This window comes from Eretmochelys imbricata, chromosome 1 (genome assembly GCF_965152235.1).
Source record: "Eretmochelys imbricata isolate rEreImb1 chromosome 1, rEreImb1.hap1, whole genome shotgun sequence".
Classification (NCBI taxonomy): Eukaryota; Metazoa; Chordata; order Testudines; family Cheloniidae; genus Eretmochelys; species Eretmochelys imbricata.
Genome location: NC_135572.1, coordinates 27,988,848 through 28,060,936, shown reverse-complemented (window position 1 = coordinate 28,060,936; position 72,089 = coordinate 27,988,848). Strand labels below are relative to the sequence as shown.

General features: G+C 42.7%; 1 protein-coding gene across 1 annotated transcript; it reads right to left on the bottom strand.

The window, feature by feature from the left end:
• Positions 1-13,824: 13,824 nt before the first annotated feature.
• On the bottom strand, positions 13,825-64,978 carry MTNR1B (melatonin receptor 1B). The gene is made up of 2 exons (XM_077805408.1): positions 64,765-64,978; positions 13,825-14,693 (listed from the first exon to the last, which is right to left on the bottom strand). Exons 1-2 carry the CDS (start codon positions 64,976-64,978, stop codon positions 13,825-13,827), a joined length of 1,083 nt encoding a protein of 360 aa, XP_077661534.1.
• Between the last annotated feature and the right edge of the window lie 7,111 nt (positions 64,979-72,089).

Below are 72,089 nucleotides of genomic sequence, written 5' to 3'. Positions count from 1 at the left end.
GATCTTGAAAGGTGTGTTGTGGGGGCATTGATCATTGTAGCTGTAAATATATGTTTGCAGGTTTTGCCTTACTTGTTCTGGAGATTGAAGAGCCCATTATCAAATTTTTGTTCCCCATGTAGGTACTTATACACTGTGATCATCGTCCTCTTATCATCTCTTAGTTATATAGAATGAGCTCCTTGAGTCTCTCATTATAATGCATGTTTTCCGTCCTTTAATCATTCTCATAGCTGTTTTCTGAACCCTTTCCAATTCACCAACATGCTTCCTCAACTGTGGACACCAGAACTGGACACAGTATTCCAGTAGCAGGCACACCAGTGCCAAATATAGAGGTAATATAACCTCTTTACTCCTACTCGAGATGCAGCCAGGGATCACATTAGCTTTTTTGGCCACAGCGTCACATTGAGAGCTTATGTTCAACTGATTATTGATCATAACCCCCAAGTCATGGGGGAAAGTGTGAGACTCTTACTGAACGGGAGAGGCAACATAGTGACAGATGATGTGGTGTGGAAAACCTGAAGTACTCAATGTTTTTTTTTTGCCTCGGTCTTCACAGACAAGGTCAGCTCCCAGATTGCTGCACTGGGCAACACAGTATGGGGAGGAGGTGAGCAGCCCTCAGTGGTGAAAGAACAGTTTAAGGACTATTTAGAAAAGCTGGACATGCACAAGTCCATGGGTCCAGATCTAATGCATCCAAGGGTGCTGAGGGAGTTGACTGATATGATTGCAGAGCCATTGGCCATTATCTTTGAAAATTCGTGGCGATTGGGGGAGGTCCCAGATGATTGGAAAAAGGCAAATATAGTGCCCATATTTTAAAAAGGGAAGAAAGAGAACCCAGGGAACTACAGACTGGTCAGCCTCCCTTCAGTCCCCAGCAAAATCATGGAGCAGGTCCTCAAGGAATCCATTTCGAAGCACTTGGAGGAGAGGAAGGTGATCAGGAACAGTCTACATGGATTCACCAAGGGCAAGTCAGGCCTGGCCAACCTGATTGCCTTCTACCATGAGATAATTGGCTCTGTGGATATGGGGAAAGTGGTGGATGTGATATATCTTGACTTTACCAAAGCTTTTGATATGATCTCCCACAGTATTCTTGCCAGCAAGTCAAAGAAGCATGGACTGGATGAGTGGACTATAAGGTGGATAGAAAGCTGCCTAGATTGTCAGGCTCAATGGGTAATGATCAACGGCTCAATGTCTAGTTGGCAGCCGGTATTAAGTGGAGTGCCCTGGGATCAGTCCTGGGGTCAGTTTTGTTCAAAATCTTTATTAATGATCTGGATGATGGGATGAATTGCACCCTCAGCAAGCTCGTAGATGACACTAAGCTGAGGGGAGAGGTAGATATGCTAGAGAGGAGGGATAGGGTCCAGAGTGACCTAGACAAATTGGACGATTGGGCCAAAACAAAACTGGTTAGGTTCAACAAGGACAAGAGCAGAGTCCTGCACTTAGGAGGAAGAATCCCATGCACCGCTACAGGCTGGGGACCCACTGGCTAAGCAGGAGTTCTGCAGAAAAGGACCTAGGGGTTACAGAGGCCCTGGGGTTTTTTCGCCTTCCTCTGTAGCGTGGGGCACAGGTCACTTGCTGGAGGATTCTCTGCACCTTGAAGTCTTTAAGCCATGATTTGAGAACTTCAATAGCTCAGACATAGGTCAGGGGTTTGTTACAGGAGAGGATGGGTGAGATTCTGTGGCTTGCGTGGTGCAGGAGGTCAGACTAGACGATCTTAAGGTCCCTTCTGACCTTAAAATCTATGATTCTATGAGAAGCTGGATATGAGTCAGCAGTGTGCGCTCGTTGCCAAGAAGGCCAACAGCATATTGGGCTGCATTAATAGGAGCATTGCCAGTAGATCGAGGGAAGTGATTATTCACCTCTGTTTGGCACTGTTGAGGCCACACCTGGAGTACAATGTCCAGTTTTGGTCCCCCACTACAGAAGGGAGGTGGACAAATTGGAGAGAGTCTACCGGAGGGCAACGAAAATGATTAGGGGACTGGGGCACCTGACTTACAAGGAGAGGCTGAGGGAAGTGGGGTTATTGAGTCTGGAGAACAGTGAGGGGGGATTTGATAGCAGCCTTCAACTATCTGAAGGGAGGTTCCAAAGAGGATGGAGCTAGGCTGTTCTCAGTGGTGGCAGATGACAGAACAAGAAGCAATGGTCTCAAGTTGCAGTGGGGGAGGTCTAGGTTGGATATTAGGAAACACGATTTCACTAGGAGGGTGGTGAAGCAATGGAATGGGTTACCTATGGGGAAATGGTGGAATCTCCAACCTTACAGGTTTTTAAGGCCCGGCTTGACAAAGCCCTGGCTGAGATGATTTAGTTGGTGTTGGTCCTAAAATCTCTTCCAACCCTAATATTCTCTGATTCTAAGTCTCTTTCAAAGTTACTGTTCTTCCTTGTGCATCATTACGGGAGTTGCAAGAAGTTACAGCTCTCCCATCCCATTTAAGGCAAAGGTGGTTGCAAAGCAGTCACTAAGTAGTGATACTAAGGCCTTGTTAACCCTAGATTTTGAACCACTGCATTTCCACCTCCAGTAGCAATGGCAAGATCAATAGTGGGCCAAGGCCCTGATGGTCATTGGTGATTTAACCACCATATTTTCTAGACCTGCTCTGAGCATTTTTAGGAGACATAGTAGTTAAGATGCTGGCACTTTGTCTACACTACAGCTTTCACTGTTGTTTCTGCACCAATGATAGGAACAGTGGGAAAGTTCAGGGGGAAAAAGTCCAGGGTGGACACAGCTTGAGTGCATAATTTGTCCTTTGAAAACCTTTAATATCAGTGATGGTGCACAAGAAGGAAAGAACCCAGCCTGATTCTCAGATTCTAGGTTGAGTTTACAGGGCTGGCAGTTGGGGGCGGGGGAGACATCCTTTTACTTGAAAACTGATTACACTTGATATGGAAATTACTGAGCCAATAAATACAAGTCACAAGGATTCACTTTTACACAGCAAATTGTCAGAGCCGAACTGCACTTTCACTTGGAGTGTTCAAACTTTTGTGGATTTAAATCAGGATCAAGATCTTAAATTCAAGATCATTTCAATCTTGGACCTTTTGTGTTCAGTATAACTCAGCCTACGGCATCATGTGCCATGTATGTTTCATCCAGTGTATTAAACCTCTATTTGTCTACTCACCCTTTTTTTTTCTTTTTTTTGGGGGGGGGCAGAGAGGTCTGGGTTTTTTTGTTCAATTTCTCTCGTAATCTTGAAACTTAAAATCACTTCAATTAAGAAGAATATGAAGGACTCATCAATCCACGTTTATGATGCAGTTTTTAATTGTATTTAATAAGGAGAACAATGCTAAAGTTTAAAGTAAAATTGTTTCCTTGGACAAAGAGAATAAGCACACAAGGATAGAAACTGGCCAACATTACAGAAACAATTGACAGATTTAACAAAACATTGAATGAAAGCAACATTGTAATAAAGTCTTGGTTTCTTTTTTTTTTTTTAAATGAAATGAGTGCACTGAACTCTTACAAATAACACCATTGATAGGCTTCAGTTAAACTGAGGACACTTTAGTTGTGCAGGATTAATACATTGGATAGAACAAGTCATTCAACAAGTAAAAGTACTTTTTGAAAAATAGTTGGGGAAGGAGGTGCAGCATTTAATGAACTAACTCACTGAGCAAACTCCAGGATTGCTATATTCCCCTCCCCATAAGTAATATGGCACTTTTGGCAGTGTGATTGGTTATACATAATGTGTTTGAATGATGTCTTTACACATGCAAGATTGTCGTGCTGTTTTAAAAAAAAAATCTGTACCCAAATAAATCTCAAAAATGTAGGCACGATGTGTTTTAATGCTGATGGCTTCAATGCCACATCAGTTTATGATATACAGCAGAGAGGGCTACTAACATGGTTTTTATATCTCAAACTAAACACTGCTGGCTGCAACCAGTGGCACTAGAGTATCCAGCTCACTAGTCTCAGTAGCTTTTCAATGGTTCATAGCTGCTAATTGTGCAAAATATTCTAAAGCAATAAAAGTCTACTTGAAATTCTGCAACATAACTGGCTTTCACTGTACTGCAAGTGTGACACATTATTTTAGATTAGTTCCACTTCAGATTAAGGGAGGGGGAAGAATTTGATGCTCTGTTTATTTTTAATGACATTCATAGATTCATAGATACTAAGGTCAGAAGAGACCATCATGATCATCTAGTCCGACCTCTTGCACAACGCAGGCCACAGAATCTCACCCACCCACGCCTGCAAAAAACCTCTCACCTAAGTCTTTCATGGTGTGCTGTTGTGTAAAGCATTGAGGAAACCTTAAGTATAACTAACCTTTCTTGTGGCAGACTCCTGCCTTGGGGCCTGATCCTAACTTTATTCAGACAAAATACAGATGCCACAGTGATAAAGCCTGGATAGAGAAGAGAGGTTAGATAGATAGGATCATGGCTCCGATTTTAAAAAGCATCTGGATTATTGCACTAGATCCCATATAATCATACGTTATCAGCTAGGGCATGTAAGACTGGTGAACACACTGCATTTTGGGAAACCTAATGTTATATCTAATATAATTAATAGAATATCTGATTCATTACATTTTAATCAAGGGAAAAAGCAGAAACAGTTAGAAAATAGATTTGCAACAAAGGCTTTAAGGGAAACTTTTAGCAGTGAGGCTTTGAGCTAAACAGGACACAAGATCCCCTGCTTGCACCAGAGTAGATGAAAGGGAAATTCTACCTGGCCCTTTTTCATGGGGACCGTTTGGAGCTGGATATAAAAAGCCTGGCTGAGAGAAGGGGGCCAGGAACAATTCCAGTCCCTAGACTCAGGAGTATAGGGACTGCTTCCTTCCTGCTCCTCCAGTGTGCATGATACCCTGAAGTGGGCAGATAATGAGGCTGGGCTATGGTTCCTCCCCACCATTGTACAACAGCCAGTTGGGGGAGGGGAGTGAGTTGTGCCCCTCAGAGGTGCATAGTAGTACATATGCAGTCTCTGCCTACCTGAGAGCTCTGGGAATGCTCACCCTGTGGTGGGCAGCTGCATAACAAACTTTTCTATGGATTGTGATTAAATGACATAATATAGCCCAATGTGATTTGTGAAGTGGAGCCAAGTTTGCAAACTCATACCACCACCCTGACATCAGTGGGAGTACTTGCTACTCCCACGAGTGAGTGAGTTCAGGATCAAATTCTTGATTAGTTTACTACCCAAACCTAGTCACACATGGGGAAACATTTTAAAGTGCCTAAGTGACTTAGGAGTCTGTCCTGTTTTCAAAAGTGCTTTAGACACTTAGGAGCCTAAGTCTCATTGAAAGCGGATGAGACTTAGGCTCCTCAGTGATTTGGGAGCTTATGGAAATTGTACCCTTGTCTTTGGGAGTTTTTTATTTGCCATTTCAAAAATAGGTGACTAAGGTTATGTTCCCAAACAAATGGTCTGATTTTCAAAATTGAAGAGTAGCCAGCAGTTCCCTTTAAAGTCAATGGGAGCTGCTGGGTACTGAGCACTTGAAATTTTTCACTTTTTGGGAGCCTAAATGTGGATACAGGAGTGTCAGTTTAGGCACCTATTTTTGAAAATTAGAATTTGTATTGCAGCACCTGGGATCCCTAGTCATGGACCAGGAACCCGTTGTGCTAGGTGCTGTTCAAACACAGTGAAAAGATGGTCCCTGTAAGAAAAAGATGGTCTAAGTAATCTTAGTTTAGGTAATCCTTATGGAGAACACATAATAATCCATTTTCATTTGGTAGTGATGGCCATTAAGTTTTTTGAAGGCAATCAGAATATCTGAATCGGGTGTCATCCTAATTAACATTTTAAAAATGTCAGGAAAGGCTTTTTTTAGGGGAGATCTGTAAATTGTGCAAGTGGCATTTAGTACAAGAAGAAAACTGAGCACTTTCCTTGATTGCATCACTCATTGAGGGTTGTTAAATACAGAACCAATTCTGAAAAAGAATGATCATAGCAAAATTTCTGTCTAATTTTGATTGTTAGGGGCTAGTTTATGACATTTAGGCACAGCTCAAGTAAAACATGGTGCGAAGTACCACTGCTCTAGTGGGGGCACCAAGAGCCATTCTGTTCTGCACCACCCTGTCCCAGGTACAATGATGGGGTGTGGCTTACTACCCTCCACCCCTTCTTGGGGCATCATGTGTCCATATAGCATAGACAGGTAGCAGTCCCTGTGTTCTCAGACTGGAATTCAACCTGGCTCTTATGTGGGCAATCCTGATGATCCCTCACCCACACTGTGCTTGCACTAAAGTCCAGGCATAATCTGTCTCTTTAACAGAAAATGGGGGGATTTTTTTCATGTTGAGCAGTAGTGCAAGTAGGGTGACCAGACAGCAAATGTGAAAAATCGGGACAGGGTGGGGAGGTAATTGGCGCCTATACAAGACAAAACTCCAAATATCAGGACTGTCCCTATAAAATCGGGACATCTGGTCACCCTAAGTGCAAGACACCTACTGGGTGATGCTACACAAATAAGCAGTTGGAAAGCCTGTCTCCTGGCGCTTTGGGTAGATATTATTTCTTCCTTAGGCTGACTTAAATTTTCATCCTTGTTTCTAATCATCCAGTTTCACATTGTTCAAACCATGTTTTCTACCTCTTCTGGACCCTTTTTAGCCTCCATTTTGAGTATTAATACGGTTAAATTAAAGATATCTCAGAACGTGGGAGAAGCACAAGGCTATTAAAAAGTGATTGTTACTGTATAGAGCTGCTTTTGTCAATGGGCCTGATTCTGCACTCCTTTTGTGTTCAGAGCTCCCACTGCAGTCAAGGGGTGTTTATGTTGTGGAAGAAGTAAAGGGTACAAAGGAGTGATTCCTCATGTCTGGAACTGATTGTAAGTCCACAAGTATTCTTCCATATTCTACCCTCATGTTATCTGTGTGAGTCTTCAGCGACAAGTTGAGTCTTTTGAACACACATCTTACATACAGATGTGCTCAGGAGTCAAGTGGGGCGTAGACCTGGTGCTGGCCACTGCATAGCAGATTTTCCCCTCACCAACCCCACAGAGTGGACAGTGGCAGTGGCGAGGGGAGGGAATGGATGTGTAAGAGAATTTTGCTAATTATTTTGTGCCATTTTGCAAGGCCTTTCATGCTTTTTCTTTTTTGTGATATACCAATGAAATGACAACATGGAACACATGCAAGGAGGTGAATTGTCATGTGTTTTCATTGTGAAGCCATTTTGGCTCAAAAGCAAGGCATTTTTATTGAACATATGAAAAAACAACAGCAAACAGAGCAAATATAGGCCATTCCTGATTTTGTACCTAAAAAGCACAGGCCAGCTGGTATAAATTGGCATAGCTCATCATTCCTGCAGTTTTAGTACTTGTGATTATGTCACATGTCTGTAACCAGAAGGCCAGCTCACCTGGACTACAGAAGAGTTCATGGGTTCTTTGATATCCATTTTAGATACAGTGAATAATCCTAAAACTGCATTACCATAGTCAACTCTTCATTGCACTGCTGAAGAATGATTTCCTATATTATCATAGATTTAAGATAAATAAATATGTAAAAATTAAAGGCAGCAACTTCAAGACTTCATCCTGCAATCCTTAGATTGAGTGGGCATTTTGCTTTCACAAGAACTTCAGATCAGATCTTTATTTTGGGCCTGATGGAAGTCAATAGGAGTTCTTTGTGTGGTAGCCAGCATTTTAGCTATCACCAGGTATTGGACTGGGGACTTCTAGGACTGAACACATGAGACTCTGCAGAATAAGATAAAGAACAAGGGTCTCTGGCTAGGCACGGTGATACTCTTCCTCTGTGGATCCAGCCAGTGGGTTACAGTGGGTGGTCTTGCGGGATCAAGTTCTTTGTTACTGCAACTGTATCAACATGAAACATTCTTAATATTACATTCATATTATTAATTTTTACAATGCAATTAAAATAGCTCTTGCCCTAGAGGTTACATGAAGGGAATTATTGCAAAATATTTACAAAAAGATCTTTTAAAAAAATTATAACACCAATGTTTAGTGGTGTTTTCTGGATGTTGCTGAAGGAGCAATTAACAAAGGATGAACCAGAATCAATAATGCTTTCTACAGTTTGACATTATTAACCGCATCCATATATGCTTGATAGAGATTGAGGCAGTCTATGGATTTATTATTTAGTCTTAGGGTGTAGAATCCAGCCTGTGAAAATGGCCATTTATTCCAATGGATTAGTGAACAGGAATGCTGGGAGGGTGGGGGTGGGTTGTTTTTAAAATTTGTGGTAGAAGCTTAACTCAAGAAATGGTTACAAGGAAAAATATATACAAGATCCACAAATACTTACAATATATACAGATAGAGATTTATTTATTTAACTGTAAAATCTCCAGCCTCATACACTTCTTTTAAAATTAGAATTGGGGCAAAAACTAATCATTCTAAATCCAAATGTGCCATTAAAAGAAGGAAGAGAGAGATGTGCTTCTGACCCTGAGACTGGGGTACTCAGAATCCATCAGCTGAATCAGCACTTTTAGTGTGAAATCCTTGCCTCATTGAAGTCAATAGCTCCAGAATTCCATCCTTAATATTTTATGAAAATGCTCTTTGAGGGTGAAAGTCATCCCTGTCGTCATGCCTGTGCAGAGGGTTAGCATATGGCCAATGCACCGCATAAATCTCACTTAAGCTCATTGGAAAAAGTAAAAGATCCATCCCTCTGTACTAAAGTGGGACTTACTGGGTAGAACCTCTGCAATAGACCCTCTGCAAAAGGTTGAATTTCACCTCTAAAGAAGAGTTTTGCTATAAGGAACATTCTGGAATAGAATCATTTTATTATAATTCCAAAACACTAATAACATTTAAAATCAAATCAAGAAGAAACTAAATAGATGAAAAGATCCCAAATAGTCTTCCAAAAGCAGAATAATCACTAGCAGCCTTCTGTCCCTGAAGCATCATTCTCATTCTGCTAGTGACCCATGTAGAAGACAGGATCTCCCTTTGCTTTTTTCCGACATTTTCTTAAAGTGTCAACATTTGATATGCTGGTATTGTAAATATTTTACAGTCTTCACAACTGAGATACTCTTTTCCTCAAAGATGCATAAATCTGTATGCAGCTTATTACATTCATCCTGACTATGTTTCAAATCATGCTATAAACATATGACCTGTATTGTAGACTAATAAAAGAGTTTCTTTTTTTCCCATATGAGGAATAATTGCATCTTACATTTACAGGGTTTTTTTTCAAAATGTACAGTTGGAGGAAGGGATTTTCTAACTGTAACAAAGTAACGGATACAATTAATTTAAGACTTTTTACATTGGTACGTGGGTGTATTATTACATGGAAAAATAAACTATTGCTAAATGAAGAGAGAATTTACTATGGAAGAACTGTGTTAGTCATCTAGTTTAACTGGATTTATATAATTGATTTCAGGTTTAAATTAAAATTAACAGTTGTGCAGTAATATACTATATAAAAACTTGTTCTTTGTTTACCAAACGCCTCCCACTGTCATTGCAAAAGTACTCAAGATGGAGAGTACCTTGTGCTGCAAATACCCCCACTGATTTCATGTAGATACCACAAGGAGCAAGATAACAAGGTACTAAGTGAGAGTAAGGATGGCAGAATCTGTCTCTTAGGATAAAGCATCTCTTCCGACATCTTTTAGCCAGTTGCAATGAAGGGCCAGATTTTGGAACCCTTATATATCTTAGTAAGCAGTTACTCACATGAGTAGTCTCATTAGCTTCATTTCAGATTACTGATGTACGTGCTCACCAATGTGAATAACAATTCCAAAATTTGACTCCTAATTTTTAAAGCACAAATGTAATTAGAAAAATGACTTTGTAAAAATGTCAATGTCCATGTCACATCTGCTTCCTATAAACATATAGAATATCTGCTTACTTATATGAGAAAAGTTATTACTACTTTTCATTTAGCTCTGCAGCATTAACACAGCAATAGGACTGTGAGCTGGATGCTATTCTGGCTCATGCATGATCGAATGATAAACTGAGATCCGTCTGAGTTATATTTAACACTCGTATTCATATACAAGTTAGAAAGGATAGCTTGACTTTCAAGTCCCAAGCTGAGTTTTCAGAGCTAGAAGTCTGAATAAACAATGTTGTGAAGTGAGCAAATTTGGTGCCACCTCTTGCGTTCCCTGAGCACTCAAAATTCCGATTGACTTTGATGGGCATTTCTCACACACACAGACACACACACAGCAAGTCCATATTCAGGACCTTGGACAAAATGGAGGGTGGAAGTTTTATAGAGTCACTTTCAAAGTAGAACTATGTTTTAAGGATGGTTGCTTATATTTAAATTAATTTTATAGACACCATTGGGACAAATTTGTGCTGTTTAAATCCATGGAGTAATAAAAGGAATTAATTTGGCCCTGATTCTTTAGCTATTTCTCTTGGGTCATCATTAAGTGTTCCTCTCTTTCACCATCCTATAGAAAATGGTTATATCTCGCCAAGATCTTTGTCCACTTAGTTTTCATCAAAGCAGTACTATATGCCAGTTAGGCTCCTGTGCTTCAGAGCACATTAGAAATACCAGGAAAATATGGAAGAAGCTTGGAAAATCATCAGATTTGTCACTTTGCCATATAGTTTTGACTTTAGATGGTTTTCATTGCCTGCCATAAAATCTATTAAAGTGAGTTCATTCTTTGAAATTTGTCTCTAAAAATAGGGTCCTATGTTTAATGTGTTTTAGTGACTCCATATGCAATTTGCTTAGTGCACAAGTTTTAAAATATTTTTCCTAAAGGTCAGCACAGTAAATCCAATTTGGAGTGTGAAAATCAAGTTGAGTTCCTTCCTTCTTACTCAGCATCACCAATGACTGAAAGATAGCTAATGCAACGCCAATATTTAAAAAGGGCTCTAGAGGTGATCCTGGCAATTACAGACCAGTAAGTCTAACGTCAGTACCGGGCAAATAAGTTGAAACAATAGTAAAGAATAAAATTGTCAGACACATAGAAGAACATAAATTGTTGGGCAAAAGTCAACATGGTTTCTGTAAAAGGAAATCATGTCTTACTAATCTATTAGAGTTCTTTGAAGGGGTCAACAAACATGTGGACAAGGGGGATCCAGTGGACATAATGTACTTAGATTTCCAGAAAGCCTCGCCAAAGGCTCTTACGTAAATTAAGTTGTCATGGGATAAGAGGGAAGATCCTTTCATGGATTGAGAACTGGTTAAAAGACAGGGAACAAAGCAATAAATGGTAAATTTTCAGAATCGAGAGGGATAACTAGTGGTGTTCCCCAAGGGTCAGTCCTAGGACCAATTCTATTCAACTTATTCATAAATGATCTGGAGAAAGGGGTAAACAGTGAGGTGGCAAAGTTTGCAGATGATACTAAACTGCTCAAGATAGTTAAGACCAAAGCAGACTGTGAAGAACTTCAAAAAGATCTCACAAAACTAAGTGATTGGTCAACAAAATGGCAAACGAAACGTAATGTGGATAAATGTAAAGTAATGCACATTGCAAAAATAACCCCAACTATACATACAATATGATGGGGACTAATTTAGCTACAACTAATCAGGAAAAAGATCTTGGAGTCATCGTGGATAGTTCTCTGAAGACATCCATGCAGTGTGCAGCGGCGGTCAAAAAAGCAAACAGGATGTTAGGAATCATTTAAAAAGGGATAGAGAATAAGATGGAGAATATCTTATTTCCCTTATACAAATCCATGGTACACCCACACCTTGAATACTGCGCATAGATGTGGTCCCCTCATCTCAAAAAATATATACTGGCATTAGAAAAGGTTCAGAAAAAGGCAACTAAAATGATTAGGGGTTTGGAACAAGTCCCATATGAGGAGAGATTAAAGAGACTAGGACTTTTCAGCTTGGAAAAGAGGAGACTAAGGGGGGGGATATGATAGAGGTCTATAAAATCATGAGTGGTGTAGAGAAAGTGAATAAGGAAAAGTTATTTACTTGTTCCCATAATATAAGAACTAGGGGCCACCAAATGAAATTAATGGGTAGCAGGTTTAAAACAAATAAAAGGAAGTTCTTCTTCACAAAGCACACAGTCAACCTGTGGAACTCCTTGCCTGAGGAGGTTGTGAAGGCTAGGACTATAACAGGGTTTAAAAGAGAACTGGATAAATTCATGGAGGCTAAATCCATTAATGGCTATTAGCCAGGATAGGTAAGGAATGGTGTCCCTCGCCTCTGTTTGTCAGAGGGTGGAGATGGATGGCAGGAGAGAGATCACTTGATCATTACCTGTTAGGTTCACTCCCTCTGGGGCACCTGGCAGTGGCCACTGTCAGTAGACAGGATCCTGGGCTGGATGGACCTTTGGTCTAACTCAGTATGGCCGTTCTTAAGTTCTTATGTACTGTAGTAATAAAGATGATGCGAGCTAAATTATACAGGCCATAGTGGGGTGTGCAGGTGTAACCCATGTTGTAATTTGGCCTGCATGATAGCTGTTAGTGGAGAAGGAAAGAGAAGGCTGAGTTTGCAGAGCTGACCAAAAAAACCCCTCCCTTTTATCCTGTAAACTGTGCAGAGTTGAGCTGGAGTCACACTAAGAGACCACAAACATGGAACCTCATCCTGATATTTTTAGAGCAGAACCCCACTTGAAGCAGGCAACCCCACCTGCCCCATGTACAAAAAACCTTTAAATATCTCAGGGGAGATTTTCTCAAAAGTGTTCAGTAGTGGCCAAATGCTGCCTGCACTGAAGTCAGTGAGAGTCAATGAAGTAAATGAGCGTTTCACCACTGACTCCAATGGGAGCAGAGCTAGGTCAATGCTGAGTACTTTTGAAAAGTGACACCGTTAGTGACTCCGCTTCATTTTACATGATTCTGTTTGGAATTCATTGTTCCATATAGTTTTTGGAGCCTACAACTTCCAAATGAACTATATATACTATATATAAAATTAAGAAGGCAATATTTATACTATACATTTTATATCTGTTATTTCTAAACAGTTATTATGTGTCTATTGCCCTTCAGTATACACCCCACTCCACCAAGTACTAATGGGAATTCTGAGCACATATTAGAAGAAGAATCCTCAAAGTAATATAAATGTGTAAACAACTGACCAGTTACATTGTATCATCTGAAGGAAAAAAGAAAAAGAAAGAATATATACAGAAGACAAATAGAATAAATAAACTGAGATGGATATATATGAAAATCCCTGCCAGGAAAGGCATTAGTGATAAAATATTCTTGTAGGACAAAATTCTCCTCTTCAGTACACAAGGAAAACTTGTTCCCCTACCAGTACATACACAGAAATGCCAAGTTTGACACATAGAGGGAAAGCACAGTATCTACGTCAATTTCCATGTGCAAATATGACAGGAAAAATTTGCCCTCAGCCTTGACTACTATACCTCTAAGCAAATGCATTCATTATATTTTCTAAGAGCCAAATTCTGACCTTGGATAAATGCATGACCCCCACTGAAGTCAATGACTGCCTCATCCACATTTTGAGAACAGGATTAGTCTCTCAGAAATAAAGCAGCTGGCATTCATGTTCTACTTTAATTCTGAAGCTGATTTCAAATTGGTATCTTGTATAAAATATGAATTTAGAAGAGCAGTGTGTTTTATCAAGACAACAGTATTCCAGTCACTATATGACATTAAAATTGAAAGAACAGAAAAGTAAGCAAGAATGAGTGTAATCTTACAATTACATCACTGGAGTTCTCAATGACACTTCTTTGCATTCACCATAACACATTTACAAGGTATCAGTTTTGATTTGGTCATTGTTGTTTAAAGCAGGAGAAGGCTTGGTCTTTGGACCTTCAGTCCCCCCTTTGGATGTGTCCTGAAAGAAAAGCCTTGGCATCCACAGTGACATTAGGATTTGTTTATATTCTTTCCGAAAATTCTGGTTAAGAAGTCCGTATATTATTGCATTAAGGCAACTGTTGAAGTAGGCCATGAAATAGCTTACGACGAACAACCACTCAGGAATTTTTGGTGCCATTTCCAAAGGATTGATAGCTACAGCTAGTCCAATGAAGTTCAGTGGTGCCCAACAAAAGGCAAAGATCACGAAAACGACGAACATGGTGAGAAAGTTTCTGAAGTCACTTGGCTTCAGTCTTGGTTTTATTTCTGATTTGACTCTTCTTCTTACTTGAATCACTAAGATCCAAATCCGAAAGTAGCAGAAGCTCACAATAGTGATAGGTACTATGAAATGAATTATGACAACAGCAATGGTGTAATAGGAGCTAGCAGTCTGAACAAATGTGCATGAATAGATGCGCGGATCATACTCTAAAGAGCCAACGAAAAAATTTGGCACAGTTGCAACAACTGTTAACACCCAAATTAGGCAGACGTATAACATTGTGTTCCACCAGGTATAGACTTTGTCATAAGCAAAGCTATGGCATATATAGCAGTATCTGTTTATTGCAATTGCAGCAATGTTGAAGATGGAGCCTATTACGCTTAGTCCCATCACAAAGCCACTCAGTTTACAGTGCATTTCACCCAAGGACCATCCATTGTGGAAAATGGCTAAGAGCACCAGTGGATATGGATACAAGGCCACCACCAGGTCTGCCAAAGCCAGGCTAACCACAAATGCATTACCTACGGAAGAAGAAAAGAGAGGCAAATAAATATACTCATATTTATGAAACAGAAGAAAATAGTTTCAAACATTTGTAACACGAACGTGTTCAAGGTACCAGCAAGAAGCAGCTATTTCAATAGCAACCTGTCTGTACATGAGATCTAGCTCTGTCATACAGAACAAGCTATCACATAAATGTTAGCTGCTGCTGAGCAGCTGCTGAGTGGCTTATAGCTATTAGTGACTACACTTAGGCCAGAGGATCTTCCCACAGTAAATACCCTACTGCCAGGATCACTTTACTATTCTACCACTGTTTATAAACTTAAATATCAATAATCCATTATATATAAACTAAGTCACTTTAGTGTAACCAACTCCAGCAGCCTTGTGCAAAAATGTGATTGAAAAGGCAGCTTGGGTAGGCAGATACTTGTGTAGAGGATCGTTATAGGCTGCCTCTGTAATACACCTTGGGATTCAACAAACTGCAAAGGGAAAAATGACACGAAGAGCAGGGATGATGGTACCAGGATGATGCATTATATGTTTATTTCAAATAGCTACACAATAAGCTGAACTACAGATATTTTCTTTGGCATGTTGCCTACCCTTCTGCAACTAGTTTGCAATTGAATCAATTTAGGAGGAAGAGTGAAACACTTCCACCATCTTCTATACAAAAGCACACCAAACTATGTAAAAATCAAAAATACAGGAATGCAATGGAAAGAAAAAGTATTTAAATACACAGAAGTCTAGATTCTTTTCTATTTTTGATGTTAAAAGAAACTTCAACAATAAAAGTGAGACTTATTGTCTCTCTCTAAATAATACCCTTTTCATCTATTTGAAGTTTCTGAACTGTATCTATAAAATCCTTCTTGTATAAAACGGTAAGGCATCAAGATTTATATTTGAAATGTGAAATACGTTACACTAAATAGTGGTTCCATTGATTTTGTGGGAAGAATACCAAACACCTTCCTAGCAACTTCCCAAAGTAATATAATAGGAGAGTTACTAATATTAGGTTTCTGACATTCAGGAAACATAAAAGATGTTCTTAGCTTGGCTGTTTGTTTGCTTGTTTTTATTGAAATCCATATAGTACTAGTAAAAAAAAAATCCTTTAAACTGTGAATGTAATTGTGAAAAAGACCAGTGTATTTTAAAATTATGTGTGGGCATAAATCTGGTGTTCATTTACAGTGAACAATTAAGGGCTCAATCCTGGAAGATGCTGAGCATTTTGTTCCTGATCCAGTGACACACCTATGCACATGCTTAATTTTAGGCATATAAATAAACCATATGCTTAAGTACATTGCTGAGTCTGGTCCATAGTGCTTAGTCCTCTGCAGGATTCAACACTCAGAAAAAATGGCAAGACCAGTACCCATACAAATTTCTCCACACACTTTAGCAAATATACCTTAACCATACGGAAGGAATATGGAGCTCTGCTACTCCCCACTACTCAAAGGGAGATCTTCTTCCATCAACCCCTTCACATGGGGGAAGGGAGACTTATGATACTACCAAGAAGGACCTTGAACAGATCACTGCAGTCTACGTGGATCTGGGAAGAAGGATAAAAGAGTTTGGTGTTCTCGTCCAACACAAGTGGTATTCTCGTTCATCCTCTCTGTTGAAGGAAAAGGCCTGGGCAGAAACCATCAAATAGAGGAAGTAAATGTGTGGTTACACCGGTGGTGTCGGCAAATGGGCTTTGGCTTCTTCAACAACAAGCTGATGTTCCAGAAAAGAGGATTACTGTGCTGGGATGGGCTCTATCTATCTAATACTAGGAAGAGCATCCTGGGACATTGTCTGGCTAACCTGATGAGAGTTTTAAACTAGGTCCAATGGTGGATGGTGACAAAAATACAGCCAATGTGTATCTATGGTCAAGTAACAAAGACAAGGGAAAGGGGCTAATTGCTGAAGAAGGGTCTAGAAATAACAACTACATTCAAAAGGCAAAAAGAAAAGCAACAGGGTAATCTGCAAAGTATCTTCAATGCCTGTATGCGATTGCAAGGAGTATGGGGAAGAAGCAAGATGAACTGAAAGTCATAGTATATGAAGAAAATTGTAGTAAGATGAGATCCTGAAACATAAACCTTTATATCAGAGGCCCGGTATGAAGCCTAAGGCCTGAACTAAAGTAATGGTCAAGACTTTGCTAACATAAAGCAAAGTTAAGCTGTGAGCCAGAGGCAGGCCCTGCTCACAGAAGCTGGCAAGGAAAGGGCTGATGTTGCAAAAATATACGTACCTAAAAGGTACTGGACACTCGATACCAGAACACTCCAATACTTGCACATTCCACACACATAACAAGGAACAGGCTGACCCATCCTAAAGACAGGGGCAAAAGGGTAATATGATGGATAGAGATGTTTTGTTCGAACCAACATGTATAAGGTGAGAGGCGGAACCTTGCTACGTAGAGGGGTTGCACCGCAATATTTCCAGAATGATGCGTAACTTGTTTGTACCTGTATATAAGAATGCATCCCTGAGTGGATGTCTTTGTCCGGCCTAGGGGGCAGTGGAGTGTCCCACCACTGACTGAGCTGTGTCCATTGTCAGGGGGCACATATTCGTAGTATGTCCTCTAGAGTCTGCTGGAAGCTATTACTGTGCTTCGTTTGACAATAAACCTGGCCAGGTGCCTTTGTATCTTATCGGAGTCTGTGGACATGGGGGTTCTCTCAGGGTCTGCTGTGCCAGCGATCTGCAGAGCCGGGGCAGCACACAGAGGGAACACATGCACACGGACAACAGTTATCAACATTGAACAGAGCAGAGCACCACACTGGTGGCGTCTGACAACAAAAATTATGACTTAATTGGCATGACAGAGACTTGGTAGAACAACTCCCATGATTGGAGTACCTGCATTGTGTAATATAGCTTGTTCCAAAAGGATACGTATAAGAAAAAAGGAGGAGATGTTGTGCTGTATGTCAAGAATGAATACACTTATTCTGAGGTCCAAGGGCAAGTGAGTCACAGACCTACTAAGTCTCTGGGTGAGGATAACAAGGGAAAAGAACAGTAGTGATGTTATGGTGGGAGTCTATTATAGACCACCAAATCAGAAAGAGAAAGTGGATGAGTAATTCTATAAACAGTTAATAAGATTAGCTAACACATAAGCTAGTATTAATGGGGGATATTAAATTCAATGATATATATTGGAAGACTATTGCAGCAAAATATAATATATCCTGCAAATTCTTAGCATGTATAGGGGAAAGCTTTCTGATTCAGAAAGTTGAGGAAACAACTAGGGGGTCATCCATTTTGGATCTGGTTTTGACCAACAGGGATGAATTAGCTACAAACATGAAAGTGATCATGATCTGATAGAATTCAAGATTCTATGGAAAGAAGGACATGAGAACAGCAAAACATGGACACAGGATTTCAGAAAGGTGGATTTCAACCAACTCAGAGAAATAGTAGGCAAGGTCCCAGGGGAAGACCAATTAAGAAGAAAAGGCGTCAAAGGGAGCTGTCAGTTCTTAAAATACGTAATACTAGAGGTTCAACATCAAGTTATTCCAATGCAGGGGAAAGATAAAAAGAGCCACAGGAGGCTAATGTGGCTGCTCAAGGAGCTTTTTAGCTATCCAAAACCAAAAGGGATACATACAGGAAATGGAAGGAGGGGCATGTGACCAAGGAGGTATACATGGGAATAGTGCAAGCACATAGGGACAAAATCAGGAAAGCTAAGGCAAAGAATGAGTTACAGCTGGCAAGAAATGTTAGAAACAACAGGAAGGGGGTTCTTCAAATATGTCAGACAAAAAGCAAGATCTAGGATGGTATGGGTCCACTGCTCAATGGAGAAGGTGAGCTGGTAATGGAAGATGATAGAAAGGCAGAGACGCTCAATGCCTACTTTGCTTCAGTCTTCTCACAAAAAATAATGTGACCAGATGACTAGTGAAGTTACCATAGACAATAAAGGGGAAGGGATACAGATCAGAATAAGTTAAGAATATGTCAGAGATCTTCTGACCCATTTGAATAAATTCAAATCAGCAGGGCCAGATGCTATTCACCCAATGGTACTGAAGGAATTAGCTGAAGAAATCTCGGAATCTCGGCAATAATACTTACAAACTCATGGATGACAGGCGAGGTCCCATAAGACCAGAGAAGGGCTACTAATATAGTGCCCAGCTTTAAAAAGTGGGGAAAGGAGGAACTGGGGAACTATAGACCAGTCAGCCTGACTTTGATACCTGGGAAGCTACTCAAGCAATGTATAAAATATTCAATTTGCGAATAGCTGGAAAGTGGAGGGGTAATCAGTAGCAGCCAGCATGGAATTACCAAGAACAAATCATGCCAGACTAGCTTGATTTCCTTCATTGACAGGCTAACTGATTTGGTGGATAGGGCGAATGTAGTGGATATAATATACTTAGACTTCATCAGTGGTTTTGACACAGTCCCACATGACATTCAGGTAAGTACGCTGGAGAAATGCGGGCTTGACAGAACTGCCAGTAAGTGGCTACATATTTGGTTAAACAACTGCAAAGAGTAACTATTAATGGAATGATGTCGGATTGGAGGGAGGTCTCAAATAGGGTTCAACAGGGATCTGTTCTGGGTCCGGTCTTGTTTAAATCTTTATTAATGACCTAATGTAGGTATAGAGAGCATACTGTTTAAATTGGCAGATGACACAAAGCTAGGACAGGCTGCAAACACTTTGGAGGATAGAGCTAAAATTCAGAGGGATCTCTAGAAATTGGAGACCTGGGCTATAGACAATGAAACAAAATTCAACAAAGACAAATGTAAGGTGCTACATTTGGGGAAGAAAAACCAAATGCACTAATACAGAATGGGGGATAACTGACTTGACAGCAGCACTGCTGAGAAGGATCTGGGAGTTGTAGCGGAACACAATCTCAACATGAGTTAGCAATGTGAAACTGTTGCAAGAAAATGCAATTTTAGGTTGCATTAACAGAGGCATAGCATACAAGTCATGGGAAGTGATAGTACTGCTCTACTCGGTACTACTTAGGCCTCTGCTGGAATAGTATATCCAATTTTGGTCACCAGTGTATAGAAAGGATATAGAGAAACTGGAATAGATCCAGAGGTGAGCGACACAGATGATCAAAGGGATGGAATGCAAGCCATCTGAGCAAAGGCTGAAGGAACTCGGCTTGTTTAGTTTGGAAAAGAGGAGATTAATGGGGGATATGACAGCAGTCTTCAGATACTGAAAGGCTGCCATAAAGAAGATGGAGAAACGTTGTTCTCTTTTTACCACAGAGGACAGGAAAAGAGGCAATGGGTTCAAACTGCAGCATAGCAGATTTATATTAAATCTCAAGGATAACTTCTTAACTGTAAGAACAGTAGGACAATGGAACAGACTGCCTAAGGAGGTTGTGGAAGCTTCTTTTCTGGAGATTTTCAAAAGGAGGCAGGATAGCCATCTGTCATGGATGGTTTAGACAAAATAAATCCTGCATTTTGGCAGGTGGTTAGACTAGATGAGCCTTGCAGTCCCCTCTAACCCTATGATTCTACCTTCCCACCACAGCCAGCACAGGTGGTCTGCAATGAGAGGAGACCAGCTTACCTCAAGACTAATGCAGAGGGAGCTCCTTGCTATAAATTTGGCAGCATTTTGCAGGGCCAGGTCCTGCCTGCTTTATGATTCCCAGGATGCACAAACACCTTGATGTCCATTGTTCATTCCAAAACTCAGTAGAGTGTTGGAATAATTTTCTTTGAGACTGTTGGATCCCTTTTTCTGTACTGTATCTTTAAGAGGTAGAGTCCAGAACTCAAAATGAGGATGGGGAGGGGGCAGGGGTTAAAATGACTTTAAGATAGCTTCCTGCCCTCCCAATCCTGAGTTGCTCTCATGGCTGGAGAGCCCCTGGCATCATTTAGATAGCCCTAGGAGTCAAATCTATGGCAGCTTCCCAGAATCTCCTCAGACCCACCCCAAAACTCTCTTCCTGCCCCCAGCTCCATTCCTGGTATGCACCTTATATCGAGATTGTGAAGAGGTCCTCAAAAGGCAGCCTTATGGTTGTCTTCTGCAGTGCCTGGGCTGGGGGAATCCTCCATAAGTCAGATGTAGGGGGTTTATGGCCCTTTTACTCAGGGCTGATTACCCAATAGGGAGACTAAGCACATGCTTAGGGCACCAGCAAAGCAGGGGACACCAAAAAAATGAGAGATTTTTTTAAATTTGATATTTCAAAAAAAGCATCCAAGTAGTCATCATGGGAAAAATCAGAACGTTGTTAGACTTCCTTACACTCCACTACACACTCTTCCCCCATTTTTCTGTTCTCTTTGTATTACTTATCCCCACCTAAACCAGGGGGGTGTCCTAATAACGTAGATCAAAATAATGTGAGGAAATCAGATCCTGTTATGTATTTGCAATACATTTATGTTTTATTATTGATAAATTCTTCTGAGTTATATGTACTTGATTTGTTTTTTCTTATATATATATATATATATATATATATATATATATATAAATAGTGTACATTGTGTAATTTTTTTTTTAAGTTCAGATAACTGAGATAAGGGGCAGGATGAAACGTAAGCAACTGAGTGGAGCACAGAAACATAAACTGGCAGAAGAAAAGAAACAAAAAACTAGTGAAATTTTCCAAAATCTTCCAAAGCTGACATCATTTTTCAAAGCGAATCCATCAGAAACAACATCTTCTCTCAGTAGCACAGACAGCATTCCAAAATCTGTAGGTGTTTCAGAGACTGACCCTTCTTCTATTGGTGAAACAAACACCATTCCAGAATATGTGGATGTGTCAGAGACTGTAACTGATCATCCTACTGCTGGTGGTAAAACAGACATTGTTCTAGAAGGTGTGGATGTGTCAGAGACTGAACCTGCTCATGCTGTAAATAATAGGAGAAAAGATCCTGGTATGTGGGTTGATTTCAGTACCGATGATGTAGCTTACTGGATAGAATCATAGAATACCAGAGTTGGAAGGAACCTAAGGAGATCATCTAGTCCAACCTCCTGCTCAAAGCAGGACCAATCCCCAATTTTTTCCCCGATCCCTAAACAGCCCCCTCAAGGATTGAACTCACAACCCTGGCTTTAGCAGGCCAGTGCTCAAACCACTGAGCTATCATGGACCAAAGGACTATCAATACCACACTGGGCCATATGAGAAATCACGTTGGACTTTTACCAATGGCAAACAAATACGATATTGTCCACAAAAAGAAGCTTTTAGAATAGAACAAATATGCCATATTCATAGCATGTGCTGCACACTCTCTCAATCTTGTTGGCCGCAGTGCTGTTGATTGTTGTCCAGTGGCAGTACAATTTTTCTCAACAGTCCAGTTACTTTATACATTTTTCTCTGCCTTAACACACCGATGGGAAGTTCTTAAAACATATTTGGGCAATGATTGGTGTTGAAATCTCTTTGTAATACTTGCTGGGAGGCACATGCAGTGGCAACAAGTGCAATTCTGGAGTCCTACTCAAAGATTGTGGATGCATTAGAAAGTATAGCTGAACACCAATCACAAAAGGGAGAAACTATACGAGAGGCAGAAAACATTGCAAACAAGATGCAAGAACTAGAGTTTGTATTCATGTTGACCATATGGAATGAAATTTTACAACACTTTTACCACACAAAACAAGCTCTCTAAGAAAAAGAATTGGATTTGAAAACATGTGCAGACCTCTGTCAATCATTAGCAGACCACTTACACACTTTGAGGAATGATTTCAAAAGGTCTGAAGACATATCAAAAGATATCTTGCCTGATACTAACTACAAAGAAGCCCAGTCCTGCAAGCGAATCAGGAAACAACAAGCAAATGATAGCAGTGCAACAGAAACAGGATCAGCATTGAATCCTAGAGATAAATTTTGCATATCTACTTACTATGCTATAATTGATACACTTGAAGCTCGTATGAAGAGGAGAAGTGAAGTGTACAAAGAAGCATCAAGTAGATTTTCTTTTCTAAAGAATATGGATTTATCTTACGAACAATATTCACAAGGTTCCCAAAAGCTAGTTGACTCATACCCTGTTGACTTGAACATGAATTTCTGTGAAGAAGTATGGCACTTCCACTGTTATATGCGCGCAAAGTTTAATGAAACAGGAAAAATGAAATTCAGTCACATTGATCTTCATGACACAATATTGAAAGAGGGAATACAATGTGTATTTCCAAATGTAGAGATCGCACTGTGTATTTTTCTAACACTGATGATTACTAACTGCTCCGCAGAACACTCTTTTCCTTAGCTGAAAAGAATAAAAAACCCTCAGAGAACAACGTGTCAGAACAGACTTGATTCACTTTCCCTATTGTGTATGGAAGCAGACATGCTTCGTTAAGTCAGCTTTGATGAACTCATCCAGAATTTTGCAATCAGAAAGAAGCTAGAAAGAAGCTATTTTAATTTCAGCATACATGTAAGTTTTATGTCATTTCAAAAAATAAAATTTTATTTTACGTTATAGTATTGTTTTTATTTCGAATTACATATGGGGGGGCACCATAATCTTTTCAGTGCTTAGGGCCTCGAAAGGTCTTAATCCGGCCCTGCCTTTACTCCACTCCACCCTTTTTACTTGGCATAGAGGGGACAGAGCGGGGTAGGGAGGATTTCACCATGGTGTATGTGCTTCATGGTAGTAAGCAGCTTCACCACATTTTCCCTACATTGTGATATCTTTTGGGGAGAGAAAATTTAATCCATGACAACACAGATTAAATGTCCATAAATCCCCTTAAACATCAACCAGGCACATATCTCAATTCAGCTAAAGGAATCACCTATTACTTTCAGAAAATTCTACCTGGCTTCTAGCCATCAGGAGATCTTCCCCATATAATTAAATCATTTACCTTTCACACACAATTACAGGTGCAACTTTTTATTAAATGCTGTTTAAAGGTAATCCAGAAAAGCAGGTGGTGGTCCTGCTGCAGCAGTGGCATCAAGCCTTCTCTCCTTGTGAGAACATCTGTGAGATCCATGAACATACTCAGTATTTGTCTTACTGACGTCTTTCAAGGGATCAATCTGTCTCTAGTCCTGGAGGGGGCACGGATGGAGAAACCTTGGTAATAGCTAATTAAATGCAAGTCTGATTTCAGAGTTATCAGCTAAAGCTGCACTGTGGAGAAGCTTAGGCTAGGTTGAGATGTCTGGGAAATGATTTATCCCTATGAAACATTGTGATTAAAACAATTTTATTTTTAATTTTCAACAAAATTTTTCTTCAAATATTTTCAGGTTTTTGTCAAAAAAATGAAAATGGTTCAGTTTAAAAGAAAAATTTCACCTTTCAGTGGCTGAAAAGTGAAGTTTTTATTCAAAAAAAGAAAACCTTTCAGGAAAGTGGAAAATATTTGGTAAATATTTCTGTTTAGTCAAGAAGCTATTTTCTGCTGAGGAAATATTTAGGTGGGAAATTTTCGACAAGCTCTAATACTGCATAAGCAGCATCCAAGAAAAACTAGTTTTTAGTCATAGCAACGTGCACAGTGCTTACATGTAGGAATAGAAATCAGACACAAAAAGCTCCCTGAAAAGATGCAGAAAGTCAATGGGATTTGTGCTCCTAAATGCATGTGGAGCTTTTGAAAATGCCACCTAGGATGAATCAGGCCATTCCAAACTGATCAAGAAAATAATGTGGCATTAGTGCATAATGTGTACTGCATTTTAGGAGAGACAAAGTGTAAAAGCCTGACAGAATGCTTTCTGTGCTTTGTCAGACTACTCATTGCAATATAAGGGCCAGAGTCTTGTCTCTTGTGGAGGTGAGTGCAGAATATGGTCCTAAATTGTTACATTATTGCAACGAGTAGTTTGAAAAAGCAAAGAAAACCTTTTCTAATGTATAAATAATCTAAACCAGGGGTCGGCAACCTTTCAGAAGTGGTGTGCCGAGTTTTCATTTATTCACTTTAATTTAAGGTTTCACGTGCCAGTAATACATTTTAACATTTTTAGAAGGTCTCTCTGTATAAGTCTATATATTATATAACTAAACTATTGTCGTATGTAAAGTAAACAAGGTTTTCAAAATGTTTAAGAAGCTTCATTTAAAATTAAATTAAAATGCTGATTTTATACTGCCGACCCGCTCAGCCCGCTGCCAGCCTGGGGTTCCGTTCACCTAAGCCGGCAGCAGGGTGAGCGGGGCCTGCAGCCGGGATCCCGGCTGGCAAGGGGCCAGCAGTCAGAACCCCAGACCAGCAGCAGGCTGAGCGGGTTGGCGGCCAGGACCCCAGACCGGCAGTGGGCTGAGCGGTTCAGCCCACTGCCACTCAGCCCGCTGACGGTCTGGGTTCCATCCACCGGCTCCTGCCAGCCAGGGTCCCAGCTGCCGGCCCCGCTCAGCCCACTGCCGGACTGGGATCCCGGCCCTGACCACATAGAGTGGGTACCTACCTTCTCCCTGGTTCTAGCTCATTCTCTTCATCTCTCTCTCTCTCTCTCTGCACTGAGCTGAGGGTGGGAGTGCACTGACACAGGGTTGGGGGTGAAGGAGCAGGCTGGGGGTTGGGGTGTAGGATCTGGCCAGGACCTTGAATGAGGGAGGGGGCTCAGGGTAGGGGCAGGAGGTTTGGGTGTGGAGTTCTTACCTGGGCAGCTCCGATTTGGTGCAAGGGGTGCAGGTGGGAATGTGGAGGAGGGGGGTGCAGGAGCTTCCATTTGGTGCTCAGGGTGGGGGTGGGAATGTGGGGGGTGCAGGAGTCAGGGCAGGGGGCATGTGAGGGAGTGCAGGAGTCAGGGCATAGGGTGGGGGGGGGCTAGGTATGTGTGTGGGGTGCTGGAGTCAGGGCTGGGGTCGTGGGAGGGTGCAGGGGTCAGGGCAGGAGGTTGGGGTGTGGGGGGGTGCAGGGATCAGGGCAGAGGGCTGTGAGTGTGTGGGGGGGCCATCAGCTAGGCCATCAGCTGATTGGCAGCAGGGAGGGAGAGGAGGAGGCGGGGCAGGAACCCAGCGCACTGGGGGAAGAGGCTGGGGAGGGGGGAGCTTGCCTGCCCTGCAGCAGCAGCCAGCAGGACCAAGCTTCTTCACCCTGCCCCCTCAGGGGGGGAGCAGGCTGAGGTGGGAAGGATTTTTAATGGCACGCTGCTGCTTGCCAGGGTTCCGGCCGCCGGTCCCGCTCAGCCTGCCTCCAGCCTAGGTTCGGCAGCAGGCTGAGCAGGGCCAGCAGCTGAGACCCAGCAGGCAGCAGCATGCCATTAAAAATCAGCTCGTGCGCCGTCTTTGGCACGTGTGCCATAGGTTGCCAACCCCTGATCTAAACTTTTGGAAATCAAAGGACTGTGATGTCTTTGAAGTTCTCTAAGCAAGCAAATGTTCCTTAATATGCCTTTGATGCAGCCTCTAGCATGGGTCTTATCTATAAGAAAATTACCAATTTAGTGCAGGAACCACACTTTGCTCTCTCCAGCAAGTCTGAAGCCACACTATGCTCATGTAGTTGGGATGATTATTTCATCCTTACAATGTACCCATGGTAATGGGTTCCTAGATTTCAGTTCCATCAGCTACATTTGCTAAAAGATAGTGCTTACTGATCAGAAACACAGCTGCCTCGTTGAAAGCTACATGATAAAATGACTTCATACTGAATAAAGCACATATGCACCAATCAGTGGTGAGTTACGGCTATTGAGAGCCAAATGATCAGCCCTGGGTACAGCAATGTACATGCACCTATTGTGCATTAAAATCTAACATTTGTGTGTACAGAGAGGCAAATGAACATTTATTTACCAATCCGTGTGCACAATCATCCAGTTTGTACCCCAGATTTGATAGCATGACAGGAATGTATATGTTTTTTGGTATGAATGTCTGTGCATACTGTTTTTAATCCAACTTCATAATCACAGTAAATGGGATATCATTTAGGGTTTGTCTACAGTTGGACATACAGGAAAGTTTATCCAAAGTAACTAAAGGTGTGAATTTGAAGTGGATTAGTTAAACCACATTAAATCCCTGTGTGAATGCTGTTATTCAGAATTAAAGTGGCCTTAATGTAGTATAGTTTAATTCACTTTGGAAGTGAATTAAGGCCACTTTGCTTCTTAATGAGAGGGTTCACACAGGGTTTTAATGTGATTTAACCAATACACTTCAAATTCACCCCTTTAGTTAATTCAGATTAATTTTCCTGGATGTTCCCACATAGACAAGTCTTTAATCTCTGACAGCATTTAAATGACTATGCTGAGAAATTAAAGAACAAACTTTTTATTAAAGCCAGGATTTTTAAATGCTAAGCACCCTCTGTGGGGAAAAGTAGGTCCCATGAAGGTGTTTAAAGTTGGGCACCCTACAATGGGAGTACTTAAAATCATTTGGTTTTTTTTTAAATCTTTTTCTATTTCTTTAGTTTCAAATTGACATTATTTTATTGTTTTATATATTTTTATTATAGACTCATAGACTTTAAGGTCAGAAGGGACCAGCGTGATCATCTAGTCTGACCTCCTGCACATTGCAGGCCACAGAACCTCACCCACCTTTTCCTGAAATAGACCCCTAACCTCTGGCTGAATTACTGAAGTCCTGAAATCATGGTTTAAAGACTTCAAGTTACAGAGAATTCACCATTCACCATTTAAACCACTAGTTTAAACCTGCAAGTGACCCATGCCACATGCTGCAGAGGAAGGCAAAAAAAATCCCTCAGGGTCTCAGCCAATCTGACCGGGAGAAAATTCCTTCCTGACCCCAACTATGGCGATCAGTTAGACCCTGAGTATGTGGGCAAGACCCACCAGGCAGATACCTGGGAAAGAATTCTCTGTAGTAACTCAGAGCCCTCCCCATCAAGTGTCCTGTCTCCAGCTATTGGGGATTTTTGCTACTGGCAGTTGCCAATGGGCCACATGCCATCGCAAGCAGTCCCATCATACCATCCCCTCCATAAACTCATCAAGCTTAGTCTTGAAGCCAGTTAGATTTTCTGCCCCCACTGCTCCCCTTGGAAAGCTGTTCTAAAACTTCAGTCCTCTGATAGTTAGAAACCCCTTCACCTAATTTCAAGCCTAAACTTGTTGATGGCCAGTTTATATCCATTTGTTCTTGTGTCCACATTGGTGCTTAACTTAAATAACTCATCTTCCTCCCTGGTATTTATCCCTCTGATGTATTTAGAGAGAGCAATCATATCTCCCCTCAGTCTTCTTTGGTTAGGCTAAACAAGCCATGCTCTTTGAGTGTCCTTTCATAAGGTAGTTTTCTATTTCTTGGATCATCCTAGTAGCCCTTCTCTGCACCTGTTCAAGTTTGAATTAGGACTGTCCAGTGATTAAAAAAATTAATTGCAATTAAGAAAACTAATCGCCATTAATTGTGCAATTAATCCCACTGTTAAACAATAATAGAATGCCATTTAAATATTTTTGGATGTTTTCTACATTTTCAAATATATTGGTTTCAATTACAACACAGGATACAAAGTGTACAGTGCTCACTTTATATTTATTTTTGATTACAAGTATTTGCACTGTAAAAAATCAAAAGATATATTATTTTTCAATTCACTTAATACAAGTACTGTAGTGCAATCTCTTTATCATGAAAGTTGAACTTACAAATGTAGAATTATGTACAGAAAAACCTGCATTCAAAAATAAAATAATGTAAAATTTTAGAGTTTGCAAGTCCGCTCAGTCCTACTTCTTGTTCAGCCAATCACTCAGACAAACAAGTTTGTTTACATTTGCAAAAGATAATTCTGCCCGCTTTTTGCTTACAATGTCACCTGAAAGTGAGAACAGGCATTCGCATGGCACTGTTGTAGCTGGCATTGCAAGATATTTATGTGCCAGATGCGCTAAAGGTTCATGTGTCCCTTCATGCTTCCACCACTATTCCAGAGGACATGCGTCCATGCTGATGATGGGTTCTACTCAATAACCCAAAGGAGTGCAGACCAATGCATGCTCATTTTCATTAACTGAGTCAGATGCCACCAGCACAAGGTTGATTTTTTTTTTTGGTGGTTCAGGTTCTGTAGTTTCCACATTGGATTGTTATTCTTTTAAGACTTCTGAAAGCATGCTCCACACCTCATCCCTCTCAGATTTTGGAAGGCACTTCAGATTCCTAAACCTTGGGTCAAGTGCTGTAGCTATCTTTAGAAATCTCACATTGGTACTTTCTTTGCGTTTTGTGAAATCTGCAGTGAAAGTGTTCTTAAAATGAAACAACATGTGCTGGGTCATCATCTGAGACTGCTATAACATGAAATACATGGCAGAATGCGGGTAAAAAAGAACAGGGGACATACAGTTCTCACCCAAAGAGTTCAGTCACAAATTGAATTAACACATTATTTTTTTAATGAGCATCATCAGCATGGAAGCATGTCCTCTGGAATAGTGGCCGAAGCATGAAGGGGCATATGAATGTTTAGCATATCTGGCACATAAATATTTTGCAATGCCAGCTACAAAAGGGCCAGGAAAATACCTATTCTCACTTTCTGGTGACATTGTAAATAAGAAGAGGACAGCATTATCTCCTGTAAATGTAAACAAACTTGTTTGTCTTAGCAATTGGCTGAACAAGAAGTAGGACTGAGTGGACTTGTAGGCTCTGAAGTTTTACATTGTTTTGTAACAACACAATAAGCTACAATGAATGGCAACTACACAAAAATGAGGAGGTCAGTTAAACAGAAATTAAAGGGTACAATGCCAAAAGTGAAATCTCTGCAAGCTGTGTGGAAACTTTTTAAAGACACCATAATAGAGGCTCAACTTAAATGTATATCCCAAATTAAAAAACATAGTAAGAGAACCAAAAAAGAGCCACCGTGGCTAAAAAACAAAGTAAAAGAAGCAATGAGAGGCAAAAAGGCATCCTTTAAAAAGTGGAAGTTAAATCCTAGTGAGGAAAATAGAAAGGAGCATAAACACTGGCAGATGAAGTTTAAAAATACAATTAGGAAGACCAAAAAAGAATTTGATGAACAGTCAGCCAAAAACTCAAAAAGTAATAGCAATTTTTTTTTAAATTACATCAGAAGCAGGGAGCCTGCTAAACAACCAGTGGGGCCACTGGACATTCGAGGTGCTAAAGGAGCACTCAAGGATGATAAGGCCATTGCGGAGAAATTAAATGAATTCTTTGCATCAGTCTTCATGGCTGAGGATGTGAAGAAGATTCCCAACCCTGAGCCATTCTTTTTAGGTGACAGATCTGAGGAACTGTCCCAGAATGAGGTATCATTAGAGGAGGTTTTGGAACAAATTGATAAATTAAACAGCAATAAGTCACCAGGATCAGATGGTATTCACCCAAGAGTTCTGAAGGAACTCAAATGTGAAATTGCAGAACTACTAACTGTAATTTGTAGTCTATCATTTAAATCAGCTTTTGTATCAGATGACTGAGGCTAGCTAATGTGATGCCAATTTTTAAAAAGAGCTCCAGAGGTAATCCCGGCAATTACAGGCCTGTAAGCCTGACTTCAGTATCGGGCAAACAGGTTGAAATACAGAACAATATTGTCAGACATACAGATGAACATAATTTGTTGAGGAAGAGTCAACATGATTTTAGAAAAGGGAAATCTACTAGAATTCTTTGAGGGGGTCAACAAGCATGTGAACCAAGGGGATCCAGTGGATATAGTGTACTTAGATTTTCAGAAAGCCTTTGAAAAGGTCCCTTTCCAAAGGCTCTTATGCAAAGTAAGCTGCCACGGGATAAGAGGGAAGGTGCTCTCATGGATTGGTAACTGGTTAAAAGATAGGAAACAATGGGTAGGTATAAATGGTCAGTTTTCAGAATTGAGAGAGGTAAATAGTGGTGTCCCCCAGGGGTCTGTTCTGGGACCAGTCCTATTCAACATATTCATAAATGATCTGGAAAAAGGGGTAAACAGTGAGGTGGCAAATTTGCAGATGATACAAAATTACTAAAGATAGTTAAGACCCAGGCAGACTGTGAAGAGCTACAAAAGGATCTCTCAAAACTGTGTGACTGGGCAACAAAATGTCAGATGACATTTAATGTTGCTAAATGCAAAGTAATGCATATTGGAAAGCATAATCACAACTATACATATAAAATGATGGGGTCTAAGTTAGTTGTTGCCAGTCAAGAAAGAGATATTGGAGTCATTGTGGATAGTTCTCTGAAAACATCCACTCAATGTGCAGCAGCAATCAGAAAAGTGAACAGAACTATTAGGAAACAGATAAATAATAAGACAGTAAATATCATAATGCCAATATATAAATCCCTGTTATCCCAGGTTATGGGCTTGAGTGACAGGGAGATAGTATTGTCCTCCGTGACAGAGAAAGGGGGGAGAGGAATGATAAAGGGTGAAATTCTGACCCTAATAAAGTAATTGAAGTTTTGACATTGTCTTCAGTAGAACCAGGAATTTACTGAAGGTGTTAAATTGATAGGAAAACATCTTAGAAAATATGTCAAAATGGCAGACTGAGAGTGCCAGAGATGCTTACAATATGTTCACAGTTTGGTGTATCTAAGATACACTTAAACAAGGATTAGATATTATGGATGAAGGGTTTTCACCTGTTGTGAATGCTTTGTTTATTCTTCTACAAGATTGGTTTAAATCCTTTCACCCCCAGTGTATAACAAGAGAGAATTTTGGAAGGATCCTACCAGGATTCTAGCTTTGGTTGATGTATCAAAACATATTCTGAGTTGATTTTCCAGCTAGCTAGACAAATGAGGGATGTATTTTGTTGGGGATGTAAAGTTTTATAGCTCCCATAAATTACCTGTGCAGCCACTAAGCATAGGAAATGATTTCTTGTTCTTCAACAAGTGGTAAATATATAACACACATACAACATGAATTTAAACTTTTATAGCCTTCCTGTATCCCAATAAAACAGGGAAAATAAAACATATGTTTTATGGTCCCAATCATCCTGCAGGCTTCCTATGAGGTAAGCTGGTAAATCTGCACAAAACTCTTCTTTTGCTGAGACATCTTCCATCTTGAACAAAGATCAACAAGATATGGGCTTTGGACTTAATGTGGAAGACCCTCTTGACAGTATTTGTTTCTGACTATTAAAATTGTGAGTGAGGAAAAATTATTTCCTTTTATCAACTTAGTTGCATTTAGCTGTTTATATCAATCTAAATTTGGCCTAGTCCAACGTCTTTGAAAGTCAGTGGAAGAATTCCCATTGACTTCAATGGGCATTGGATCAGGCCATTAAATAATAGAAGTATAAGGAAATAAAAGCCACTTATCCTAAAGTGGAAATCCTGTGAGAAACTATTCTCACAGTACTTCCAACCTGACCTAAACCAGGTCTTACAGGAAATCTTACTAGCAAAATCTGGCAAGTTTTTCACCCAGATTTCTCAACTAATGAGGTCCAGAAAAGCATCTGAACTCCAGACCAGTGGAAAATTGAGAAATACTAATTTAAGGGAACAAGATCTTCACCAATAAAAGATACAGTAATAAATGGAGGTATAGAGTTTTGACAGGTTCTTACTTCAGTAAAGACGGTTATATGTTTGTTTAACAAGAATGTGAAACACTGAAAACATATGGTATAGCTAACATGCACTAAATTGTGAAAGTTCAAGGCATGTGCATAAAATTTGGAAACAAAGAAAAACCCCCAACCCATAGTTTCTATCCAACCAACAGTTTCTACAACTTTTAAAAGAACAGACCTCTTCTCAAAATAGAGCTAAGAAGTAACCAACTAGCAACCTCAGGTAGGAAAAAGCCTGAGAAAAGGTCTGACATGCCAAGGGAAGTGGCCAGGGCAATCTAGCTGCAGCCAGGAAGTAAAAGGCTAGTTAGTGATACCCAAAATGGAGACATTTCTTAAAGGAAACTTTTATTTATTAGAAAGGATCAAAGTTATTCTGCTACTCTGCTGAACTTCCCTAATAGCAAATGTAGCAAGTGGAATAAAAGCAGTTCCACCCATGTTTTGATGTTTTTCTGAAATACTTATTACCTCATATAATGGTGCCCTGCATCTAAAGAAGTATATGCTAGGTCTGGCATTGGTTTGCAAACATCTGCAGTGTGAGTCAAAGCTTATGATGGGTGGATCTCAGAATACTCATCCAAAGCTTACTCTGCTATTTTATAACGGGGTGTGCAAGTCCGTTAGCATCCCAAAAGGAGATTCTTATTGTCATGATATTTACCACTAAGCAGAAACATTGCCAAACTGGCCAGCAATGCAGGTGGGCTTGAGGAAACTGGAGTTGTTTAAATCTAGCATCTGTTAGCTTGGACACTGAGAGTGCCTGCTGCTCTAGGAGAAGCTGTGGGCTAGGGAGATTGGGGTTAAATCCCAACTGTAGATTCTAATTTGAGCTCATTGAAGCTGAAGGAAAGCAGCTCGATCCCCAGCTAAGCCTCGTGTTAACTAGGGCAGCTGAGCTTTGTTCTGTAATCAAAGGTTTATAAAAGATCAGGCTTGTGCTCAGGGAGAAAGAAATCAAGGGAGAATTTCTGCTTTCTAACCAGAATTCAGCATGTAGCTGGGTTGTTATGTGTTGTAGATGATATAGCTCCACATGCCCTTTATCCTGTAGAAGCAAGATAATAAATGAACATCCCTACCAGAAGATGATGCATCTTGTAGTCCCCTGACTAAAGACCCATGTGATTTGCAAGTGTGGACCCTGGCATAGCAATGAACTTCCTAGGCATAGCCAGTTCATTGATAAGGTAAGAGCTGCATTTTGTGTTCCTGGTTCTATTCCTGGCCAGAACTAAGAAGCATACAGATAGGTGGGAACAGGGTTAACGCTTGTAAACATGTAAAACCTAGTTTGAGGTTTTGAGACTAGGTTTGTGCAACTCCCAGACCTAGATGGTGTAGAGGGATGGAACTGTCTGCAACCTCTATAGGGGGAAAGCTACCTCTGGCCACCCTCATTACACAAATTACACTATTTCTTACCATTAGTTTCACATATTGTGGGGTTTTTGTGTTTTTTTTAATTGGAATATGTCTGTGTTGTTGTATACATGCTAATAGATTGTTACTGTGACTGATCTTAGGAAAAGGCATAGGAGTTGTGCAAAATATGCCCTAGAGTATATTGGTCACCCTGATCTTATAGATCATGAACTCTGGTTTGGGAATGGGATTCAAGCTCTGTAAGAGACCAGAGAGCTCTGTCTGAGATACCAGGAATTTTTTCTTCCAAGGAGTAGGGGCTTCATCAAAAAGGCTCATTTTGTAGGTTTCTATTAGAGAGTCTGAATCTTGAGTGGAGTGATTTGATTTGACCAGACTGGACTACACTCCACTAACAGCCATGATGCAGAACTGACTTCACAGCAAAGCCTGACTGGGCAAGTGGTGGTGGAGAGCTGACTACGTGACAGGGCCCCACCAGAACAGCAGTGGCAGAGCTGACATCACAGAACTGGATGAGGTAGCTATAAATCAGAATGCGATTGTGTGGTATGTAATTCATGGGAGTGGACAAGGAGAGCCACCTCCTGACAATCACCAAGTTTCTTTCAAACAATGAATGAGTGGGTTTGTTTATGACCAAGAGTTCTGGACCACAACAAGCTGGACAGTTGATACAATGGAACTGAGGGGTTGGCCATTGTTTAGGGTTTCTTTCCCCCGTCACTTCTGGAGCGAATTCTGTGATACTGCGCACCTTCAGAATTCATATCCCACACAGATTTTTGTGTTTGTTTCCCTGCAGAATAATAGTCTGATGGGGAAAGCAAAGGGAAGCCCCAAGAGGGGTCAGCGTTCCCAAGTGGGTGCAGCAGTTCTGGCATTGGGAACAGCTGGGAGAGATGTAAATCCTCACCTAGGTGGGACAAGGCTAGGCATGCAAGACTCTCTCCCTTGCTATCGCAGTGCACCTGGTACAGAGGGACAGAGCCCTGGGGTGTTGCTGGGGCAGGTCTGGCCCTTGCGCAGTGTTGGGTGCAGCCTCACTGCCAAATCCATGCCCCTAGGGAAGGGCTGCAGGGTAATTCCCCACCTCTGCAGCCAGTGGGGAGGCAGTGCGTATCCCTTGCCTCCACTGATGCACCCACCCTGCAGAGGCATGGGGTTGACACAAGCATCTATGGGGAAGTCACAGGGAGCCTTGGCCAACGGTGCCATTTAGCGAGAGCAGGGGGGTACCTACCCCCCATGAGTTTTGAACCAGAGGTCTGCTCATGGCTGCACCCCAGGCGGAGCTCTTACCTGCAGCACCACACAGGCGGATCCCCTCCTCCAGGAGTCAGGGTTTTCCGACTGACTCCCATGGTCAGTTTCCTCTGCTGCGCTACGCCTCTGGGGGAGGGGCAAGCAAGGAAGGAGCCAGTGAGGGTGGGAGAAGAGTGCATAAGGGACTCTGTGGTGGGAGTGCATGGGGAGAAGCAGAGGGTCCCCAGTGGTTGGAGGGGAGAAGCAGAGGATCCTCAGTGGTGGGGAGATCTTAGAGCCTAGGGGTGGCCAGTGAGGTGGGAAAGGGGAGTTAATCTCCAGGGGACGGGAGAGGTGAGGGCAAAGGGCTGTGCCCTGAAGGAGGGGGCAGGGAGTGTGGGAGGAGCACCTGAAGGGGGATAGTTCCTGGAGCAAGGATCTGAGAGAGGGGGAGCTGAAGAAGGGTAGGGGGCTAGGAGCAGCAAGTGGATTTTGGGATCCATTTGCCCTCCAAGAAGCAGGGAGCACCCTCACCTGTCCTTGGAAGAGACTGGGGACAGACTTCATTAAGCTAATGCATTCTCTCAACTGACTAATTTGCTCTCTGCCTTCCTCCTCATCTCCTATTCCAGGGTAACCTATACCTTGATCCTGCAGTGAGGATCCATGTGGATGCAGAGGTTTCTTTAACTCTCTACTCTTGGGGGAATCTTTTTTGTTGCCTGTATTGTTAGACATACTTGCTGGCAGGTATTTTGAAATAAATGACCAAAATAATAGAAACTGATGTGATTATATTGGGTTATTCTGACAAAATGTGCAGAACTTTGCAAACTTTTTTAATTTTTTGGTGCAGAATTCTCCCAGGAGTAAAGCCTTGTATGTAAATATATATAGTTATTGTGTTTTGCTTTTGTTTGCTCTTCTTTTTTCCCCAAATTATTTTGGGTTTCATGTTCCCAAAGACTCCTGAATGCTTGCAAGTAGGGAAGACCCCCCCTAGGAAGATGTGATTTAATTTGGAAGTTGTGATTTAATTTCCCAGAGCCAGATGTACTGATACAGCTCTGGGTGGGGACTTTTCTCTTTTCAAAAAGAATCCCTCCACAGATCTAACCCTGGCCTTGTGGTGGTCATTGGCACCTGGCGGAAGGGTCACTCTTATTTTAGCTGAACAGATTCAATTTCCCTAGCCAACACTGGGCCACCAATACCCATAATCCTGATGGCTCAGCTAGACCCTAGGCTAATCCTGGTGCTGCTACAGGGCTCAGTCATGAGACGAGCTGTGCAAGTAAAGAGCTGCCTTGCCCCTGTCTGCAGGCCTGACTTTCTTGTTTGGTATTGGCTTCTTTGAATTTGATGGTAAAAAAAAGATGGTACTTTCAAGATCCATTTGATGTTGGCTCTTGGTTTAAATCTGTAATGTTTGAGTCTAACCAAGCCACAATACATGGTCTCATTCTTCTTTTCTGTCAATGCATTAAAGAGGAGAAACTCTGCCAGCCATATTCAGCCAAAACTCTGTTCATCTGAGTAGGAAAAAAGCCAGCAGGATTGGCCCTGGTCTGCAGGTGGAGCATAGGATTAGATCTCTCATAGTTTGAAATTTAGATTCTCTAGTACAAAGTAGATATACCATGGATCAATACTTAGGGTATTTTTTGAACTACTCTGGACATGAGTTAATCCTTATGTTAAGTAATGTACTGTGAACAGAAGTGTTAGCATAATTCTCCTAGAAAGTGTGGGTGGGTGGGTTTGTTTGTTTTACACACCTAAAATTTAAAGGTAGCAATGCCCTAATGTTGTTGCTACTTTCTCATGGCCAAAAATACTTTTTGGGTGAAACTGCAGAAGATTGTTCTTATATAAAGTGACAGTCTAGATATTTTCACAGAGAATGCTGCATCACCCCTGAGCTTTTGTGGATCAATACCAAAAAATAAAAAAAGGTATCTCAAAGGTAAGGCAGAGGGCTTTGTCCTTGATCCATGGCCTAAGAGGGTATTTACTGTTAGTAGACACATATCTTTAGAAGAAACTTTAAATACTTGGTGAGTAAAATTGTCCCCTGGATCTCTCAATTGAAATCCCTCTGATATGGCTGGAAATTCTGTGTGCAGAACAAGAGTAGGGAAGGGGGAAATATTTTTGAGAACTGATCCTGCATGTGTTATGCATCTTAATTGCTTCAATGGGAGTTTTGCATTCAGAAGAAGAGGACTGGACCCTTCATGTTCTGAAAGTGTAGGTATGACAGAGGGAAGACTTTGTAGCATACTTTAATATGATTGGGTGGACAGAATGCCTGCTCCATCCTTCTTAATTACAGAAAGAGTAAGGACAGTACTATAGGTGAGAGTTGTTTGTCTGTGCTGGTTCCCAAGTCTGAATTTTTTTTATAATGTATTTCGGGTATAAAAGCAACTTCTGTGCTGCTCCATGGCTAAAAAGCTAATCAGGCACAAGATTTGTGACCCCCTAAATATGTAACGTTGCCCAGATGCAGTGTCCCATGGTGAAATCAGTCCGTATTAATAATGAATATGACTCTGTAGTGCCACCTTGTGTTTCAGCTAAAATTGACATAATAAATTGTACCAACTAACACTGGAAGGCAACATGTAAAAAGTGTGTGGTGGTTTGTGGTTTCCAGAACAGACAAACCATCTGATCTGGTCCTTAGAGGTACTAGGCTTCCTCAGCTCCCTGTGCCGCTGAAAACTTAGGACACACCTAAGAGGTACCCTGAATAAATTTATAAGCAGAGTTCAATGCAAGAATCTTTAACAATATATTTACTGTCACTACTGTTTTGTAAACATTCAGACTCTAATAGTGTGATAATTCTGGGCCCAATTCCACAGCCTTTACTTACATAGAGCAGCTGTTAAACATGAGTTGTCCCACTGTGCTCAGTAGGACCTCTTGTTGGAATAAATGCTACTGAACATGAGTAAGTGACAAAATTTGGCCTATAAAGACAAATTTTATGTCCATTTTTCTTTTTCCCCTATAAATAAAAATTCCTATAGAATCTCCTTATGTTGAGCTTAGATATTATTATTATTATTCTCTATTATATAGCACTTTTCATCAGTAGATCTCCAAGCACAGGATCCTTTTCCCCATTTTATAGATGAGAAACTGAGGCACAGAAAGGTGAACTGACTTCCCCAAAATGACCCAGCAGGCCAGTGGTAGAGCCAGGAATTGTACTCTGGTCTCCTGAGTCCCAGTTTAGTACTCTAGCCATTAGGCAACACTGTCCTCCTGAGAAACTCCATGTAGGGCTAGCTTATGCCCTTAGGCACAGCCTTGAATAAAGGGCAGTTCATAGGAACAACACCCCAGAGGGAGCACCAACAGGCACTATGCATCATTATTACTGCTCAGAGGCATTGGCACAGATCCTCAAAGATGTTTAGGCACTTAATTCCCATTGAAATCAATGGGAGTTAGGCTTCTAAATATGCTGCTGATCTGGGCTATGTTTCCTCCTGGGATTCACCTATTGCACGGGAGTGCACATCATTTTACAGCACTCTGTTTCAGACTACTGCATACTCCCCCTGCATAGCCAGCCAGCTCTGCTGACAGAAACCTGATGGGGAGGATGTATTCATAACTCCGCTTACTCCTTGAGGGGAGAGATGATATTCAGCTCCTGCATTTCCAGCCCCAGCAGCACCGAGTTATAAAATCCCATTAGCAAGGGTAGGAACCCTTACTCCCCTGCCTCCACACTGAGGGCTAGTCACAATCTAGCCCTCAGCATAGCCCATATGGTTACAATGTGCATTTTCATTTCTAGAGAACTGCCACTTGTCATGAAGTTTTCTTCATAATTTTCTTCACTTGAAATAATCCATTACTTCAACCAACAAATAACAGGAAACCTATGTGACGTATCACAAATATGAAAAACTCATCTACTGCTGACAAAAAGGAAAATATAACCAATTTATAAAACACCACAGATGTATTCTAGTCTGATCCCACCAATAACCAACTAAGCTATTTTCATTCTTATGCTCTCCTGTCATTTGTATCATGTTCCTGCTATAAAAAGAGGAATGTATAGAATTTTGTGGTATATTATTTTGTTAGCCTTAAAAATACCCACTGAAAACAAGTTTGGACCAACTATAACAGGCCTCAGTCTGGAAGCAAACAATCAAATTAAGAAGTTTTCAGTGGTCGAAAAGTCTGGTCTATTCACAAAACTTTACTGTGCTGTTTAGGCCTCATAAATATGAATTTATTTTCTGTGACTGGGCTAGTTCTTCCTCTGCTACATTCACAGAAACCCTTGAGTCTGATAATGCACCTCAGCTTTCTCTGCTCCCTTCCTTTAGTTTCTAGTTTTTGTCAAAGAAAAATGTTCACAAATGCCAAAAGTTGCACAAGACTTAACAAGAATATTCAGAGGTGCAGGAACCAAACTGTAAACCCTGTATTGGATGGAAACCACTTCAAACCAGGGGGTCCAGCAGCAGGCTCAGCACCCCTATTCCAGTGCTAGCCTATGAGAATATTCAGCCAGGAATTATTTGCTGTTCATAATTTGCAATAAATAGTTTGGCCAGAGATAATGAAGGGCAAATTCCTACTAGTCATCAAAGAAGATTGGGGGAAGCAGAGGATATGAGCAACAGTCCCTTTAGAACCCATCTTTCCAGCTCAGGACCAGGGAGGGCTAAGTATAGGGCTAATATATGGGCTCAATCCAGGGGTAAGTGGCCTGTGGCCTGAGGGATACGAGAAGTCAGTGGTGATTCTCTAATGGTCCCTTCTGGCTGTAGAATCTCTGAATCTATATGATTGGGGTGGGGGAACCTTACTGTTAGTCGAAAAAGTAGCCTCATGTAATCTCTAGCACATGCTGCCCGTTACGTGGGGCCTACCCAACTAAGCCAAAAAGTTCCCACCGATTGTTTTCTAGGATTGTTGGGTGCTCAGCTTGAGAACCCTTGCACCTTGATTTGCAGAAGTTCTGAGTGCTCAGCTTCCATTCAATGTTATAGGAACTTTAGGTGCTTCTTATCTCTGAACATTAAATCCTATCTGTTTCAAGTTGGGCTCCCAACATCAGTGGCCACTTTTGTACATTTGGGTCATAGGCTTTTATAAATGGAGGCTAAGCTCCTTAGGGATGTTTAGAATAACAGTAGATCTAAGCTGCATTGGTAACACTCTGGATAGCTGTATAAAAGGCCTGGGTCTATCCTCTTAATTTACAAGACACCCCAGTGCATCTGCAGTAGAGTTGGATGAAAAATGGAGGGGGGAAATCACAAAGATTTTCATAAATTGTTTAAATTTTCATTCCTTGGATTTCAAAAGAGCAAATTTTGTCCAAAATTTGCATCAATTTATTGAAAATTATTTATTTTTTTCTTTTCGTTTTGTTCAGTTTTCCTCCCCTGCTCCTTTTCCCCCCCTCCATTTTGCCACTGAAAAAGGAAAAAGACAGATGAAGGGAGGGAGGAGAAAAATGAGAAATTGAAGTGCTGTTTAAATCTTGTTTTCCAGTTTTATTAAAAATGGAAATTAAAAAAAAAGTTTGTGAAAATTGTTTTGGGGGGAGACCATTTTTGACCCACACACCCCCACAGGCCAAAAACAGTTTGAAAAATTTCCACCAGAGATATCTAAACCCTTCAGACAAAGCTGTCCAGGGAATAGTAATGTGTAGTGCATTTTGATGGTTATGGGAGACTGCCTAGCTCTGTTTTAACTAGGTGTTTTAGGTAACCAAGATTTGGAATAAGAGTTCTAACAATATGTAGACCTTACATCAGTAGACTGCAAAGTGCTTTGAGGAAGGCAGTGTGGTTTAGTGGCTACAGCACCGAACTGGGCTTCAGGAGATCTGTTTTATTCCCACCTCTGCCACAGGCCTGCTGGGTGACCTTGGGTAAGTCACTTCCCCTCTCTGTAGTTCCGTTTCCCTGTATGTAAAATGGGGATAATGATATTGTCCTCTTGCAGTGTGTTTTGAAATCTATTGATAAGTGCTCTATAAGAGAGGTATCCTTCAAAAAGGAGGCGAGATCGTTACCCTGATTTTTTTTTTTAGATGGGAAAATGACTTGCCCAAGCTCACCCAGAAGTAGAGATGGTACTAGAACCTAGGTCCCCTGAGTCCTCATTTGGTGTGGTATACTCTAAACTTAAGTCACACTGCTTCCTTCTAGCTCTGAATTTCATTGATATTGTCTAGGGCTTGACCTGAGGGCCAGGCTCATGCTTACGGTGCTACCTGAACAAGTGATAATAGCAATAAACTTTAGTTGTAGATGAGTACTGCACCTCAAACACACCATTCTGCATATGGGATAAGAACTCTTTATCTTAGTCTCTAGTGTACAGCCACTAAATCACTGTGCCATAAGTAGTATATGAAAAATACTGAAGACTATTGGACTCTTGGCAAACTTCCCTCAGTGGACTGGCACACTGTGTTTATTGCAGCTGTGTCTGCAATGGTGGTCGTCCTTTCAGTTCAAAGATGACCATGACATCACTGATTGGTTTGGTTTCTGTGAACACGTGTGGCTGATCAGGCCAATGGGAGCTTTGAACGGTCTGTGGCACACTGAACAAGAGATGCTGTTATAGGTTACTTGATTAACAGCAGACATGCTGCTGCTCTCAATTGTAACACATTGAAAAATGTCATTGTACAATGGTCTTCTCCAGTTTTTTCCTTTCCTCTGTGCTCAAATCCTCATTTCACCTGTGTAGAGCAGAAACTCTAATTTAAATCTGCACACCCCTTAATCTAACCACAAAAGGTAGTGATCCTAGTCCTCCTACTGAAGTCAATGGCAGATTTGCAAAAACTGCTGCAGTCAGGCCTGATAGTGTGTCTACACAGCCTGCAGCAGCAAGCGTCCCAGCCCTGCTTGACAGACATGGGTTCGTGGGACTTATGCTAAAAATAATTGTGTAGACAGCACTTTTAAGTTGCAGCTTAGGCTTTGAAGCCCATCACCATTCATAGGCTTCAGACATGAAGATGTAACATCTGGTCAGTTATTTTTAGCACAGTAGCCTGAGCCTGGTGAGCCAAAGTCTGTCAACCTGGGCTAGGAGGCTCTGCTGCAGGCTATGTAGATGTACCAATATATTAAGTCTTCATTGTTTTCACAAACTCTACTACATTTAGTATGTGACAAAGTACTGTAATAAATAATTAAAACTAAAACACTTGTTCAGATACATGAACACAATACACATGATGCATTATCCATGTTTTCCTATTGTGTTGGTTTGCTTACTTGCTAATTCATAAAGCTGACTAATGCAGAATGGGCTTCCCTTTCCAAGTTATTACTGTGAATCAGCAGGGTTCAGCTGTAGTGGAGAGTGCATAAATACTACATACCTAATTCTTAAAGATTATTTTCTGAAACCATCTTCATAGCTACTACATTTTTTTTAAAAGATGCAAAATTCTGAAAATTGTAATAAGGATCACACCTGACACTTTCCAAGCATTGTAGTCATTAAGTAACTCATCCTCATAACACTGTTTTGAGGAAGGGAAGTTTCATTAGCCTTATTTTACATATGAGAGAAACTATCCAAGGTCAGGGTTAGAGCTGGTATTAAAATCCATGGTATTCCTGGTTGCCAAGGCTGTACACAGTGGTTCTCAACCTCTTCCATATCATGATCCCATATTACAACAAAAAGTTTTGGGACTCCTCCCCCCTAGTTTTAGGAAATGCCTGTACATAAAGAAATGGTTGCAATCTGCAGGTTGAGAACCCAGGCTCTACACAGTGCTGCCTTGCTACATCATTCATAGGGCCAAATCCTATAGGCTTTAGACCAAGGGTGGGCAAACTTTATGGCCTGAGGGCCACATCTGGGTATGGAAATTGTATGGCAGGCCATGAATGCTCATGAAATTTGGGATGTGGGAGGGGTTGGGGGGCTGTGGCTGGAGGTGCAGGCTCTGGGGTGGGGCTGAGGATGAGGGGTTGGGGGGTACAGGAGGGTGCTCAGGGCTGGGACTGAAGGGGATCAGGGTTGGGGCACAAGAGGAGGTCAGGGTGCAGGTTCCAGGGGGCACTTAACTCAAGCAGCTCCTAGAAGCAGTGGCATATCCCCTGTCTGGCTCCTGCACTGCCAGGCAGCTCTGCGTGCTACCCCATTCACAGGCACCACCCTGCAGCTCCCATTGGCTGGGAACCGTGTCAATGAGAGCTGCAGGGGCTGTGCTTAGGGCGGAGACAGCATGTGGAGCCCCCTGGTTTCCCCTATGCATAGGAGCCGGAGGGGGGACATGTTGCTGCTTCCAGGAGCCATGCAGAGGAGGGCAAGCCCCGACTCTGCTCCCCAGCGGGAGCTCAAGGGCCGGATGTGGCCCTCAGGCCATAGTTTGCCCACCCCCGCTTTAGATGAAACTCCCTTTGAACACAATGATGCTTTGCCTGCATAAGGACTTCCAAGATTTGGTTTGTGGGGGTAAAGTAATCAGGATAATTTTGGCCAGAGCAGAAAATATTACAAGTTTATGTTGTGATCAGGGAAATAAAGAAGTAAGTGGACATTTCCTTGCCTGTACCAAGTTATTTTCTCTTAAAATCCCAACAAATACTCCCCTAATGTCTCAGGGCTCTAAATAAACTTGCCTGTGCCAGAAGAGAGACACTAACAGATACAAACACACACAAAACACCATATGTAAAACAAAGCCTTTTATTGCCTCCCACATATCTAGGAATAGTGAGCTCCCAGCTCAATTCCCAGTCACATTCAGGTTTCCCAAGCCACATCCTGCTATCCCACAAATGACCTCTTCACATATTCCACTGAGTATCTGTGTGCACTAACTATAGGCTCAATAAAGTTCCAGTGTTACTTAGGAGCCTCTTTTATTGAGACACCCTAACATCTTCCTGTTCTTTTCCACTGATTCTCTCCTGGTTCCTGCTTCTCGTCTGGATGAGAACAGCTGTTTTTGGTTAAAAAGATCCATTGCTAATAAACCAACAGAAGTCTCCAGAAAAGAGTGTAGCCCTTTCTACTCCGAGCTTGTGGGATCCTCCATCTGTTTTATATTGCATGCATTTACGGAGTTGAATGTCTGTAGAAGCTGTTGCCAGTTTTTACCATCTGCTTCCTTTGAAAGAGGGCTTTAAACTAAGATGCATTTACATGTATCAATATGATACACAGTAGGTTTGTAAACAGATGAGTAAATTAATGCTGTGTTGGAAATCAATTAATGTATTCTCTTCTGAAGCGGTAGTAGTTTTATCACTCACCTCAATCTAGAGAAGTAGTGGGATGATGATTCTTGAATCCAGGTCTTACCAGACAGCTGGAAAAACACTCACTCACACATAGAGAAACTCTGTTATTGTTGGCCATAAAAATCACAATACCAGTGCGGGAAACCATTTTTCCCCAACTGACTTGTTTTCTTAAATGTAAGTGGATTACATTCAGGGAGGAGATGCAAAGATATTTAAAACACTTCTACCTTAATTTTAATTAAGGTACCTGTGTATGTGGAACAGATGGGGAAGGGCTACTGGTGATTCTGCCTTAGAATGGGGTTCTAAGATTCTGCCTTAGAATGGGGTTTGCATGGGCTGCTCCATCAGAAAGCACTCCAAACGGGTGATCTCTGTGTTCTAGAACGTGAACCATAGGTGCACAGGGAAACTGAAAAAAAATATTCTGGCTGGTTAAGTAATAGAACTCTTCTAAGCCCTGATTCTCCACAAAGTCTGAGCTTAGCTCACTATGGGAGTAGTCGAAAAGGGCAGCTGCAAGGAAACAGCTGTAGTTCCCTGATTCAGGGCCACTTGGTACCAGTGCAAGTTAGAGCGACAAGGGTCCTGTTTGGCTTACATCATTACCATAGGTTTCTTATGGCTGCGGGGTATCTGGTATAGTGGAGCTCAGCTCTGCTGGTCCCTCTCCCACCCTTGGCAACATAGAATGGCCTTAGCAAAATGGAGAATTGGGGCCATAATGTACTTACAGCACACCGCAGAGAGCTCTAGACCCTAGCAAGAATAGTTTGGAAACCAACTTCATTGGAGTCAAGATTTCACCCAATGTTTCTGTAAATTAGTGTTCAATGCTAAAGTCAACTCAGCCATTTGCAGAGTCCCTTTCCCACTATGTAGGTTTGTGGCACATTGTGTGTGCATCTTGAACCTCACTCAGGCCACACTTCAAACTGGTCCCCTCTTGGGATTCATAAATGTTACAAAGATGGGGCCCAAGTGGGTAACCGTTTTAGTTTTGGCTGTAGCAAAGTCAATGGGAGAAATTTTGCCTGAGTAAGACACTGTCCAGATCAAGTCACATCTGTAAGCTGCTGCTTTACCAGGTGCGTCAAATGGGAATTTCCCATTGGCCAGCCTAGTAATAGCTTTACTAAATCAGTCTCATCGGGAAACCACTCTTTGCACATCTTACAAGAAATAAGGTTGTTTTTTAAAGGCCACCTACTATAATATTTTGTTTGGTGTTTTTTTAAGTAGACTTCAAAAGTAACATACTTTATCTTTCTTGGGCATAGATATTTCTATTTCATGTCTAAATGTGAAGCTAACTTTATAATAAAGGCAGGAGAAGATATTTAAAATCTTCAGCTCCCTTGTCTACTGGGTGTTAGATACCTTTTAGATTATCTACCTAAAGACATCATAACAGGATTTGAAAGTAGTTAATTTTTCCTCAACTTTAAAGCAATAAGATGTCCAAGTGCTGAAATAAGATGCTGGACAGCATAGTGAATGTTTCAAGTCTGGGACCATGGTCATTTTGGGTGATCTCTGCTCACAAAGGTAATATCCCACAAGATAAATCACCATGGCCAAGACTGTCATACCAAGGCCTATTTCTACATATGATAACAAGCTACCCATTCTTCTGACTGCAAAAGGGAAACCTGGCCAACATGGCAATCGGTTCAGAAAAGAGCATCTGGCAAGGAAAAACAGTGTTTTTCACCCTTCATAAATTGCTATATGGGTGTTTTTGCAAAGACTCTAGAGTACACCGTGCTTAGTAGTCTGCCTTTCCTAGAGTGCTCTATAGTTTAGAATCACTACCAATCACTTTCTGTCACATGCGCGAACTACATTTTACTACAGCCCCCTGACTGGAATATCTAAGTACCATTTGCCTTCAGATAACCATGCTGCTGGGTGTGCTTAGTTTTAAGTGATCCCTGACTTGAGAGAGATGCACAAAAGGATGCCAGGCCCCCATTAATCAGATAAGTGTTTCTTTATTTCGGTACAATAGTAGGCCTTTATACTTAACTAAGGCTCTGTCTCAGGTGACTGTATTGAGAAGTTTCCTGGATTTCATTCAGTATATGACAGTGTGCTTTTTCTCCTTTTTTTGAACTTATTTCTTTCAGTTAAGACTTGAACCTACCCACAGATACAAAATGCTCACCAGGCTTTACTTCCCAGTCCCAGCTGCTTCTAGTAACATTGTAAATTTAAAGCAGTTACACAGACACAAAACATTCTTGTTACGCATATTTAAGCAAAAGGGCTCCATGTTTTTTTTATGCAAGAAATAATGCCCCACGAAATGCACTGATCCTGTTGTAAGCATGTTGCCAATGGTAAGTTTATTTCACTGCTCCCACTTTTCAAGGATGCAAAATTCATTCCTGCGAAGTGAGAGCAGTAAAGAAGTAGAAAAGTAGGGAAGGATAACGTTAGCCGTAAAATGAAAGGTCACCATTCTTACCACCTCTACTCCCCCTGCCCAAATAGTTATTTTGCAACCTTCTATTTATATAACATTTAGGTTGCATTATTTAAAAACTCAGAAGTGAGGAAATGCAAATGCTAAGCTTGTATATGCAACTTTGGGCCAGCTCCTCAGCTGGTGTGGCTCATTTGGAGTTAGACCAATTTATACAAGCTGATAGTCTGTTCCCTTAACTCTTTCCCCCAGTCAATAAATTATTTATTTAATTACATGATAAGGTACTGTCTTTTAAACAATATAGGTTAGTACACTGTGGAAAAGGTATAGTGTTATGCTGGGACATTGACTCAGTAGTGAATCAGAGGAAAGAGTGATACCTACTAGGTCACCAATAGCATATTTTACAGCATCTTGCATTTTCCTTGGATGTCTTCTATTAAAGCACTGATCAAGCCTAACCCTGGTTAGCTTATACCTGTAGAATCAAAGGGAATAAGACATTAAACTACTACTTAAAGTTTCTTCTAATCCCACAAATGCAGAAGTTAGAATTTACACTAGCACTCCATCCTTAACACAGACCATCATGGTATTGTGAGACTGCCCACTGTGCTGTGACCATTTCCAATAAGTAAACCAAATGGGTTAGATTGTCAGGGCTAAAATGGTCTTTCAGTTAATTTTAGGCAGCCTTAGCAGCAGCTTTAAGTTATGGCAGCCCTTCCAGTGCGGCCTGTGTTTTGTGGCACAAGACACGACGGCCATAGCTGAATAAACTATGGCTCCCCCACTTTAGCCACTGGCACTTGCAGGGTACGTTGCAAGCCCACCCACAGTAGTTCAACACTACCTGCACCAAGGGAATTCTCCCTCAATCCACTGCAGGCTATTTATAGTGCCTATACTCTGCCTGAGCAACATATAGGAGCAGAATCCTTTCCAGTGCAACAGCATTGATTTAAATGGTATTACTTTTAGAATGAAGTTGGCCCAACTGGATAAATTAAGGGAAAATAGTCTCCTTGACTCAGTGTACTTGCTTTCCTTGGTCTGAATCAGACCCTTACACTCATTTTAGTGTGTTGACTATCCTACTTTTTCATCCTGAATGACAGCAGCAGTAATGGGAATAATGCCAACGCTGCCAGAGTCCCTAGCTGTGCTAGTTTTTTCATCAGCAGGTGTTAATTTTTTTGTGCTATGGGAAAGCATTCATCTCCCTGCAATGGAACTCCTTTAGGGTGAAAAGCACATCTCCTTTTTCCTGCATTCTGTGTCTGTGGATAGTGGATCTGAACAAATTTGCTAATAGTTGGGTTGAAGCTGTGGGCCGTATTTCCCAACCAGACGCTCCTATGGAGAGTAAGAGTTGCCAAGCACTTTTGAAAATGTGGCCTCTTCATTTTGATGCCTAAATGGGAACAGTTGGATGCAGACTGCTTCTGCAAACCTCACTCTTGTTGTTTTATATTCATTAAATGAGAGCAGTGTGCTTGGCAGTGCACAGATTGTAAAGAAAGACATGGTCATGTGCCATAGAATTCACATTCTCAGTAGACTGACTGTAGGTGTGCAGCAGCACTTACTACTTACATGGCTTCACTCTGTACCATTTGCTGAGCTATTTCAGTGAAGGAAAGTTAGTTGTCTTTCATACCAAGAGTGTAGGAGGGAGTACTTAGTTACAAGGGGAGCATGAAAGAAATCACAAACCTGTTTACCTTAGCTACAATAGTGCTTTGCAGGATCAGGTCCAGAGAGGAGTTCTAGGTAAAAATGCCAGCTCTGATTAAGGCAGAGGTCCCCAAACTGTGGGGCATGCTCCACAAAGGGGGTGTGGAGGAACATTCAGGGGAGAGTGGCAGAGCATGGGGCAGCCCCCATGGGGGCAGGAACACCACACCGCACCACTCTGACGCCAGCCTCGGCCCCTGGCTCCCAGCAACGGCTCCCAGTTGTGACCCCAGTCTGGAGCCCCTTACCCCTGTCTGCACCCCTCTCCCCCACCCGAGCCACAGCCCAGCTCCTGGCCTCTGCGCCCCGCCCCCCCCCCCCGGGGGTGGGGAGGGTGACACAAACAGGATTGTGGGGGGGCATGACATGAAAAGTTTGGGCACCACAGGATTAAGCTATTTCAGTGAAGCTTATACGCTTTATTTTGCAGCCTCAGAGTAAGTTGCCAGAACTCGGTCTCTTAGGGTATGTCTACACTGCAGCTGGGTGTGTAATTTGGTGTTCATGTAGACATATCCATGCTAGTTGTAATCCAACTAGCTCACTAAAAATATCCATGAGGATGCAGTGGTATGGGCTTCAGTGCAGGCTACACAAGTTCACTTGACACCCCACCCTGGGGACAGACTCACTTGTACAGTCTCTGCCAAATCCCTCACCGCCATGTCCTCAATGCCATGTTTAGTGAGTTAGAATACAGCTGGTGTGGGTACATCATAGGTTGATTGGTTGATCATAGGATGACTATGAGCTGCCAATGTGATATGGCTGTGAAAAAAGCTAATGTCGTCTTGGGATGCATCAGGAGAGGTATTTCCAGTAGGGATAAGGAGGTTTTAGTACCGTTATATAAGGCACTGGTGAGACCTCACCTGGAGTACTGTGTGCAGTTCTGGTCTCCCATGTTTAAGAAGGATGAATTCAAACTGGAACAGGTACAGAGAAGGGCTACTAGGATGATCCGAGGAATGGAAAACTTGTCTTATGAAAGGAGACTCAGGGAGCTTGGCTTGTTTAGCCTAACTAAAAGAAGGCTGAGGGGAGATATGATTGCTCTCTATAAATATATCAGAGGGATAAATACCAGAGAGGGAGAGGAATTATTTAAGCTCAGTACCAATGTGGACACAAGAACAAATGGATATAAACTGGCCACTAGGAAATTTAGATTAGAAATTAGACGAAGGTTTCTAACCATCAGAGGAGTGAAGTTTTGGAATAGCCTTCCGAGGGAAGTAGTGGGGGCAAAAGATCTATCTTGCTTTAAGATTAAACTCAATAAGTTTATGGAGGAGATGGTATGATGGGATAACATGGTTTTGGTAATTAAATATTCATGGTAAATAGGCCCAATGGCCTGTGATGGGTTTTAGATGGGGTAAGATCCAAGTTACCTGGGAAAGAATTTTCTGTAGTATCTGGCTGATGAATCTTGCCCATATGCTCAGGGTTTAGCTGATCGCCATATTTGGGGTCGGGAAGGAATTTTCCTCCAGGGCAGATTGGAAGAGGCCCTGGAGGTTTTTCGCCTTCCTCTGTAGCATGGGGCACGGGTCACTTGCTGGAGGATTCTCTGCTCCTTGAGGTCTTTAAACTACAATTTGAGGACTTCAATAGCACAGATATAGGTGTGAGGTTTTTTTTGTAGGAGTGGTGGGTGAAATTCTGTGGCCTGCGTTGTGCAGGAGGTCAGACTAGATGATCATAATGGTCCCTTCTGACCTAAATATCTATGAATCTATGAATCATCTACGCAAGCTGCAAATCAGACTCCCAGCTACAGCACAGACATACCCTTGGCCTTCCCAGATATTTATGCACAACGGCTTTGTGCACAGAGCACACTGAAAAGGTTTTGTTGTATTTCATTAAGAGCTTGTTCCTGAAGGATGCTGCAACTCTCTCAGGGAGGTACATGGTCTCTCCTGGATCGAGTCCCAGAGGAGTGTTTTGTTCTGGTTGCTAATTGTATGGTGGTTTATTTTAACATTCCAGTACGATACCAGGATGTCAGATCGTTCTATTTAACAAAATTGCATGAATGAATGCAATAAAGTGTGACATATTATATGGTCATTAACATTTATAACAAAAGTCCTTTGCTTGTGATGGGCTTGTAGATTTACTTTGCCATAACGGGGGAGGAGGAGAATCAACACCTAGCTTGGCATTTCCTGAAGTGTAGGTACCAGGGTGTGTAATGAGATTTTTTTTTTAAAAAAAAAAAAGGGGGGAGGGAATGTAAGAAAGCATTTGTAAAAAGTGGGGGGAGAGAAATAAAAATGCACGTTGCAATGTGCATAAGCTTTCATGCAAGCATAGAGGTGCTGGCTGCTGCATAGCAGCTGGCGTGCAAATCACATGGGCACAGAGTGTGCTGCTCATGCAGCACTGGGGCTCCCTTGATGGCTGAGGCTCCTGGAAAGGGATTTGGTTGTGAGTGTAGGGGCTCGTGGTGGTGGTGGGAGGAGGAAAGCAGCAGTCAGAGGCTTGTGTGTCTAGGTGACCTCGGGGGGGCTCCCCTTTCCTTGAGGATTGAGGGAGGCTCCTGGGAGGGAGTGGGTATGGGGCTTATAGGTCAGGGGCGTCAGGTTGCTGGTTTGGGAGGGGTGCCTAAAAGGGCAATAGAAGGGTTAGTATGGTGGAGCCAGTGGCCAGTTTTTCTGTGCCTTGGAGGTTGGAGTTGTAACCCTATTTACAACTTTAATATTAATGTAGGCTCACATTATTGCCATCTTTGGAGTAGGGGAGTGGTCTGAAAATTATTTTTGTGCTTTTAATTTTCAAAAAAAACACCTCAAACCCCTGGTGTCAAATTAACAGAGATGAGCCTGAAGGGTGTTGTGGCCTAAAAAAGTTTGGGAACCACTGATTTAGCTTAATGAAGTGTTGAAATCCTGCAGGCACTGGAATGTTTTTAGAGGATGATAATAATATCGGGGTTTATCTGTCAATTGAATGAACTTTGTGCTGTTGACAGGTTCCATCCTATTGGATGACTGGGATTGGTGGATAGGTTTCAGTCCAACACAGCTCTTGATTTACATGAAAATCCACAGGCAACACTGCTGGAGACACAGGCAACTTTTCCCTGTTAGCCTGATGCTGCCCCGTTACTTTCAAGTCAGGGTAGCGGGGAACAATAGGACCAATATAGCAAAACAAAAAATGCTGTAGGGGAAATACTGTATGCACTGCTCCCATGGAGTTATAAAATGTAGGGCTGGAAGAGACCTCAAGAAGTCATCAAGTCCAGCCCCCTGCACTGAGGCAGGACCAAGTAAATGCATGCTGGAATCTCGGATGCATGCAATGTTAGGCCATCGCATACAGAGGACCTGACTCTGAGAAGAGCCAACTTGAAAGGAGACTTGCAAGGAGCTCAACACCTCTGAGGTTTAGAGCTGGGCAGAAAATTTTTCCTATCCCAGGTTAAAAAATTGGCGTCTGAACTTTTGTCCTATCCTGAATTGGGACAGAGAGTCAAGATCTTAACCATTTTTGCAAACTGATAATATGGAAGGAAAAAAATCACTTTGGATCAATCTAAATGCTTCACGTCAATCCTTTTGAAACATTTTGTTCTCACACTGACCTTTCTTAAAAAAAAAAATTCTAATTAACTTAAATTTCTTAATAGAAAGTCATTTTGAAATGAAAACCCATAATTTTTAGTTTTGAAAATGTCAAATGGGGCTGTTGTGACAACTTTGAAGCTTTTTTCCCTAAAATATATTTAAATGAGAGATTCATTGAAATCAACCCTTTCCTGCAAACAGATTTGTTTTCAAGGAACTGCCATTACATGACGAAAAAAGGTTTCCTTGAAAAATTCCCAACCAGCTCTACTGAAGATCCAGCCCAGAACATGATGAGCAAGATACTGGGTGCTTGGGAGCACCTGCCTGCTTAACAGGAGTGTAGCAGCTAGACACATTCAGCATGAAGGCAGCTCACAGAGGAGATACCTCTTACAAAGCTGTTTCCTACAATGCGAGCAAATGGACAACCCAAAATAAACATCACTTAGTTTCCTTTTTAAGCACACTGAGTTAGGAAAGGGCCACATACCTATTTAAGGTCAGCACATGAGATGGAAGACTGGATATGTGCACAGAGTCCCTCATCAGCCAATGATGAGATACTGCAAGGATAGCCATTTTCCTCTGACCCCGGTCAAGGTGGGGCCTGGTGGGCAGAGGATGCTTCTTTGAAACCTGTCCCAGGTAGGTTGATGTGGACAAGCTGGTCTGGAGGTTGTTCTGCCTGATCTTGGCACCAGCTGGGCTTGCCTGGTCCTAGCAGCACTGGTCAGCTGCTGGATCTGGGACCATCATTGCCCCATGTTGTGGCTGAGCTGGTGGGCCTGGAATTTCTTGTGCCCAGTGAAGGTGGTGGTGCATAGGTCACATGAAGGCACATGTGCTGCTCCAGGGACCACTGGTCCTCTATGGGAGCAACACTGGACAACCTGGCTTCTGGGCACAGGACCTGGTCTTCATGCCTGTCTGACAGGGCTCCCCACCCAGCTGTTTCCCCTCATTTTGCAAGGATCCTCCTTCCAGCCCACTTCCTTCCCCTTCCTCTTCCTCCCCCTCTCTAGCAATGTACTACTACTTCATCTGCTGGACACTGTAGGGCTTCTTTGAATCCTCTTTGTCCTGAGGGGTGCCTTCTGGCTGGGTCTGTGAGGACCATGGTTTGGGAATGGATGCTTTTGTCCTTCGTAATATCTGCCCTCTGAATTTAACTAACCCTGGTCTTTTGCTGCTTTTTATCTCTGCTCTGCCCAGCATCAGTTGCTTCCAGATCCTTCCTGTCCAACCTGGCTGGGGTGGGGTCTTCCCCAGGTGTTCTTTTTCAGGTACATGCTGCTGACCTGGCACCACATACTGTTCAGCTGCACATAAGGGCATGTCTTCTGGCTTGTCTAGCTGCCGGAACTGCTCCTGGAGGTCGCTTTTGCTGTCTTGCAGCTCCAGAGCTGAGTGGGGAGCAGCTGGCTCCAGGGCTGAGCTGGAGGCCAATTGCAGAGTTAGGCCCTTTTCAGTCTCCAGGGCTATCAAACTCTACTTCTTTCATCTAGAACAGTGGTTCTCAAAGCCAGTCTGCTGCTTGTTCAGGGAAAACCCCTGGCGGGCTGGACCGGTTTGTTTACCTACCGTGTCTGCAGGTTTGGCAAATCGCGGCTCCCACTGGCCGCGGTTTGCCGCTCCAGGCCAATGGGGGCTGCGGGAAGGGCAGCCAGCATGTCCCTTGGCCTGCACTGCTTCCCGCAGCCCCCATTGGCCTGGAGCAGTGAACAGTGGCCAGTGGGAGCTGCGATTGGCCAAACCTGTGGACGCGGCAGGTAAACAAACTGGTCCGGCACGCCAGGGTTTTTCCCTGAACAAGCAGCAGACCGGCTTTGAGAACCACTGATCTAGAAGATGCTACTTTAGGACAGAGGGCCCATTTGCTCTCTCTCCCTGGCTTTGACGTAAGGCTGTTCCCAGACCTATCCCCACTTCAACATCGGTATCCACAGCTGAAGAGCCCACCCAGGAAGTTTGTGTAAGCTCCATGATCTAGACACTGCTGCAACCAGGATTTGGTCTGATATGATATGAAGTGAGCAGCAACTTTGCCCCTAAATGTGAGAATGTGACACTGTTAGACAGCAGCATGATCTTCTCAGAAAGCCCAACTAAAAATGAGTCTCTGAAGAGCTGTGATTATTATTCCTTTAGGGCAAGATTTTCCAAAGCACCTAAGTGATTTAGGAGCACAATGTCCTGACTACTCCTAAGTCACATAGGCTATTTGAATATGCCACCCTTAATGCTGGTAGCACCTATGATATTAAGAGATTTCTACACAGAGAAGGCATGGCACTTACCCTGAGAAATACACACTCTAAAGACAGAGTAATAGGAAGGGATGCAATATATATGTAGAGTGGTCAAGTTGATGATTCACCGCCTCTAAGTAATGGCTATATAGAGCCCTGGCTTGGAGGATTTAATAGGACTCATTGTTCTTCTAGTGTAGAAAACATTCCTTCTCCCCCAAGTTTGAAGTGTCATGGAAACAATGATTACAGTCTTTGTAAGACAAAGATGAATGAAGCCAGCATTTTGCTCCATAAATATTGCTTATAGCCTCAGAATGTACAGTTTCAACAACATGGTTCACTGGTGACTTGCATCATTCATTACAAAAGGTCTACAGACACAAAAGGTACGATTTATCCTGTCAGTTAAGAATGCTCAATAAAAATATTTTAAAATATTAAAAATATTTATCATAATTCTTCCTGAAACCATCTAAAGTTGCCCTGTTTGTTCAGTTTTGTATGTTTTTCTGACAATTATCTGACACTAGTAACAAGAAGAGATGGACGAGTCAGACATCTAAATGCGCTTCTTTGAGATGACTTTGTAGCTACTAAATACGAATGGAGGGAGCAAGGGATAGGGTGGAATATATAAAGGGCCAGATCCTGGGCTGAGTCTGAGACACACTTGGTGCAGCTCAGGTGCTATTTTATGGTCCCTGATCTTGGAACCATCTAGCCATTGTCCAAGAGCTGTCCTGTGACGGCTCTTTTTTATACTAAATACTATTTTCTGCCAGCTGGAAGAACATGAATAGGGCTTCTAGGTACTAATAATTAACAATATGACCCACATCCTCCTTTCCAGCTCATTTTGTTTTTAGGATCAAAACTTTTTGTGCTTCTGAAGTCTATGGACAATATTTTGCTTCTCAAATGCCTTTGTACTTGCAGGTCACAGTTGTACCCAGAATGCTAAAATACTATGCAAGAGGTTATCCTCTGGGCCCAAAAGGAGAGGACCTTTTTTGAGAAATGTTGTTAATCTTATTTGGTTGTACGTCTCTGTTCTTCAAATTCCCTCTTCACGTTCTGATTTCCAGCCTGTGTTACCTGCTAGAGTTTATACACATTTCTGTTGGCTTCACTTGGGTTGGATTTCCACTCTGTTTCTTTCTTGCTCTCCTTTCAGTTGAAGGGTATGTATGCCTTCTATGACTCTACTCTGGCTATTTTAAACAACCTCTGTGTTGAGTCTAAGGAGTTTGTCCTTATTTTCAATGTTAGGGTCTTTTTGACTAGCTTCCTCTTTAAAAAAATATAAATGATTAGATCCTCAGCAGATGTAAATTGGCATGACTATTTATTGTAATGGTGCTATGCTGATTTATGCCAGCTGAGTATTTGGCACAAAATAAAGGAAGTTTGGTCAAAGTGTTAACTTTTGATACACACCCTTCTCCAGCAACATTGAAGTGGATTCTATTGTTATCACTGGGTGAAACAGTGGACGTGTTGTTCCTTGACTTTAGCAAAGCTTTTGACACTGTCTCCCACAGTATTCTTGACAGCAAGTTAAAGAAGTACAGGCTGGATGAATGGACTATAAGGTGGATAGAAAGATGGCTAGATTGTCGGACTCAACGGGTAGTGATCAATGGCTCCATGTCTAGTTGGCAGCTGGTATCAAGTGGAGTGCTCCAAGGGTCGGTCCTTGGGCCGGTTTTGTTCAATATCTTCATAAATGATCTGGAGGATGGTGTGGATTGCACCCTCAGCAAGTTTGCAGATGACACTAAACCGGGAGGAGAGGTAGGGATAGGATACTGGAGGGTAGGGATAGGATACAGAGGGACCTAGACAAATTTGAGGATTGGGCCAAAAGAAATCTGAGGTTCAACAAGGACAAGTGCAGAGTCCTACACTTAGGACGGAAGAATCCCATGCACCGCTACAGACTAGGGACCGAATGGCTCGGCAGCAGTTCTGCAGAAAAGGACCTAGGGGTTACAGTGGACGAGAAGCTGGATATGAGTCAACAGTGTGCCCTTGTTGCCAAGAAGGCCAATGGCATTTTGGGATGTATAAGTAGGGGCATAGCCAGCAGATCGAGGGACGTGATCATTCCCCTCTATTCGACATTGGTGAGGCCTCATCTGGAGTACTGTGTCCAGTTTTGGGCCCCACACTACAAGAAGAGTCCAGTGGAGGGCAAAAAAAATGATTAGGGGACTGCGACACATGACTTATGAGGCGAGGCTGAGGGAACTGGGATTGTTTAGTCTGCGGAGGAGAAGAATGAGGGGGGATTTGATAGCTGCTTTCAACTACCTGAAAGAGGGTTCCAAAGAGGATGGATCTAGAGTGTTCTCAGTGGTAGCAGATGACAGAACAAGGAGTAATGGTCTCAAGTTGCAGTGGGGGAGGTTTAGGTTGGATATTAGGAAAAACTTTTTCACTAGGAGGGTGGTGAAACACTGGAATGCGTTACCTGGGGAGGTGGTGGAATCTCCTTCCTTAGAAGTTTTTAAGGTCAGGCTTGACAAAGCCCTGGCTGGGATGATTTAGTTGGGGATTGGTCCTGCTCTGAGCAGGTGGTTGGACTAGATGACCTCCTGAGGTCCCGTCCAACCCTGATATTTAGAATCATAGAATCTTGACCCTTTGAAGTTAATGGTAAAAATCCCATTGACAAAGATTTGAGCAAGGGCAAAGATTTCAGTCCTTGTCAGTTTGGCCTAGATCTTAAAGTATTTAGGCACCTAATGGTCATTAAAACTAATGACTCAAAATCAGTGATGCAACTGTAGTTACTTTTTGAACCAGCTCAAATGGAAGAGAACATGTCACTGGGAATCTTCTCCCGTCCCGGATGACAGATGTACTGTGTTTAGTTTACTAAGGATGGGTAGAAAGTGGGCTGGTGAAGGGAAAGAAGAGAGAGAAACAGAATGCTGTAAGGCTTCAGAGTTTTGGGGATGGAAAGGGGTGAATGAAGGAGATACATGGGGGGAATGTAGAGGTGAGATGACAGACTGATGTTGAAAATAGGGTGACCAGATGTCCTGATAAAATTGGGACTGTCCCGATTTTTAGTTCTTTGTCCCATGTCCCGACCGATGCACAGTCGGGATGCCATTTGTCCCTATATTCCGGCTTTGGCCACTCCAGACACTTTTTTTTTTGCTTCCCCCATGTGTCCCGATATTTTGTCCGTTTCATCTGGTCACCCTAGTTGAAAACAGGGGGTGGCTAGAAAAGAGTAGCAGTACAATTGAGTGGGTAGGGAAGGAGAGGCGCAGAGAGCCTTGGATGGGGAAAAGAGAGGAGATGCAAAGAGCAGATGTTAGAGACAACATGGAAAATGAGGGAGAGAACACAATGCAGGGGGAAAAAGAAGAGAGATGAGGAAAAAGGAAAGGCTACAAATGGTTAATATACACCCAGATGTAAAGAAGGAAGGAATGTGGTGTGAATGATGAGAAAAAGGAATGTGAAGAACAAAAGCACAAGACACTTACATTTTTTAAAGTTTATTTAGTAGGAAGTTGAATGCCAGAATTGTTAAAATATCATGTGCAGGAATGTTTTATTTTATACAGGTGTGTACGTTTACAGATAGAAATATCTATTTCTGTAGAGATAGACGTGTGTGTATAATTACATGACTGTATACACCAGTATTCTGATGGCGGGGGGGCAGGAAGAATGGAGGAAAGTGGAATTATTATTCATATTATAGTAGCATCATACCCCAACCAAGATCAGAGTTCCATTGTGCTAGGTGCCGCTTATGAGCATATGTATATATAGAGAGAGAGGAGGGGGTAAGAATGGAGGGAGAAAAGAATGTTGAGTGGGTAACATTGCACTAGTATAATAACTAGCTCTTATACAGTACTTTTATCACTAGATCTCAACGCACTTTACAATCTGTTTATCCTTACAACATCTCTCTGAGATAGTGAAGTATTATAATCCCCATTTTACAGATGGGGGAACTGAGGGTCTGAGGTCTGGGTCTACAATTAAAAGTTAGCTACGTTGCTCAATGTGTGAAAAAAGTCACATGATGAGTGACTGGTCTACAGTCACACAAGAAATCTATGGTGGAAGAGTGATCAGAAGCCAGATCTCCTAATTTTAGGCAAGTGCTTTAACCACTGGACCAAATGTCAATGCTCACTAATACAGCCTTTGGCAGTGCCCCAAGGCTAGAAAAAGGTTCCCTGCCAAAAGTCAGAGGGTACCACTGTCCTAAATTATCCTATGAGCTTACATTCCAGATAAGGTTGGGCAACTTTACAGTAGCAGAGGGCCATTAAAATCCTTTGAGCTATCACAATCAGGGCAGCTCACCTGGCTGCTGGTGCAAGCACATGCACCAGAGCAGTGAGTCATGCACCACCACCACCTTGCCAGGCCACATCACATTATATGCATATATTGAACTCCATGATCTCATGGAAGGCAGATCAGCCCCTGCACACTCTCACCACTCCTGCCCTGGTCCCTACCAGTGGGGACATGCTAACCCCAGGCGCTGTCCACCAGCACCATCCCAGAGCTGCCACCTTCCTTCCCTTACTCCAGCAGGTGTCAGAGCAGCCTTCCCTCTTCCTCTGGACTGTGGAAAGAGCCACCTCTCACCCTTTTTCACTGTCCTCTGCTCCATGCCGGCAGAGCCTTTCCCCTTCTCTCACTCCAGGTGCTGGCAGATCTGCCTAGTCTCTTCTGGTTGACGGGGCCAAATAAAAAAGATCTGACAATGACCAATGGGCTACCAGTTGCCCATCCTTCTTCCAGATAATGGGCATGATTCTGATCTCTTCCCCATTATGCACTGGCATAACTCCATTGAATTTCTCTTGATTTGATCTGCCCCCCTCCAATATGGAGCTCCTTGTAGAGTTCCCTACCATAGGTTTTACTCTCTTACCTATTGTTTGGTATTGGAATAGTAGAGTTATCTATGTCTATATAAATATGGACTGAAAGTCTCAGAAGTGACTTGTGATTTGGGGTAACTTGGGACACCTTAATGAGTCCTGATTTTTTTAGGGTGATCAGCTGAAAATGAGGCCCCTTCAAAGATCTCTCAAGTTTGGCACACAACAATTGAGGCACCCAAAATTGTTAGTCACTTCTGAAAGTACATTATGTCAAACAGATAGGACAAGTTAACTTATTTGATCATTCCCACATACGAAATTTTGTTTAACTTTGCAACAGGTTGGATAAAATTATTTCCCCCTCCAAAATTAGACACTAAAAAGCACCAATTTCTGTAAATTAAATCATTTCTAGAAATCAGAAATTGCTCAGGATCGTACAAAAAGGCTGGTTAGAGTTGCATAACTGGATAAGTGGTGTGGAGTCATACCAATTAGGATATGAATTAGTAGAAAAAGCCTTCACAAATTCACTCCCTTTCCCCCAAGCATAATTCAGAAACAGACTTTAGTATGTACGTCAAGCCTGCAGTTGTAATGCTGCCCAAACTCCCAATGTAACAGGACAAAGATCAGGCCCTAAAAGCATCAGTCCTACCAATGCCCCACAGTCTCTTCACTCTCCTCTTCTGCTGAACATGAATACCAACCTACACTTTTCTATATAAAGGCTAATGGGACATTTATTTCACTCAGTTCTGCGAGCCTCACATTGTACAAAAGCTGCGAAACAGATTTGCTTTTGATCATTCCTTAATTGTATGGTGGATGATTCATAATTAAACACTTTGTAATTATCAGGATCTTGGTATAAAACCTGAGACAGAAGTGTCTGAATCTGGGAGAATATAACATAATGGTGTCCTGATTCCTGAAGAGAAAGTTATTAGTGATATTAAAGTAATTGAGCTTGAGTTCTTTATTCCCCAAATCCACACTTAGTTGCAACCTTCAGCTCACACCCTAAAACTCTCCCTCTGTCTCCAGACACAAGTTTACCAGCTTTTTCAGAGAGAAGGTAGTTAAGATCTGAAGTGGTCTCTCCGATTCATAGAACCATAGAGTTAGAAGGGACTGGAAGGATCATCTAGTCCAACTCCCTGCCAAGATGCAGTATTTATGCCTAAGCCATCCAAGACAGATGGCTATCCAGCCTCCTTTTGAATTCCTCCAGTGAAGGAGCTTTCACAACTTCCTGAGGCAGTTTGTTCCATTGTCCTACTGTTCTTATAGTTAAGAAGTTTATCCTGAGATTTAATATAAATTTGCTATGCTGTAGTTTGAACCCATTGCCTCTTGTCCTATCTTCTGTGGCAAGAGAACAATTTTTCTCCATCTGTTTTATGGCAGCCTTTCAAGTATTTGAAGACTAATATCATGTCTTTCTCCCCTTCCCCCCGCCATCTGCTCTTTTCCAAACTAAACATACCCAGGCTTCTTTGCTCATAAAGCTTGCATTCCATCCCTTTGATCATCTATGCTCACCTCTGGATCCTTTTCAGTTTCTCTACATCTTTCTATATAGTGGTGACCAAAATTCCTCCTATTTCCTCCCTACCAGCACCCTCTCTTCCTTTACCCCGTCACCTATGCCAAAGTTTTGGCCTGCTCTCTTCTTCTAACCCTTCCACTGTCTGTGATCCCATCCCCTCTTGTCTCTGACATCCACTGCCATCCACTCTTGCCGCTTCCTGATCCTCCTCACTATCTGACTTGCCTTTGCTCCTTCCCTTCACAATTACAAAGATGCTCAAAATCAACAAGATAAAATTCAATAAAGACAAGTGCAAAGTACTATGCTTAGGAAGAAAAATCAAATGCACAACTATAAAATGTGGTGGCTAGGTAGTAGTATTACTAAAAAAGGATCTGGGAGTTGTAGTGGATCACAAATGAATGTGTTAATGTGACGCAGTTGTGAAAAAGGCTTATCATTCTGGGTTGTATTAACAGTAGTGTTTGTAAAACACAGGGTAATTGTCCCATTCTACTGACACTGAGGCTTCAGCTGGAGTACTGTGTCCACTTCTGGGCACCAGACTTTCAGAAAGATGGGGACAATTTGGAGAGAGTCCAGAGGAGAGCAACAAAAATGATAAAAAATTTTAGAAACCCTGACCTAGGATGAAAGGTTAAACAAATTGAACATATTTAGACTTGAGAAAAGATGGGGGAATGTGATAAGTCTTCAAATATGTGAAGGGCTGTTACAAGGAGGATGGTGATCAATTGTTCCCCATCTCCACTGAAGGTCAGGTAAGAAATAATGGGCCTAATCTGCAGGAAGGGAGATTAATATATTAGGAAAATCTTTCTAATTATAAGGATAGGTAGGCTCCAAAAGAGCCTTAACATAGAGGGCTGGACTAGATGATCTCTTGAGGTCCTATCCAGCCTTACATTTCTCTGATTCTATAATTCTATGCTCCAGTCTCCTCAAAAAGTCATCTCTTGACCCACCTATCTTTCCAGCTCCTGCCTCTTCTCTCTTCTTCCCTTCACCTCCAAAGTAATTGGTTCTTAGCATTCCTCACCTTCTCCACTACTCCATTAATGGTGTTAGTCTGGAATGTTCATTTCTCTGATTCTCCCCCAGCCATGTTCACGCCTTCTTTCACTCTGCATTCTATTCATGGAAATCTGACTGAATTGACCCATATGCCACTACCTACCCCTACCTCTACCCCTTCTCCACCCCACCCCATCTATCATCGAGTCATTTCTTCCATAATGCCTAAAAATGAGTTTGTGGGACAGTCATATGTAGACAAATATTTAAGGTTAAGAGAATATGTATATTCAAAATAAATATTTTGATGGTGTCCCTCTCTCTGATCCTCAGCATGTTGCTTGGCCTCATGAATTGTAAACTGTTACTAGCACATTATGGGCACTACTGGACCTAATAATATGCATTAATAATTCTATTATGAAATAATGCTTGTCACTAGTGACAACTTATGATACCACTATGCACTTTGATACTTAAATGTAAGCTGCTTCTAACTATCATATTCACCAGTAACTTCTTTGCACTGTAAAATGAATGAAGCAAACCATATCTGCCTACCTAGACATATCTGCCTTCCTGATCATGCTTCCTCCTCTGATTTGATGTTTCTATCCATCTGAGCTTCTCAAAGATGAGTGAACAAATATGTATTCATTTTCATCAACCAATGGGCACTAGTCAAAGCAAGGTACTCACAGGGTTATTCAGAGCCAGAACTGACACTTCTCTCAGTCTTTGGGTCATGCAAAGCTACAGTGATTCATATCTATGGACTCTGATAAGTGATAGACCTATTTGTCTAAGGACTGGTAGGTTGCTGTGATTTTTTTTCCCCTCCCCACTTACAGTATGTGCTCATCAGCAGAGGTGCAGGTGCCCTCAGTGTAATAAGAGGAATTTTAAAATATGGAGGAATGTCCTTATCTTCCTCCTAACTAATTAGACATCTACATGGAGTAAAGCTCAATAGAAGCATATTGTTTTAATCATACTATATTATATGACTTTCTAAGCCACATCCTGCCCTTAAATATACATATAAACATGTTATCAAGTTACTAAGCAATTGATGACTAAACAGTCATTTGCTAAAAGAAAACTGCTTTTAGATTAAAACTCAGCATCCTCTATTTTTCAGTTCAATACCTTCCTGGTTCTGTTTCTATATTTTCATTTTTCTGTCCCTTTGGCTTATTTTTCCCCACTGATAAAGGCTAGATTCCTTTTTTAAAAAAATATAATAGTATTCAAGTATTGACCAAATGGTAACAGAATAGTAATGACAGCTGTGTATATTGTATTATTTCCAATTTCATGTATCTCCAGGTCCTAAAGAAGCATTTTTCTTTGAAAAGCAAAAGTAACCTAGTTCTAGCTCCTCCTACTGTTCAATTCAAATCTAATTAGTATATCGTCAGCAGTTATTACTGTCAAGTTACAGAAACCAGAGTTTCACACACATCTGAAGTGATGTTTGTAAAAGTCTTATGCTTCAGCTGAACTATGAGAATACCCTTTGTACTAGGTAAACTAATAAACAAGATAAAGAGCTATTTCAGCCTTTCTTATAGCAAATAAAATCTGTCTTAATGTATTGCATCCTCAATGGGGAGGAAGGAAAGGAAGTTTCATTTCTTTACACACTACTTTATCTTTTGTATTTAACAGGAGGACTGACTTTTCCTCAATTCCCTTCAGTTCCAGAACTATCCACAATGAATGTGAAACAAGAAAACACTGAAAAAACCTTTGCAAAAGAAGTGAACCTCCCTGAAATAGCCCTGTATGCTTAAAGTACTTTAATAAGGGTATATTGCTAACTATATTTTACTAACAAAAGGAGCGTTTATAGCAAGGCTCTAGATACATGCATCTAACTTAGAGCTGTTCTTGACAAAATTTTGTTACTTAGCACTGTCATACCATAAAATAATGTTATTGAAGATCCGAAGTACCAGTGCAATCCCGGAACTGCTTGTAAGGGGAACTGTAAGGAGCTCAGGCTTCAGAGTAGCAGCCGTGTTAGTCTATATCCACAAAAAGAAAAGGAGTACTTGTGGCACCTTAGAGACTAACAAATTTATTTGAGCATAAGCTTTTGTGAGCTACAGCTCACTTCAGCAGCTCCATGCAGTGGAAAACAGAGGGGGGAGATTTTATATACACAGAGAACATGAAACAATGGGTGTTACTATACTCCATGTAATGAGAGTGAGCTATTACCAGCAAGCGTGAGGGAGGGAAAAAAAACCTTTTGGAGTGATAATGAAAGTGGACCGTTCCCAGCAGTTGACAAGAATGTGTGAGGAACGGTGGGGTGGGGAAATAAATATGGGGAAATAGGTAGATGGATGTAATGGAAGAGTAGTAAACTAACAATCTAACTTTTTAGCACCTTATAAATGAACTCTAGTTCGGCTGAATGTAGGCTGCATGGTAGATGGTATAACAAAAGTCTATACAGCAGGACATAACACACCACAACAATGGGAAGCAATTCTAAAAGATGCATGGCAGAGCAGTCCCAGCGGGGTACCCCTTATTTCCTCCCCCTGTCCAGTTCTATAGGGCAAACAAATCCCTAGCCACCTGCATCTTTAGCTAACCCCAAACTGAATAAAGTGGGAGAGAAACAGAAAGTTTATCAGTAACATCACCTCAAGAAATAAACTCACACACGATTCATAAATCTCCTTTATTTTCTGTTTCCTGGTTAAGGATGACCAGTCAGGAGGCAGAAAACGTTGTTTAATAAATATAAAGATAACGATTATTTTGATAAAACTGGGGACCGTGAACTGAGTCAGTCTCTCTCTAACCGCCTCCCGCCCAAAGTACACTTAGACAAGCCTGGATCTCTACAAAGAGATTTCCCTCTTGATCAGTTTTGGGAAAAGCTTTAAGTTAAATCATTAAACGCTATATTATTAGCCTATGCACTGGTGCCCAAAGAATTATACACGGCGCAAAGATTTCACGACGCTTTGCCAGGAGATACTTGACGCCCCTTAGGCTCCAGGGCCGGGTTTAGCATCGCGTCCGGCCGGAGCCCCCACGGGCGGGGCAGCGAAGGGCTACGCCGGAGCTCAGGCGTTGCTTTGAAAGCGCCCCCGAGGCGGCCCCGTCCAGCCTGCTCGCCCCCCCCGCGCCCCTTACCGGAGTTCCGGAGCTTGCGGTTCTTGAAGACCGAGATGACGACCAGCAGGTTGCCCACGATGTCCACCACGGTGGTGAAGATCAGCACGCTGGACAGCGTCGGCCCCACCCAGGCCGGCCGCCGGGCCGCCGCCGCCGCCTCCCGCCCGGCCAAGCCGAAGCCCCCTCGCCCGCCCAGCTCGCAGCAGTTCCTCAGCGAGCCATTCTCCAGCATCGCGGACGCCCCCGCCGCCCCCGCTTCTCCGGGCGTCCCCGGCCGCCGCCTCCCGTCCGGCCCGGCTGCTCCTAGCACGGGCTGGGGCGCTCCGGGCTCGGCATAGCAGTGCCGGCTGCCGCCTTGCCTCACGCCCCGGCTGACCCGGCTCAGGCGACTAGCTGTGCTCGGCGGCGGGCAGGGCTTTAATGGGCTCCGCGCCCCCGCCCCGCGCCCACTCCCCCGCTGCCTCCCCGGCAGAAGGCGCTGCGGGCGGGCGGGGCTGGAAGCAGCAAAACCCTCCCTCGCGCCCCCGCCCCTCTCTCGCCCGCCCCCGGCCGCCAGCGCCGCCAGGAGCTGGGGCAGGCGGGGGGAAGGGGTCGGCGCGGGCTAAAGGGGGGGGATACTCAGAGCCGCTGGCCACTGTCTGTCCCGCCCCCCCGCGCGAGCGCAGCGTGACTGCAAACTTTCCCGCGCGCTGCTCGCTGCAGCTCGGCGGCGGCCGGGGGGCTCTGAGGGGAGCCCGCGCGCCAGAGCCGTTTGCTGCGGAGAGGCGCGTGCGGGGGGGCCGGAGCACGGGGCCTCGCGCACGGGGCGGCGGTGGGTAAGTTCGGAGCGCTCGGGCAGGAGGAGGACGCGGGGGAAGTACGCATGGGGGGCGGGGGGGCGTGCAGGGAGAGAGACGGAGGAGCGTGCGTAAGGGAAGGGGATCCCCGACCGGGGGGGATCTGGGGAAGGGATAACACGCATGGGGGGGGGAGCAGCCACAGGGGAGGGGATCATTGGCAGTGGAGCATGCAGAGAAAAGGGGGAATCACATAGGGGGAGGATGCATAGAGGAAGGAAGCTCCCAGGGAGATGGGAGGATGCGTGGGCGGGGGCATGGTCAGGGCAGTGGCCGTCAACCTTTTTTCATTTGCGGACCCCTAAAATAGTTCAAGTGGAGTTGCACACAGCCCCCTTTGGAAATCTTGGCCATAGTCTGCAGATCCCCTCCCCCCAGGGGTGCGCGGCCTGTAGGTTGAAAAGCCACTGAGTTAAGGGAATGGGGGGGGTATGCACAAGGGGCAGAGAGCGTGTGGGTGAGGGAGGAGTCCCAGGCGGGCAGGCACCCTGTAAGCTAGGGACTGGCACACAGTAGAGTGGTAACAGGTGTGGGGCACTGCACACGCCGGGGCTGGCACGGGGGCTGTGGCCGAGGCCGAGTTGAGCGTGCAGGGGACGCTGCTGCTGTAAGTGGGGCAGGCAGGGGCCATCGCACGCCGCAAGGGGCACTGTCCTGCGGCCCTGGGTGTCCCAGGGCTGCTTGCAGCGGCCTCGCCAGGCACTGAGCCCAGCTGTGCCACGGGGCGGTGTGAGGGGCTGATCTTGTGCTGCAGATCCAGGGCCCTTCCTGCGAAGATGCAGCGAGGGGTCTGAGCCTTCGTGCTCGTCCCGGGCCCTGCGTGGGGGCAGAGGAGCCTCAGTGCTCCTTTCTGCGCGGGACAAGTCACAGCCACAGGGCGGGGCGGGGGGCAGGCTGAGGAAGGCCCGTGGTGGCTCACCTCACTGCCGGCAGGAGAGGAAAGGATTTGGAGACCATGCTCATTAGCAATAAGCCTCAGAAGGGTCCAGCACCGTGCTGGAGCTGCATGGCAACTTGCCAGGCGTCTGAGCTCGGACAGCAGGAGCTTCCGCGTGAGTCATGAGAAGAGCTGGGCGGATAGCTGCCAAGGGCGCAGCTCCTCCTTGGTTTCTCTGCCTTTGGCTCACTGTTTGAACGGACTGACTAACCCGGATAAGGTAATCAAGGGCAGCAAACAACCCTTCATCTCCTTTTTTTAAACAGGGCAGAGCTTCAGATTTAGAGTTTATCTTAATTATGAAGTCCATGTAATCCAGCTCTATCTAAACCATCTCTCTCTGGCTTGGAGTTTCAGAACTGATTTAGCAGGAGGCGATTTTTTAAAGCAGGGTGGGCAAACTTTTTAGGCCGAGGGCCACATCTGGGTATGAAAATTGTAGGGCAGGCCATGATTGCTCATGAAATTGGGGGTGGGGAGGCGGGTTCCGACTGTGGGGGCAGGCTCTGGGGTGGGGCCAGAAATAAAGAGTTCAGGGTGTGGGAGGGGGCTCTGGGCTGCAGGGGTGGGGGAGGAATGAGGGCTCCGGGCTGGGGATGAGGGGTTGGGGGTGCAGGAGGGTGTTCCAGGCTGGGACAGAGGGGTTTGGAGGTGGGGAGATCAGGGCAGGGGCACAGGAGAAGATCAGGGGTGCAGGCTCTGGACAGTGCTTACCTCAAGCAGCTCCCAGAAGCAGCAGCATGTCCCCCCTCCAGCTTCTATGTGGAGGCGTGGCCAGGCAGCTCTGCGCGCTACCCTGTCTGCAGGTGCTGGCCCTGCAGCTCCCATTGGCCCTGGTTCCCGGCCAATGGGAGCTGTGGGGGCAGCGCTTGGGGTGGGGGCAGCGTGTGGAGCCCCCTGGCTGCCCCTAGGTGTAGGAGCCGGAGCAGGGACATGCTGCTACTTCCAGGAGCCGCGTGAAGTGTGGCAAGCCCTGGATCCCACTCCCTGGCGGCAGCTCGCCGGACAGATTAAAACGTCTAGAGGGCCAGATGTGGCCCCTGGGACATAGTCTGCCCACCCCTCTTCTAAAGCAAGTCTCCCTACTATAAGTCAATAACTATACATGAGGCACCCAAGGAGGAGAACTTTATTTTCCTTAGGATCAGTCTAACAGCTACAGTGAGTTAGTTGTAATGGGAAATCCCTCCTCACTTTCCCCCTCTACACCATCTGTTGTCTGGCTCTAAATGTTCCACTGCTGTCCCACCAGTTAAAGCAATTTCAGTCACTTCCTATGGATTATGTCAGGGCTGCCCAACCTACAGCCCACGAGAGCATTTCATAAGGCCCGCAGCCTGCTTCAACACAATATACTAACGTCCAATTCACTAGCATTTTGTCATCATGTTTACATCATTTTAGTTTACACAAGTGTGTAAATAAACAATACTGTACATAGAAACAACCTGTTTCAATACATATGAAACAACCTGAACTTAAAATATAAATCAATACAGGTGACTTTAAATCTTATTAAAATTTGTGGAATCTGTTTGGCCCACACAAGATTGTGCTTAGGTATATGTGGCCCTCCTGTGTAATAAGGTTGGGCACCACTAAATGTAATCATTTACTAAATATAATACAATATACACTATGCATTATTATTTGTGTTACATTAATGCCAAGAGGCACCACCTGAGAACAGGGCCCCATTTTGCTCAGTGCTGCACAAACACTAGGATGGTATACAGTCCCGGCCCCCAGAGAGCTTACAATCTAAATAGGCATGACCTACAGAAGTGGAGTGACTTGCACAAGGTTACACACATAGAATATCATTGGAACAGCTGGGATTAGAGGAACCCAGATCTCTTTACTGCTAGTCTGATGCCCTATCTACTAGGCCACACTGCTTCCTAATACAACAATAAGATTATATACAACATCTCCTAGACTTGTGTGCGACTTCTCTTCGTCTCCTACTCCCCAAAATTTCACAAATAAATTGATCAATGTATGATAAGTAACATCCAGTGTATCCTGTGAATTTCAGGGTTAGATTGATTTGACAGATTTGACTATCCTGGCAGACTCCAGTTGAGGCCTAATCAGCGCAGAGTAGAGTGGAAGAATTACTTCTCATGTCTTGCTTACAACACTCCTGCTAATACATCCCAGAAAGATGTTTGCTTTTTTTGTAACAGCATTACACTGTTGACTCATATTTGACTTGTGGTCCACTATAACCCCCAGATCCCTTTCCTCAGTACTCCTTCCTAGGTAGTCATTTCCCATTTTGTATGTGCGCAGCCTTCCTAAATGGAGGACTTTGCATTTGTCCTTGTTGAATTTCATCCTATTTACTTCAGACCATTTCTCCAGTTTGTCCAGATCATTTTGAATTTTAATCCTATCCTCCAAAGCACTTGCAACCCCTCCCAGCTTGGTATCATCCTCAGACTTTAGAAGTGTACTCCGTATGCCATTATCTAAATCACTGGTGAAGATATTGAATAGAACTCTACCCAGAACTGATTCCAGTGGGACTGAACTTGTTATGCCCTTCCAGCATGACTGTGAACCACTGATAACTACTCTCTGGGAACTATTTTCCAACCAGTTTTCCACCCACCTTATAGTAGCTCCATCTAGGTTGCATTTCCCTAGTTTGTTTATGAAAAGGTCATGTGAGACAGTATCAAAAGCTTTACTAAAGTCAAGATATACCACATCTATCACTTCTCCCCTATCCACAAGGCTTGTTACCCTGTCAAAGAAAGCTATCAGGTTGGTTTGACATGATTTGTTTTTGACAAATCCATGCTGACTGTTACTTATCACCTTATTATCTTCTAGGTGTTTGCAAATTGATTGCATAATTATTTGCTCCATTATCTTTCCAGATACAGAAGTTAAGCTGACCGGTCTGTAATTCTCCGGGTTGTCCTTATTTCCCTTTTTATAGATTGGCACTATATTTGCCCTTTCCCAGTCTTCTGGAATCTCTCCCATCTTCCATGACTTTTCAAAGATAATCACTAATGCATCAGATATCTCCTCAGTCAGCTCCTTGAGTATTCTAGGATGCATTTAGTCAGGCCCTGGTGACTTGAAGACATCTAATTTGTCCAAGTTGAATATTGTGCACCGGTATGGAGAAGATGCAGCCACATGCGACTTGTGGATACCCAGCTGAATACAGTGATGCAGTGCATCACAGGAATCCTTAAGTCAACTCCAACCCCATGGCTACCTGTTCTGTCTAACATCACTCCCCCGCTGATACGCCACACTGCTGCGACATTCCATGAAGCTCAGTGAATCCAGGAAAATGGATGCCTTCCTATCCACCAAGACCTTGACAATGACCCCCTGCAACGTCGTAAGTCCCACAAGCCTTTCTGGGAACATTCGTTTAGCCTCAAGCAATCAGGCTATGATCAGAAGCAGGCTTGGGAAGCAGATTGAGCTAAACAAGACTTAAAAAATAAGCACCTTGTGCCGCATCCCATTCAGAAAGTTCCTAGGTTTAACCTTCACAGTCATCTTGGTCAACTCTGAACCGAATTTGAACCAACCATGGTAGATGCGCACATCTAATACACAAATGGAAAATCAAGGACTCCCCAGTCTGAGAGTTTGGTTCCCCACAACAGACCATCGAACATATCACTACTACTTCCAAATTTATAAATATGAAGCAGGCATTAGTGCAATAAATTCTGCAACTCCTGATGTAGCATTTGGCTTGATCAACTTCAGGTGAAATTGTAGTTGCTGCTCTGCACCAGCCAGACAAAAGAAGAAGATTTAACTGAGAAGAATTTGGTCCAGAATCTTCAGCCACACCTTAAAAAATGAGCACCTAATGTGGAGCACCTAACCCTTACTTAGGCACCTAAGTAAGAAGGTCTGATTTTCAAAATTGCTGAGTATCAGCATCTTCCATTGATCCTAATAGGAGCTGCTGAATGCTGAACACTTTTGAGAATCAGCCAACTTATTAAGGAGTCCAAGAGCCCATTTTTGAAAGTCTTGACTATCAATCATTGCTCAGAATCAGTGAGACTTTTCCCAGTAATGCTTTTCTGTGTTATATCTGTGGATGCTCTCTCTAGGAAATGCTTCTTTTAGTTTTCTGAAAAAGATCACTCTTACCCTGATTTTTTTTCTTTTATTTGAAGCAAGATGTGGTACTTCACCTATGGGTGAATCTGGAAAACTGTACTGAGAACAGTCATGGGTAATTAAAAAGTGTTTGTTCAGAATAACTTCCACTGAGTCTATGAACAGATCAATTTTTGTGGTTAAAGGTACTCCTATTGAGCTCTAATATAAAGAAATGCCTTGTTATTTTAAAGTAATATTAAAAATCTTTTATTTTCTTTTGAAAAATTGTATGCCTCTGCCCCTCATTTTATGTCTAAGGGAAGTAATTTTATTCTGTGATGTAAATCCAGGCAGATTTATTTTTTAAGCAATCTAAGGCTCTGTGTGTCTGCTGCAGGACAGAACCAAGGAATTGCCTGTATAGGGAGCAATCAAATATTCCACACATCACTCAGCTGCCCAAGGCTGTTCTCTGTGTATTGTTCTTTTTTTCCTGAAAATGTGTGGCTGCTTCCTGAAGATACATTCATGCTCCTGTTTTCTGTGTTTTATTGATTTTTTTAAAGGGACTTATCTTTAACCAGTTGTCAAAAGTGTAAACTTTTTATGAACATGAATGTAATTTCGGGAGACAGAAGTTGCTACTGCTGCTGTCCCTTGAATTTTCAGTTTCCCAGTAGAACAGAAGAAAAAATTACCTCTCAGCACATTCATTATGTTATCACATGTCTCTGTAAGCTAACAGTGCAATTTCAACTAGAAGCACTATCTCTTTTAAAACGCCTTCATGCTTTCAGTGGTGTTAATTTCATGGCAATTTAAACTCTGCACATCCTGGTGGAAGCCAGAATCTAGGGTGCTCTCCTGCTTTCAATTTGATCCAAGTTTAGTTCTTTCAAAAATAGTTTGACTTACCTTTGAGTCAAATCAGGCCCAAGTTACAATGTTTAAAAGAAAGCCTCTTCTGCCCGTCACTGGTTTTCTACTGTTGAGAACCTGCGCAAAAAGCAGTATCTCCTTGCAGAAAGGAGAGACTGTGCCATCCCAGAAACAAAGTTGGTTGACTAACATATTGCTATATGATCTGCATCTTTTTTGCTCCCACACTATGAGAAGGTACTTCTCTAGAAATCAAAGCCAGTTTTGTTATCTTTGTTGTATATTTTTTGCAACTTTTAAAGATGGCTTTATTTTCCCCTAGAGCTCTCCTTCGGCCCATGCCACTTCCTGCAGTCCCCACTGGCCTAGAATGGCCAGTGAGAGCTGCAATCGGCCAAACTTGCAGACGCTGCAGGTAAATGAACCGTCTCGGCCCACCAGCAGATTTCCCTGATGGGCCGTGTGCAAAGGTTGCCAATCCCTGATTCAGTGGGTCTAGTGAAGACCCGCCAAACTGACTGCAGATCACACTCTGGTCAACCCCGGTACTCCGCCCAGAACAGGAAGAGTAAGGTAAGTCGATGGGATACACTCTC

Coding starts and splice junctions, on each gene's coding strand:
- MTNR1B (XM_077805408.1), bottom strand. CDS start 64,978: ATGCTGGAGAATGGCTCGCTGAGGAACTGCTGCGAGCTGGGCGGGCGA. Junction 14,694..64,764: donor CCGCAAGCTCCGGAACTCCG/GTAAGGGGCGCG, acceptor CTTCTTCCGTAG/GTAATGCATTTGTGGTTAGC.